General features: G+C 42.3%; 4 protein-coding genes across 8 annotated transcripts; 1 reads left to right on the top strand and 3 right to left on the bottom strand.

Annotated features, from left to right (window-relative positions):
* Positions 1-7,917: 7,917 nt before the first annotated feature.
* Positions 7,918-14,110, top strand: LOC133911340 (oxysterol-binding protein-related protein 2A-like). Of its 5 annotated transcripts, none has more exons than XM_062353541.1 (10): positions 7,924-8,458; positions 9,987-10,340; positions 10,915-11,008; positions 11,292-11,728; positions 11,862-12,017; positions 12,356-12,523; positions 12,728-12,868; positions 12,964-13,200; positions 13,274-13,387; positions 13,853-14,110. In XM_062353541.1, the coding sequence occupies exons 1-10, from the start codon at positions 8,153-8,155 to the stop codon at positions 14,033-14,035; spliced, it is 2,190 nt and encodes a 729-aa protein (XP_062209525.1). In that variant the 5' UTR covers positions 7,924-8,152; the 3' UTR covers positions 14,036-14,110. The 5 variants fall into 5 exon arrangements, 3 of the variants coding, with proteins under 3 accessions (XP_062209525.1, XP_062209528.1, XP_062209526.1); XM_062353544.1 differs by lacking the exon at positions 7,924-8,458 and adding an exon at positions 8,479-8,939; XM_062353542.1 differs by lacking the exon at positions 7,924-8,458 and adding an exon at positions 9,033-9,336.
* A 399-nt stretch (positions 14,111-14,509) lies between these two features.
* LOC133911339 (protein NRT1/ PTR FAMILY 6.3-like) lies at positions 14,510-19,058 on the bottom strand. The gene is made up of 3 exons (XM_062353540.1): positions 18,680-19,058; positions 18,013-18,569; positions 14,510-15,743 (listed from the first exon to the last, which is right to left on the bottom strand). The coding sequence occupies exons 1-3, from the start codon at positions 19,022-19,024 to the stop codon at positions 14,921-14,923; spliced, it is 1,725 nt and encodes a 574-aa protein (XP_062209524.1). The 5' UTR covers positions 19,025-19,058; the 3' UTR covers positions 14,510-14,920.
* A 22,383-nt stretch (positions 19,059-41,441) lies between these two features.
* Positions 41,442-44,572, bottom strand: LOC133911338 (expansin-B7-like). Its single transcript, XM_062353539.1, has 4 exons — positions 44,031-44,572; positions 43,516-43,625; positions 43,109-43,293; positions 41,442-42,359 (listed from the first exon to the last, which is right to left on the bottom strand). Exons 1-4 carry the CDS (start codon positions 44,272-44,274, stop codon positions 42,017-42,019), a joined length of 882 nt encoding a protein of 293 aa, XP_062209523.1. The 5' UTR covers positions 44,275-44,572; the 3' UTR covers positions 41,442-42,016.
* Positions 44,573-48,377: 3,805 nt separating this feature from the next.
* LOC133911323 (uncharacterized) lies at positions 48,378-49,313 on the bottom strand. Its single transcript, XM_062353517.1, has 3 exons — positions 49,182-49,313; positions 48,825-49,037; positions 48,378-48,743 (listed from the first exon to the last, which is right to left on the bottom strand). Exons 1-3 carry the CDS (start codon positions 49,311-49,313, stop codon positions 48,378-48,380), a joined length of 711 nt encoding a protein of 236 aa, XP_062209501.1.
* Positions 49,314-58,618: the final 9,305 nt, after the last annotated feature.

The following is a 58,618-nucleotide window of genomic DNA, read 5'->3' as shown; positions in this document are numbered from 1 at the left end:
ACCTATACACAAAGTACCATAGCAAGTCTCTTATAAAGAAATTCAAAGGGTTATGTCTGCAAAACCAGCAGGCAAAGTTCAACAAGATGTGGAGAAAGTTAAATGAGATCACTCGCAAGATGATGGTAGATCAACAAGCACAGGAGGACCATTTACGAATGCAATGGTTAGAAGACAAACTATCATTAGCCATTCACATGCTACGTTTAGCTGATGGATAGCAGGGAAGTAGTGGAGCATTAGTCCCTAATCCATGATACTCACGGTACCAAGTTAGCACATAGAATTTAAATGATTATATTGTACCCTTTCTTGTACAAATAAGTCTTCTAAAATTATTATATCTCGTGTTAGATGCACCATCATGACAACGAACATAGCGGATGCGTTCAACAATATCCTAAAGGGAGTACGGGACCTTCTGTTGTGTGCCATCATTGAGCTCACATTATATAGAACGGCGGATTACTTTCAAGATCGTTGTAATGCTCCTATGAATTGCAACACGCGATTCGCACCTAAGGTAGAGAAAATCATCCAAAAGAAGGAACAAGGTACACTTTCATCGGACGAGGATCTATGACCTGGCCAACAATGAATTTGAGGTCATGTGCCGCCGTAGGTATGATTCAGGGTATAACACAAGGGACACCATGCGGCAATATCAACTTGGGCCTCACGAGTAAAAGTGCACATGCAATAAGCCAAAACTGCACCATATCCCGTGCTCACATGTCTTAGTCGCTTGCAGGGATATGAGCGGCAAAGACGGATCATAGTACGTAGCATGGTACTTCACGATCAATGTATTGAGGAGCATATGGCTTCCAAAGATGTGGTCATTCAACATTAGAAGCAGCTACAAAGCGATTGATGGGCCTAAGTGGGTACCTTATCCCCGAGCACGACGCACGGATCCTGAAAGAGCTAGAGCCACGAGGCTGCAAGGTGACATAGATGAAACAGATGTTGTTGAAAGCCTACGCAAGTGCAAACTTTGCAAACAACATGGCTATGACAGGAGGACATGCCTGACCTGGCAGTAAACTATCAAGTCACTATCAAATTGTAGTGTATTAGAGCTATTGCATTTTAGTTTGTTGTTTGAAGTTATTCACAGTCATGGATTGTATTCTAAATTGTTATTCACCTATTAGTTGTACTATTTATTTTGTAATATATCGTACGGTATTGACATCATATACGATATTTTTTTATTAAACCATGAAGCTTGTTATTCACCTATTTATTGAATCATGAAGTTTGTAACATATTATAATTTATTATTCACATACTTATTGAACCATAAAGCTTGTAATATATTCTAATTTATTATTCACCTACTATTGAACCATATAGCTTGAAATCATTATCATGGCTCATGGTGGTCTTCCCGAGCTTCTTTAGCAGCGGTACAACAAACCATAGGGGACGGATGATTTTTATTGGGTAGCACGTACCACAATTATATGTGATTTTTAATTGTCATGATAATTTGCTACTAACTCAATACATGTATTGGATACATTTTGCAGTTACTTCCATTGCAAGCCCGAAGTGTCCACATGATTAAGGAGCTAGACCCTCAATTCCATGAGCCACTCGCACGGGCAGGACTAATACCTTTCGCTCTCATGATGGCTGGAGCTCCTATAGTGGGTGGTGCCAGGACACATCTCTCGCCAATTGAGGAGCCAATGCTAAAAGGTATCGTCGATCGGTGGCGTCCTGAGACACACACATTTCACTTTCCTTTTAGCGAGATGGTCGTAACATTGAGGGATGTGACCATGCTGATCAGGCTGCCAATCAGGGGCGCCCTGTTAGTAGTTTTGCGACCAGCAAAGGAGCGATGGAATGGTTACATTGAGGGTAGGTAATTATTTGTATGTAATGCACTTCAGATATTGTAGTGCTATTCAAGCTTCATTGACCCTCTGCATCTTGTAGGTTTGGTGTGCAATATGATAAGAATCATGTTGGCCTCTCCATGTCTTGGATTTATAGGCTTCCACAGTTCAGTCCATACCCACCAGATGCGTATAATGCTACAGTTATACAACACTATGATGTATACTTGTATATCCTATTAGAAGGCATCATGTTCTATAACATAGCATGCGATTATGTCATCCCCCATATTGTATGGTTAGCGAGTCAGCTCACATCACATCCTTATGAGCTGATATCTTACAGTTGAGGATCTGCTATGTTGGTTGTCACCTACAGAGAATTGTATGATGCAACTTAGCGATCAAAGAAGAAGAGATCTGTTACAGACTGTCTACACCTCTTATAGCTATGGAGCTGAAAGTACCTCCCGGTTTGTCAGCCTTGGATGCTCAAGAGCTGCTATCTAGTTCTCATCTCCGATATCATTGTAGATGACATGAGGCCTATGATGAGGTATTAGTGGATGCATGCCAGGCTAAGATAGAGTCAACAGTAAGACCATGGTAGCTACTCTTGGGTGATCAGTGATTTAGACATCCTTAGCACTGATCTCGTACAGTGGGATCCATGACATATGGCATGAGTAGCCAAAATTGCGACTGGAGGGGTCATCGCATTATATTGTTGGTATGACTCAGACTTATGGATGATCAGATGCTTCTTGTTGTACATGAACAATGTGAAAGTATATTTTCTTGGGCATGTATAGAGGCAATTTGGGTACCGACAGGTGGTGCCAGTATCTCCCTCATGAGACGTCGATTGGGCGCATGAGTAAGTGCGTTTATTGTAGATAGCATTAGTATCTTAGGTGGTTAATGTTAATAAATTATAATTTTTTATGTCACGTACAGGAGGAGCGCACAAGGGGGCCAGAGGCATGTGGGACTGAGCATCCGTGAATATTGCCGAGCATCAGAGTCGGCCGCTATGGATGTCATTGTTTCTGCTAGACAATAGGATGACGCCACATACTGAGAGTATCTTTTATGGTACCGTCTGCGCATGCATGCCATCTTACTCAGCGGACTTATAGAGCTGGCTCCCGGACCCATCCCTAAGGATCATGCCTGCCTACTTCATGTAATGGTAAGTGATATGGTACTTATAACAATTTTTATTAGTTAAACCTCTGTATTACTGGCATGGACATCATCTTATATAGACCGAAGAGGCGTATGAGATACATACGCAGGCGGAGCAAACTTGTGGGGAAGCAAGCGGGTCATCAACACGGAGGGACCGAAACCCTCTCTAGGACATGAGGACGAGAGGGTCCCGCTTCCTGTCCACTATACGTGGTCTAGGTGGTTGTGCCCCGTGTTGGAGCGGGTATGACCTACTAGTCAAGGACCCATCCCGTGTCTCCCATAGCAGGCGCTCGTCCAGTGCCTGTGATGGACCCGTTCACGCACAGTCGCGCGAGGCACCTTCGTCTTCGAGCATCACGAGGAGTGCACGCAGGCTCTTGTGTCCAAGCAATGTACACTGGGTTCACAGGCCCCGCAGTAGACACAGCCTCCTTAGACTACGCTGACACCTCCGCCTGCAATATCGACTCGTCATGAGGGCGTTGTTGACTGCACGCAACAGACACATAACTAGTGCAGCACGCATGATTTTGACTAGCTGCTACAATCCAGGCCACCAGCTTCACTTAGCTCCTCAGTGCATAGTACCCCAATATCATAATGTATCTAGAGGTTCATAGTGGTACCAGCAGGGTGAGCTTTGGCACACCAGACTCCATCAGAGCACGTTCTAGGGCCGTCCACACTGCCGCATGAGGATCCTTCTTTATGGTACATACAGGGCAGAGTTAGCAGGGTGGGATACATGTTCGATGGGGGTCCCATAGGACAGGACGATGATGATGATGAGCAAGAGAACATATGGTAGGGGTTAGCGTAGGCCGCTCGGATGTGGGCCACACACCCACCAAACGCGTAGACTCCTGAGGATTGCGTGCGACATCATCGTTGTTGAGTCATCAGTGCAGTTGTTTGGTACACTTATACGTGTTAATGACACATGTATTATTGACTTTATTATCGTAGTCATTCCTATTATATAATATTTGTTGTATTAATTTAATTATTTTTAATTTATCGAATGTTTGCCAAATAATTCTGACACATAACTTTATTTGTTAGTTATTTAGTAAGTTTTGTTACATATTAATTATGATATTTAATACTTGTTTAATGTTTCTTAAACAATTAGGGATTTGTGCTTTGGTGCAACGACAAAATGTTGCAGTGAAGGATTAATAAATCTATGACGGGATCTTCGAGTATATGCTTTCTATGGACACCTACAATGATCCATATAGTACTTAATGTCTCCTTGCAGGTTGTGCGTGAAGGAAAGGATAATCTCTTCAATGAGAACAACCTGATCCAAGTCGTGGTCAAATTGCATGCAAGACCTTTCTGTTCTGCGTTAACCGCTCCGCTCTAGCATGTAACCATCGAGGACCTTAGGGCCCTCATGCACGAGCAGCGTCAAACATATCTTAGAATGTGTGAATTGATCGATCATCCTTCTGTTCTACGTTTTTTCTAGAGGCAAAGAATGATAGTGATGTTGTCCGACCAGTATGCATCCCACATTCAGGTTTGTAATTTTTATATGTGTCCGACCAGTATGCATCCCACATTCAGGTTCGTAATTTTTTCATTGATTCAAATGCTCCTCTTGTGTGTTAGGCATTCCCGGAAGATGCGCAGTTGATCAACAAAGACATCACAAACTTCTTGGTGATATATATGCTCTTTGACAGGGGTATCATGCCTGGTTCGCGTAGAAAACGACAACGGTCAGCAAACCTAAAGAGTACAGCGGCACCCTCTACTACTCATCTAGAAAATGTCGAGGATGATGATTTCATGTCCCAAATGCCTCGAAGTTCCAGTAACAATGTAGGAGAAGGTTCAATGATCACTACAAGAGGACGTTCACGCACCACATCGAGATGGCGTATAACCGACAAGGAAATAGGATATGCTACTACCGTAATAGCTTAAGATGACAACGGCGACGATGATTTCATGCCACAACAACCCCTTCCTCCGAGGCCTCTATTTCTGAGGACATTGATGATCTTGAAAATGATGGTGGATTTGCTGGTACTCATCCTTACAACTTCCTGTTACCACCTTATAGACAACAATCATCTTACCCTGATAGCATTGACTGACATAGCTGGCATTCATCCGCTAATTTGCGTCGCCACTTTCCTCTGCCATCATATTCAACATCTATGCACTATAAACTATTAATGCCAGACTGGACTATTTATTTTGTTTACCTTTCTATTTTATTAGTTCAATTCGATTGGTATATGGTTAGTGTCTTATATGAACGTACTATGTTATGCACTATTTATGAATTTTATGTCTAATCAATATGATGGTAAATTTATTATATTAACGTACTATTCAAACACAATTCTTTTCAACATATGAAAAATATTTGTGAACTTAGGCTTTAAACATGCTAATGCTTATGTTAATGTCCTCTTATGACTAATGTTGTAGCATGAGCACCTTAGGGACTGGCATAGACTGGGGTTGTATCATCAGCACCTCGAGGGCTAACATTAATTGTAGCTCTAGCATCAACCATGTGATTGTATGAACCGTTCAACCTCGGGTTATGCTTGCTTTACGATGAATGCTTAAAGCAGGCTTTAACTTTGGATTAAGATCAAAGAGATAGATATTACTTCTACACCTACTCAAAATTAACATCTTTCATAGGAAATATTTTCATAGGATTCTATGTCTCCATGCAGAGGCAACAATAACTCATTGCTGAACTTTTACAGAATGAAATGATCACACCAAGCAAAAACTTTCACAGGGAATCTCCGACAAGCATCGATGCCATAACTTTTTTAGCTTTCACAGGAAATCCTATGTTTCAGCCTCCAGCCAAGCCCATACACCATCCCCCAGCTACCATAAATAACCCCACTCCTATCCATGGATATACCACTCCTTCCTCAGCTCTCTCAACTGCAATGTCTTCCTCAGCTCCACCAAGCCCACCCAATAAACATTGGGGGATTTTCATCCCTTAAGAGGTTGAACCGCTGATGTGCTTCTATGGTGACCTTTGTAGGCTTTGAAAGTCCTAGGACATCTTCTACACCTATAGTCTATGCTTCTTCATGTGCGCCAACTAACAGTACAACAAGCCTCAACATGGACTGTAAGAGTATCAACCGGTATAGCGACATATATCACTAATATGGTATTTTCCGTACGATTTCATGCATTGTCTTACTAATCTCCCCTCTTGTTTTATTTGTCCAGTCTCCTCCATCTATTTGTGACTTCATAAAATAACTGGACAAGGAGCAAAATGCGCACCTAGGCCATGTTTGGTTTAGCAGCGACACGCTATTAAATTAGTCTTTAGACGTACTGCATACCAACGTTTGTTGTCATCATCTCTTTATGGTTGGTCCATTCACACATCGACGAAAAAACACATATCCCATGTAATATTTATCAGCGTATATAGCTTTTATACCGAGTTATATGATAATCGTACTTCACAAATATTATTGTTCGATAAATTAGAATTTGTATCATCCCAATGTTACTTCACTAAAAAGTTACATACACAAATACATTAAACAAATAATAAAATATCGATAAAATTATGTTGAAACAAATTCACATACGACAAGACGCGACATGAGCGATGGAACGCATCAGCCTATATTCAGCACATGAGATGTCGAATTCGGTATTGTGCATCGTATTTAGCACATAAGATGTTGAATATGATGAACATTGCCGTATTCGATATCTCTATTACCGAATATAGGCTAGGTCTATCGTTTTTTATATCTTAGGTATTAGCATCGATTTTTTATGTTTCAAGTATCGAATACATATGCTAGATTTTATAAATACGCTGATATACTATCTATTTTAGTAAATACAATACTCCTTCCGTTCCACAATATTGGTCCATGGCCTCGAAAGTATGTGCCTCAAAATGTTTATTCATTGCGGTAACCAATGATACTTTATTGTCCATTTTACTGCTATACTCTTAAATACATACATATTTTTACTCCAACGCTGGTGAGTTAATTGCTCTCATCCTTGATTGATTAGGAGTAGTATGGCCATCTTATTATATTTTTTTTACTTAATTTTAATATTTTTTAATTTATACGTAATAGTAGGCTTGACAAACATTAGGAAAGAGATGAGTAATATTTATTGTCAATTTTTATTTTTTCCCAATACATCCGATTCCTCCGATGGGTGAAGTTAGGGATGGAAACGGATCGGATACGCATGGAATCGAATTCGGATAGTACGATTTACCACATTTTAATTCGAATACGAATACGGATCCGGATATCTTCGAATACGAATACGAATCGGATAGTTCGAATACGAATCCGCATTCGGATATCTACTCGATCTTCGAAATTCAGGTTGGAAATTTAAATTTTTGAAAAAAATTGACTGAAATTTGTTCTACTTTGATTGGGCCGGAATTTTACAAATTTTGTTCAAAATTCATGTTGAAAATTTAAATTTTTGATCAAATTTAACTGAAATTTGATGAAATTTGACTGAAATTGTTCCAATTTGATTGGGTTGGAATTTCGTTCATATCTGAAATTTCTAAAACTTTAGCAAAATTTAGTTCCCTGGTTGGCGGATACGGATACGAATCGGATATATCTCGAATTCGGATATCCACATTTGAATTCGAATCTCGAAAACGAATTCGGATATATCCATTTTAGTATCCATTTCAGAAACGAATACAAATACGGATATCCATATTCGCATTTTAACGGATACGGAATCGAATAATTCGGATTTCCTGCCATCCATTTTTACCCCCAGGTGAAGTGGAGGTGGCTGGTAGCTACCGAGGTTTACACCTAAGATAGGAGTCGATAAGATGTGACGTGACCTTCGACAGCTGACCTGACTCAACTCAACCGAGAATAGCATGGCAGCGGAAGCCAGCAAGGCAGAGCAGGGTTGCTGCACTGCAAGCACGGCTCCTTCTTTCGTCGGCGAGGCGAAGGCGATGCTGAGTATATAAACAGGATGAGGAGGAGGACGACGAAATCAAATGGGAGTGATATTAGTGTGAGTGCGAGAGGCACGACGACTCACCACCGAGGGAGGAGCCACACCTGACACAGATAGGGATGCGTGCCAGGGATTTGCACCCGCTCTGCTGCCTCCCAACCGACTGCCCCGGCGGAGGATGGTGCGCCGCCGGGGACCAATCCCCTCCCCCACCGCCCGAGGAGGCGCCGGCCGTGGCCGGGGTGCTCTACAAGTGGACCAATATCGGCAAGGGATGGCGCCCGCGCTGGTTCGCCATCCGTGGCGCCGTCCTCGCCTACTCCAAGATCCGCCGCCGCTCCACGCCCGCCGAGCCCGCCGCCGCCAGGTTGATTGGGCCCGCCGAATGCGGCGAGGACCGCCCGATTGGCTTCGTGCATCTTAAGGTCAGCCCTGCCTGCCCTCTCAATCGCTTCCCTGCCCTGTCTCCTCCTCTCCTTCGTCTTCAAACTTGATCTGTTCCCCTCAAGGGCTGACCGTAATCCATCAAAAAATTGTTGATTCCTCATGCTAGTTTTAGTTTAACTGGTGGTTTCCTTTTGAGCTTCCTTCTACTGCCAATTCGATGGGCCGGCATTACTTGCTTTCTATGGGTAATGCTATGATAATTTACTAGTGTTTATAATTAGTGTGCATTTCATCTATACATACATGGCCCAGAGAGACACAGCCAAAAAGTTTTATTTTTTTTAAGCAAAGACAGCCAAAAGATTAATTTTTCTATCCAATTCGATCGCTCCTCTTCCGAGTGCCATCGAATCGGGGCAGGCAGATGCAGCGTGCGGAACGTGGAAGGAACTCGCATACGAGCACTAGAATAAATCGAACTAGAAAGTGGGGATTAGCAGTCACATCACACGCCCCACTGTGAGTTTCGAGCGTGTCCGCATCCTGCCATTCATTCTGCTATTCTCTTTCATAGATTTCTGCCTGATAAGGATTACCTACCTGTGTCTCTCGTGTGGCCTGGAAACGTGATGTTTGCTGTGGGGAAACACGGGCGCCTTATGGATGCTGATGAGCGCTTCTCTCGAGTCTGGAGATGACACACGGGCCAAATCAGTTGTTCGATGTTACATTTTACAGCCCCACCAGCCGCCTATTCACTGGACTTGCTCAGTTCTGAGCATGTTAACCAACCAACCAGCTAATTCCAACAGGCTTTGTTTTCTCGGGGTTTAAACTTACTCCGAGTACTAGCGCTGGTGAATCGGTGATGAGGCCTCCGTGTTGTATGTTCTTCAGTTTTTGGGAATGTGAGATGGTACGAATCTCTTAGTAACCATTTACTGCTGGGAGGCCTCTCTTTTGATAAGAGCGTCACAAAAGGCTCTTGTCTGTAATTATTGCTTCACTTCCTATTATCTGGAGTATTATGCAATCACATTCGTACCTTGAACAGTGTACTAAAATGAAACGATGTGCAAAGGTGGGGTTGCGGATTCCAAACACTTGCAGTTTTCACAGTGAACTTTGGTTCTTTCCATCTCATGGTTTATCTAGATAATTACTACCTCTGTTCTTTTTTGTTTGACGTCCTAGATTCCGTAGTCCATACCATTAAAATAGCTTAAGTTTTGACCATCAATTTGTTTTGAAACTATCTATAATGGCTATATGAAAATTATATTATTAGATCTGTCACTGAAAAATGCTTTCCCAATACTATAACGTTACTAGGATATATTCAAATATAAAGTTACAGAAAATTATTGGTCACGCTTTCAACTTGGAGACTGTGAAAAGTTAATAATGTCAATAGAAAAGAATGGGTGGAGTGAAAAAATTAGAGGGCTACCTCCCTGCCTGCTTATTTTGATAAGGTTCACCATTGGCATAGTGTAAAGAAAATATGCGATTTTGTTGAAACCTTTGCTTTTTGTTGCTAATATTGTCTTGTTTAAATATCTTTAGGTCTCCTCATTCCGTGAAAGTAAGTCAGATGATAGGCGGTTCTACGTAATTACTCCAACCAAGACACTGCAGTTGAGAACAGACTCTGCAAAGGACCGAGTGGCTTGGATTGAAGCCCTTGTTTCTGCTCGAGCTGAATATTCTCCCAATGGGGGTTTATTATGTGACCAGAATGATGTATCATTTTCAACAGTGAGGCTCAGAAATCGCATGCATGCAGAAGGCCTTGGTGAGGAGATTATTAAAGACTGCGAACAGATTGTCCATTCAGAATTCTCACAGTATTATGCACAGATGAAACAACGCTGTGAAGAATATTTAAGCTTTCTCGGCAGTCTTCCACGAGAGCTTGAGGTAACATTTTCAAAGGATTTTCTGATTAGTATATTAATAAATCATGTTACCCGCTATTTTCTTGATTGATCAACTGATGTATTAATGCGGACTGCCAAGAGGGATTAGTTGTTTGTCTCCTCACCTATAGTACTTTTACATTCTGGTGCCTTTTCCCAGTTTCGCCAAAGAAAGCGGATCCATTTAGAATACTATAGATCTACACATTCCTTGCAAGTCATGAGATAACTACAGTCATTTCTTCCAACTTTGTTTTCATTGATACTGCTTGTTCAGAAGTTTAGTGTGCCAGCTATAAGCCAAAAGGGCTAGCTGCCTGACTAGCAGAAAAGGCTATTTAGTCTTTGCTTGGACTTCTAGAATTAAATAAGGACAAGGCATAAGGTTTCAAGTTTCCTTCTCTGCAAAATATCAACTGAATTATTACTATGCAGTGTAAAGATCCTTGGGTTTCTGCTGAGGATTTTCGGTAACATATCGATATTTGTTTTGCTTTCATCCATGCTCTCATCATAGAACATGCATTTATGCCCTACCACCAATTCTAAATATGCTGATATACTGTGTTTTGCAGGTACTTAATGCAGAAGATACTGCTAATGTCGTTGAGCTGCATTCTCGCTTGATGAAACCTGAGTGCTCCTGCTCTGGCCACGGAAAATGTAGTGGTATTTAATTTTTTTTAGTTCTCTGTTTTCTTTTATTGGTTATCCTTGCTTTATTGTTTTACTTTGCATTCATGATTCATGTTTTTACCCAAAGACTATCCTGCCATATTTTCCCATCAAGCATTAAAAATAAGATGTACACTTAAAAAAGAAAAAATAAGACTGTCTTCAATATGCATTAGCTGCTCTTGTGTTTTCTGTTTGGTTTTCTAGAGTTTTTTTTTTTCCTCTTACCTTAAGCTTTGATATGTGCAAGTTATTCTTACTGTTAATTTTTCATCAGAGAGCAGCAATACAGAGTCTTCTGATGATGCTGGGCGACAGGAGTTAGATGATCTGTCAGATGATGATGACTATCATTTCTATGATACAAGGCAGAGTTTCAGTGATTCAGCAGCAAGTCCCAACTTGAACATAAAAAGTTCAAATTCTGACAAGGATAACTGTCTCCATGGTAATAAATTTGTAGAACCAATGGCTGGTGAGAGAAACAATGAAGACTTGTCGTTGTCTTCACTACGCCGCACAAAATTGCCTGATCCAGTTGAGAAGGAAAAGGGTGTAAGTCTTTGGTCAATGATCAAGGACAATGTTGGAAAAGATCTGACACGAGTATGCCTGCCTGTTTACTTTAATGAACCATTATCATCTCTTCAAAAATGCTTTGAAGATTTGGAATATTCTTATTTGCTGGATCATGCATATCAATGTGGTCTAAAGGTATTATTTTTTCTACAAATTCCCACTTGAAAATTGAATAATTGAACTTGGAATCTTTATTGTCTGTGTTTATAGTAGTTTTGACTTGACTTGGCGTCTGGCAATAATTTCTCTACTATGTTTCTGAATTCAGGGGAACAGTTTGATGAGAATTTTATATGTTGCTGCATTTGCGGTCTCTGGATATGCTTCCTCGGATGGCCGCCCCTGCAAACCTTTCAATCCATTGTTAGGTGAAACCTATGAAGCTGATTACCCTGAAAATGGAATCCGTTTCTTCTCGGAAAAGGTTAATTCTTTGTGGCGACCACATCATAAGAGTTGCGTCTTCCTTTTATTGGGATCCTGTCAAAAAGTAATGAGCTAGCGATATTTAAATGAATAACTCAGGGGTCGTAAGTAGTAAGAGGTCACAAGAACTTTGCCCAAAACAAGTTACTTTAAACACGCAATCCTGTGACTTGTTTCTGAACCAGCATTTCAATTAAAAGACATATGAATCAAAGAAGTGGATTAATCCTATGAACTGAGTGTGTTCCTGTTTCATGTCAACTAACTGTTATGATTACATCAGTAGAGTTATCTAATGCTAGACTTGCAGTTACAAGCTATTGTTTCTGGCGCCAGGTTAGTCATCATCCAATGGTCATGGCTTGTCATTGTGAAGGGAAAGGTTGGAAATTTTGGGGAGACAGCAATGTAAAGAGCAAATTCTGGGGCCAGACAATCCAGCTGGATCCTGTTGGAGTTTTAACTCTAGAATTTGATGATGGAGAAACTTTCCAATGGAGTAAGGTAAAAATCCTTTACTCCATTGTTGATGGAATGACTGGCAGACTGCTTACCTGTGCTTAGCTTCAGTAGTTTTACCAACTTTATCCTGTGCTTGTGTAGCAGGTCTACAATAATTTGCATGCTATGACCTACGATATGAATATGATACCTCTAATTGGTACTGAACTTCTCTATGAATGGTTAACTTTTTTATCTCTATATCAGGTTACAACAACAATTAATAATCTTATCATCGGTAGAGTTTATTGTCATCATCATGGTACGATGAACATAAGCGGGAACAGAGAATATTCATGCAAGCTGACGTTCAAACAGCAGTCTTTCCTTGAACGGAGCCCTCGCCAGGTAAAATATCATATGACCAACAGTTTCCACAGTATTCCCATTTATCTCGTTCCCTATTGTTTATGTGGCCTTACTAAGATATAGTTCTATGCAAGGTTCAAGGATTTGTCACGGATGTTAATGGTGCCAAGGTTGCAACCCTACTGGGGAAGTGGGATGAGAGAATGTACTGCACCACTTCCAATGATGCCTCCAGAGTAAATTGCAGTGCATCAGGTCTGATTGCAGATGCCACTCTGCTGTGGAAGAAAAATGAACCTTCTGCTAACCCCACACGATATAACTTGTCATCATTTGCAATAACTCTAAACGAGCTGACTCCAGAACTCAAGGTAGACCTGGCATTGAGATTATTATCATTTTTCTTACCTCCACTCCTAAAGCATGAAACTGTCAATTGTTTAGGAGAAGCTTCCACCGACAGATTCTAGACTTAGACCAGATCAGCGACATCTAGAGAATGGCAAGTATGATAAGGCCAATGCTGAGAAATTGCGTCTGGAGACAAGGCAACGAATGGTATGTCTTTCTTCACATTTTCGTACACATGTTCCTGAAATATATATCTTCCGATTTCCTAGTTCTTTAGCATGTAAAGAGAGGTATTCAGTTTACATGTAAAATCTAGTACCTGAAACCCACCCACCACTCTGCAATCGTTGTGAACGTTGATTTGGATCAAGTGTCACTACTGGAAACCCAACCTAGGCCGACGGGGAAGCACAATGTCTTGTAACTGACAAGTCTATGTTACGCACTACGTAGTAGTTGTCATTTCACATTGTTGGGAGCGAAGTAGCTCATTGCTGGCATTGGTTGTGTGCATCCACATGCAGAGTCTGGGATGTTTTTCCATTATCCAAAAAATGTAGCTCATTGCAGGCCGGCTTAATTTCTTGAGCTTACAGTTTTACAGTAAAGTATTTGTATGCTCTTTTTTATGTTTGTCTGCTCTAACTGGAGTTGCTTCGTATACTTCTGTAGGCACGGAAGATGCAGGAGAATGGCTGGAAACCAAGATGGTTCCAAAGGGACACCGAGGACGGGACATTCCGCTACACTGGAGGCTACTGGGAGGCAAGAGAACAGGGGACATGGGCTGACTGTCATGATATATTTGGTGAACTTTCGGACAACCGAAAGTTGCAGACTTGTCAGTCTGGTTAGATCAAATATGTAGCTAATCTAGTAACTGATATCATGAAATGAATCACTGGAATGAAAGTATATCTTATTACCGTCGCCTCGTTTCCTCATTGTGCAAATAGGAGCACCCCCTTGTCTCTCTTTCATATAGAACCAGTCGACATATGGTTGTGACCATGCATTTTGTGTGCACATTCGCCAGAGGTGCTAGCATTCTTGGCAAAGCTGTCGATAATATGCATCCTTTTTTCCCCCTTCATGTGAATACTTCCCAGTGTGCTCTTTCTCAATCCTTCGATTCTTCTCTAGTACTAATTGGATTACAAACTGAAGTTAACCTAACTTGTAGTGATTCTGTACTGAGATATTAATAGATTCTATTCAGTACCGTTGGAACGGGCAAGATATTCAGATACATGCCGTAATCTTATCCAACGTATGATTCAAAATCATGAGGACTTGGACACTGGTTAAGTATAATAAGTAAATCGAGCCTTTTATTCATGCGAGGAAGTTACAAAGTACCAGTACAATTTGCAGGAAGCAGAGCCATCTAGCTAGCTAGATCCCCATTTTGGGTGTGCTTAAGCCTAGCTAGTAGTAATCTCAAATTATTCATCCCTACAATTTTCATCACCATCACGTGCCAAACACATGGATAATACAGACGAACCCCTCCAATTAATGGAAGAAGAATTGATATAAGAAGCCGATCGACCGGCCGGACAAAACGCAGGAAGCTGTGCTGCGCTGCCCTGCCCTGCCTCCTAAACTAAGGTAAGATATCGATATGATGGAGCTAGCTCTATGCATAGTTTGATTACTCATGCATGAACCACCATTGCCGGCTTGCATGCTCGCGCCTAAGTTCGTCGTCAGCCGATGCATGCATCTACATATGATCAATCAGGCGTGGACAACGAGGTCATCGTCGGCAAGCTGGATACCAGCGTCCGCCAGTCGCTTCTCCTTGTACACGTAGCCTTTGGCCACGACCACAAAGGCTAGCAGGTTCACGGCGCTGATCGCGGCTAGCAGCCAGTAGAAGTTGTAGAGCCTACCCTCGTCGAGGTTGTCTGCGAGCCAAGGCTGCCGGCCGCCGGAAGTGGTGACCGTGTGCACAACGCTGACGAGAGCGGTGCTGAAGAAGAAGCCCAGCGCGAGCGTGCTAAGGAAGAGCCCCGTGCTCATGGTCTTCATGCCCTTGGGGCACTCGCGCAGGAAGAAGTCCAGCTGCCCGATGTAGGTGAAGGCCTCGCCGGCGCCGACGAGGAAGAACTGTGGCGCGAGTAGGAAGACGGACGGGGTGGCGGCGCCCGCGGCGAGGCGGCTGCGCTCCGTGAGCGCGGCGGCGACCATGGCGAGGATGGAGAGGAGGAGGCCGACAAAGATGCGCTGGAGCGGGGAGAGGCCGTGCGCGTTGGCGGTGAAGCGGCGGGCGAGGGGCACGATGAGGCGGTCGTAGACGGGTACGGTGAGGAGGATGGAGCCGACGAGGAAGACGGTGAGGGAGCCGGCGGGGATGACGAAGGAGGCGCCGAGGCGGCGGTCCATGACCTGCGCCTGGGAGACGGAGAAGGTGGTCATCTGCGCGTAGACCGTCCAGAAGGGGATGGTGGTCGCCCACGTCGGAAGCATGCGCACCACCTGCTTCACCTCCTCCACGTCCGTCAGCGTGCACGCCGCCCACTTGCTCGACGGCTCCACGATCGCCGCCCGCTCAAGGAACCTGCATGCGCGTGCGTGCACTGATTAGTGGCCGGCCTGTCGTGTCGTGTCGAGTAGTGTTTCGCTAGCTATACATGCATGCATGCATGGAACGGTAGCAGATTCACGTGAAGCGGCAGCCTTTGACTTTGGTAGCACCATGCAGCAGTGTACACACGCTATGAAAGACATCAAGAACATGCATGCATGCATCCCCCACGAACCAACACACAAGCCATGGCATTGGCATATCTCGAACAATATAAACTCCAAACCAACTTTAGTCGCAGGCAGGCAGGCAGGATTCGAGATCCAGCAGCAGGTGAGGTGGCAAACTAAAGCTGCAATAGATCGACTTGGGCATGTGATTGTGCACCGGCCCAAAGGCAAATAATGCTGCGGATTGTTTGTTTCCACATTCGATGTGGCGGGCAAAGTATCTTTTGGGAGACGGGCTAGCTTGTTTAGTTTTACCGACCAACATGCACACAGCAGAATGATGCATGCATGGATGTACTATATCTAATCATGTATATATGCCCAAACTAGCTAGAGATTAAATTAAAGCACGGTATATCAGGTAGAATCATTAACCCAATAATGCAAGTCATCATTCCCCAACGACGATCTGGTGGTAGCTGAGTCCAGTGAGCCAGTCATGTCCGAAGGGACAGATATACCAGCGCATGTACGTGCTACTCGCAAGATTTGGAATCTGTAAATGCAAATGTCTTTGTAGCTACTACTCTAGCCTGCATGTCGATGAAATGATCAATCGGGTTACCCAGGTTAGGTCAGCTTCAACTAATGAACATATATTACACCGTACCGATCGAGCCGGACACAACAAGGGGGGACACAAGAGACATGCACTGCACTACTTACTCTTTTGGCTGGCATTTAATTTAACTTGGCCCTGACGCTTAGCTGCTCCGCTCTCTTCTTGGACAAGTACGTACGCGGCAACAAGTTCACCTGTAGCTAGTGCCTAGTGCCTAGTGCCGGCCATGAGCAGCAGCATATATTGGCCTCGATCACTCCATCAGACCTGCACATCCATCTCGATCCTCCCGTGCAGCATGTGCACGAGCACCTTAAACTAATACTCTTGATGCATCTCTAATATAATCTCCATGAGACTGTTCATATTTTTTTGGTTTTGTATAAGGACACATCTAAAAACTATCATATGTATGATTTGGATTTATAGCATATACACCTATTTTTAGTAAAAAAAAAATTGAACATGAGCATTTTTCTATTTTTGGACTTTTTTATACAAGGACTTGCAATACTTATCTGTGACCAACTTCAATATGTGAGAAATAAATAGAGAAAAATTTTGATTATATATATATTGGTCAGCCTCTTAAATGCAGTTATGTAAGTAATTTGTAAAACATTGTAAGCAAATTAGAATGAATTCTTGTGCAATTTAAGAAAAAAGTTAAGACAACTCAGATTAGGTGTTCAACAAATTTTATAAACAAATTAGAACATTCAAAAGTAATATTATATTTAGCTACTAGACATTTTCAATTAGACTAGCATGTGCCTAACATGCATGATCGATCGAGATCATGTCATGTGTTCATTTGTTACGGGCTCGTGTGCACAGGGAAGGAGAGAGACTAGCTGATGATATCATATTACGTATTACGCGTACATGTCTCGTATGTATAGTTGGTAGTAATATGATGGGTCGATGCGCGGAGACTACGACGATGACATATATACACACAATATATAATAAACTCCCATGCATCAATGCATGCATGGAATCCTCCTGTAAATTAACGATCCTAGCTAATCGATACATGCATCTACGTATGTAACGACTATATATGTCTGTGACTCACACGATATATTAATTCTACGAAGAGAACGATAGCAACAACTAGGAAACTACGTACGCCCGCGTCGTTGTTGATGATTTTTACCCTCCGACGTCGATCCGTCCTACTAGAACGTAACAACAACATTGGATATATGTGTGTGTCGATATCGATCGATCGATCGAATGTACATTTGCGCATGCAGATGTTAGGTACCATATATGCTACCCTCGATCGGTCAGTTCAATCGATGAAGCATATATAGAAGCTGAGAATGAACAATTATATATATTGAAGATGCATGATCTGAAATATGCCGAGGAAAATAAATTAATTAAAATGAATCTACTCGATCGATCATATCGCGCAACGACTCAACTAATGCTCCTATATACTGTACTTATGTAGCAGGGTGAACATGGATGGATATATACATGAGTTACTTTAATTACTTGCCTGCATTGCTTGGTGTGCGGCAGCCTCTGCTTGCCGTTGACGTCCACGTCGGACAGCTTGGCCGGGTCCGACGGCAGCGGCAGCGCGCGATTCCTCCACGCCGCCGCCGTCACGGCTGCGATCTGCGTCAGCGGGCTCCCCACCAGCTTTTTGAACCGGTACATGGTCGTGCCAGCCAGGAACACCACCAGTCCCACCAGGATGGCGGCCACGCAGATGCCGTAACCCCAGCGCCGCCCGAACTTGTCCTGCACGTACACCAGCACGGTGACGGCGAACAGCGAGCCGATGCTGATGAAGAAGAAGAACCAGCTGAAGAAACGCGCCATGCGGCTCCTCTCGCCGGCGTCGGACTCGTCGAACTGGTCGGACCCGAAGCCGGACACGCTGGACTTGAGGCCCCCCGTGCCCAGCGCCGTGAGGTACAGACCCAGGTACAGCACTCCCAGCTGCGTCCCGTTCGACGGCACGCAGCTGCTGCTGGCACCCGTGGGGTCCGCGCAGGCCGGCGGGCGCAGCCCCGGCGCCGCCGTCGAGATGGTCAGGATCGTCATGCCCTGCATGTAAATTATTACTACTTGAGTAAGCGGCCGGGGAGCAAATCGATCGAGGCACAGCACAGCATAGCATAGCTTGCAACAATAAAATTGATAATGATAATACATACGGCGGCTTGGACGGCCGTGAAGATGGAGATGGTGAGGTATCTGCCGAGGTAGGTGTCGGCGACGAAGCCCCCGAGGAGGCAGAGCAAGAAGGAGGTGCCGAGGAAGTTGGTGACGGCGTTGGCGGAGGCGGCGCTGCCGAGGTGCATGGTGGCGGTGAGGTAGGTGACGAGGTTAACGGCGATGCCGAGCGTGGTGAGGCGCTCGTTGAGTTCGACGCCCAGGATCATGGCGGCGGAGGACCAGCCGCCAGAAGAGGCGCGCACCGCGGGGCGGCCCTTGTAGTCCCACGCGTCCATCATGGTCTTGCCCGCGCCCTCCGCCGCGGTATCCGGAAGCGCCGCCATCTTGTGATCGAGACCGGAGGAGGAGGCCTTGGTGTTTGGGCTGGAGCAACATCCTTCTCCTCAGTTCATTTATAGCCGCCTCCCGCTCACAGTGTATGGTAATGGCACCATTTAACGTGATAAAGACATATAATTAGGCCCAAAAAACCTTTAATTTAGTTATGATCGACATGCTAAATCAGCATGAAAATTCAAAGAACGCCACTAAAGAATACATTCGCACACACTTTTTCTAGTAAAAAAATATCTCTTTTATTTTTTAGTAATATCTTATATTGTGCGAACGTGATGAAAACTCTCTGCTCAGCTCTTCTTGTTCACCAAAGTATAGAAATGCAATGTTGTTAACAATTACAAGCAGTCGCAAAGGATTCAAAAAGCAACTTAGAAATCGTCTGAAAGCAAAATCAAATCAATCTACTATATGCTTCCAGAGCAGTGGACTGCAGGGGCTGGTGGGATGAATCAGAGAGGGAGGGCTTAGGTGTCGTGGACGAGGTGAAGGGTTATCTCGGCGTCTGGGTGCTGGTTGTTAGGTCCGAGGATGAGCCTCTTACACCCAACGATCTCCAGCCACTGCGCGCACCCGTCGCCGCCGAGAGGAGCAGCTCCTCGGTTCCAATGGCGAGGATCTTGATCTCGCGTGGAGGTGCTTGGATACAACGATGGGGAGCTCGATTTCCACAGAAAAGAGACAGAGAGAGAGATTGATTTAGGATTTGATCTTCCACCAGATGAAGCAAATGGGTGACATTCTGGTCTTTCTTATTTGAAGAATATTTGAATTTTGAATCGACATCCATCGTCTTCCCGGACCCCCACTCCCAGTTTCCCAACCACCCACAAGTGTGGATTCGGGGGCTGATGCGCATGACAAATGCAGATAAAATGGCCCAATTTATCATGATCTGGGAACTAGCTAGTGGAATGTGTGCAGCTGACGGACGAAGCAGACACCATGGTTTGTAATTCCAAGGATCATTCAACACTTGGAACGCACAGGCGGTGTGGAAGGAAGGCAAGCACAAATTCTTCACTTGGTTGCTGGTTCAGAGCAACATCTTTACGGCGGACAAACTTGCTATCCCAAATTCATGGCCCTTTTGCAACCAAGAGAAAGAGACGGCGTCCTACTTGTGCCTTTTTTCACTGAAATTTTGCAAAGGAGGTCTGGGACCTCGTGTGCAATTGGACACATTTGACAAGCGCACCCAGAGCCAGAGGACAGCAGACCTTCAAGGATTGGTGGAATGAGACAATGGGTCCGATCACGACAAAGCAACGTGAGCCATCATGTGCACGGCGTGGAATTTATATTTGCAACGAGTCGAGTGCAAGCGAAGAATCTTGGCGAACCAGACACTCACATCGCCACAAGTTTTCAACAGAATAAAAGAGGACATTCGGCAGCCTCAGATAGGCCGTGATAGGATGTAGATTAGCTATGGACCTATTGAAGAGTTTATCTAGTTTCATACTGTATGTAATAACACCACCGGCTTATTCTCCTCCTCTTCTCTCCTCTCTTCTCTCTTCTCTCTTCTCTCTTCTTAAATGAATGAAAGAGCAGTGCTCTGCTCATCGTTAAAAAAAATTAATTCGACGTACTGCTAATACAGTGTGCCCTGTTTCTGTTGCTGTCCAGACCTTAATTTCCCTGCAAATGCAAGCGATACCAACTGTCCAACTGTAGCTAGGAGGAGGAGGAGGAGGAGGAGGAGTTCTAGTTTGAGTTGGTAAAGTCTTGATGTGTCTGTCTGTGTACCTGTTGAGGCGGCGATGAAGAATCCTTCTGGGGAGACCCTGACCCTGACCCGCTAGGAACAGGCCCGCCAATCGTGGGTGAGTCCATAAAATATAATTCTACGTCGCAAATTCAAGTGATCAGTTCTAGGCAACCTAAGGGCATGAGTGCTCTTGCGCTACCTAGTATCTACGATAAGGACGACGGTAGCCATTGCTAACTTCGTTCATCTGCTACATGTGTGCGCAACCTATTCTTACCTGTCAACTGTGATGACCACTTCCTTGGATTTGCTTGCTGCCAGCACTGCTGGGGATCGATCGCTGTATATTGGGCGGGCGGCTACCATATTTTTTTTAGAAAAAGAACCGTTAACATCAGAACAATTATTTATAGATATATTTTTAGTTCTATTATAGACTGCTATAGTTTTTGTTTTTATAAAAATATATGTGATATCAAGCATATTATAGATGGATTCAAAATCGTCTATAATATACTTACACATAGACGAATTTTCTAGATAACTATATGTGAGTAGCAAGAGTTATACACGGTGTTTGTTTAAATATATCTATGATTACTAAGAGTCACATACATGTTTTATTTGAACCTGTCTGTGTTTATTATCGTAGACGGATTTTTTCTAAAAATACGCCGGTGCCTCTCTTCCCCCCCCCCCCCTCCCCCCAAAATATAGCCAGGAAGTAAATTTATTTTTAGGAGGAAAAAGTCATATAGATGCACACTTTATGATTCTAAAATTAAATAAATTAGCATATTGTTTAGAATATCAATCATATATTATTCATAACATCGATCACACGTTATTCATAAACACAGATGGGGACCTTAACCATCTATTTCAGCGCTGAGAATTTCGCATCAAAAAGCTCTGGCAAACAAAAATTATGCATGTAGTTAGGCTTTGACAGACTAGAAATATATTTCATGTCAGCAGTTATATATCACAAATGTTAAGAACATCATATAGATACAAATCACATGCTCAAGTCGATCTAAGGATATTTTGTTTGTGAAATACCGTCTGTTTTCAATGATTTTATGGTAGTGTAGTACAATACAAGGTCACTAGCTACTTGGTTTATCTTTTTTTTTTTACCTCTTAAGTTATAATTTTGGTACGTCTCATGGATACGAATGGTATCTCTAATAATATAGATACATACAATCTATAAAAATTATTCATATCATCTACGGATAGTACAATAGGCAACTTATTTAATAGTATTATTATAGCACTATCTACAAAATTAATATAGACTCATATATGTGAGGAACCGTCCAAATAGTATTCTAATTAATCATCAGGATGATCATTAGTCATAATCACAACCTCGACGATTAACCAGAATACCATTCCGGTAGTCCCGGCACGTGTTTTGTGCCCAGGATCGGAACACATGCCTTCCAACTCAAATATCACAACACAGTTTAATAGAGAGCAAATAATTAAACTGGATTACCATTGTTAAACAAGCAACTGCTTCCACAATTTACAACAAAAGAGGAACAACAACAACTACTATGCAGCGGAAGAAAAACCTATACAACAAAAGAGTATGGAGCCGTATGCCCTTAGGCTCCATACCAAAAGCGCCAGAGTTCGGAGTAGAAGGTGCTACTCCTGCCCGCCACCCTGATCGGCAGGCACAAAGTAGCCGAACACTGCCTCTTCTTCGCCGACCTGCGAACCTGGAAGCAACTTAAGGGCAGCACCCTTAGTACGAAGGTACTAGCAAGTCTTACACAGTATGAGTATATATATTCTCGACTCCAAGGATCATGCATTTAAAGCTGTAGCAAGGATTAAGACATGTTTAAGTTTATTAAGCAGTAAGCAACCTAGACTCTAGGTGTAAGCAACTGACTTAAACAACCACCGACTCAAACCCTGCCAACCAACTGATCAAAACAGATATATAACAACAAGTGTATAAAAGCAAACCATTCCCACCAAACCACCAACCACATACCGACCAAACCACCCCAATCCAACCATGCCACAACCCACATCGAAACTCTACGACCAAAATATGGTCGCTCGGTGGAGATAAGCGATAGCGATGCTCATGACCGAGAGCGCGGCAGCTCGAACTGATTATACACCCTGCAGGGGGATACTCCTGGACCCACACGACACAGGGACCATACGGCTTGTGCCACCCGCTAAGGTGCGCACAAGGGGGTACCCGTGACAACCTTTCCCAACCAGGCCCAACCATGTGGATCAACCATAGCTCGGCGAGGCGGTATTAGAACTACTCCCCGAGCAAACTAATACCGCTAAAAGCCCGGACTCAAACCGGACTCACACCGTCTATGACGAGGCCCACATGACCACGTCTGCGAAGGTAATCAGCTCGCCTACCATTATATCAGCATGTGGTGAGTAAGGTATGTGCTAAAGCCGACTACACCGATGATCGGTGCTTAACCGGTGCAAGCGGTCTACGGTGTCCGGGTTCCCTCCCCGAACTGCCTGAGGACTCCTCGTGAGCAGATGACACCCCTAACACCGCCCACACCTCGTCTCAACTCACCACTCACCAAACCGACTCATCATCAACACAACCATAAGTGTGAACAAGTAATAAATCCTAGGCTCGCAACAACGGTGGACGCCGTCGTCGACTTCTACCGAAAAGCTTAAGTACCACTAAGCATAGCGAACTAAAATTAGACCTCGATGACACCACTAGGCTCCTAGGAACAACACATGACATGTGACCGAAATGGGATAATGCATCGGCATAGGTTCTACCCAACTCAGTACCCGACACATGCAATGTATACATAAGCGTAGATAACATATTAAATTTTCAAGTAGACACGGTACAATATGAACGATGCTTGCCTTGCTGCCCTGGATCAGAAAGGTGGGACGCCTCACGATCGCCAACGGCCTCCGGGATCGACGGATCGGCGTTCACTACAGAGAGCAACGCGTGCAATGTAATGAGCATGTATGAAATGCGACCATGTAAGAAAAATATGCTCCACAATACATGACAACATTATTCCAAGATCGTACTGTCCAAACCAGAATTTTCCAAGTGGTCTCAAAAAGTTTGGAGTTCCTACGAATTAACTACGAATTTTACAAGCTATCAGCTATCAGGAAAGCCTGATAAACCGTGCTCGGGGTGCCCGGGATGAACAGTACTCACGGGTACCCGGGACAAACAGTACCCGGGGGCGCTCGAGGTGAATAGTACCCGGGGGTCCTCGGGGTGAACAGTACCCGGGGGTGCTCGGGAGTGCTCGGGGTGAACAGTACAGGGGTGCTCGGGTGAATAGTACCCGGGGGTGCTCGGGGAGTGCTCGGGGGTGAACAGTACCCGGGGTGCTCGGGAGTGCTAGGGGTGAACAGTACAGGGGTGCTCGGGTGGACAGTACCCGGGGGTCCTCGGGGTGAACAGTACCCGGGGGTGCTCGGGAGTGCTCGGGGGTGAACAGTACAGGGGTGCTCGGGTGAACAGTACCCGGGGGTGCTCGGGAGTGCTGGGGGGTGAACAGTACAGGGGTGCTCGGGTGAACAGTACCCGAGGTTCGTCGGGTGAACAGTACCCGGGGTGCTCGGGAGTGCTCGGGTGAACAGTACCCGAGGGTCGTCGGGTGAACAGTACCCGGGGTGCTCCGGAGTGCTCGGGGTGACTGCGCTCGTGCTCGGGTGAACAGTACCCGGGGTCGTCGGGTGAACAGTACCCGGGGTCGTCGGGTGAACAGTACCCGGTGTGCTCGGGAGTGCTCGGGGTGACTGCGCTCGTGCTCGGGGTGAACAGTATCAGAGGGTGCTCGGGTGCACAGTACTCGGCGCTACAGTAAAATCAGCCTCGCGCAGCTCCAGAACAGCAGCCATTACGAAGGGAAAAACTGGGCTAAACTAACCTGGGAGTCTCTCTAAATCAAAAGTAAAAATACCTAGAAGGGTGTACAGGGTCTAGACTTTGCTCAACCGCCTAGCAACATGATTCCTAACTCAAATCCACATAAATCCTCATTTGTTCCCAGACTGCAGAACTTTAAGAACTTTGCAACCCTAGTTCCAGATTCAAGATCTATCCAACCAAAAATGAGCATACTTGCTATGGGAGCCTAGCAGACTCACCCAAGGTACTTTGCTGAGGTTGGTGACCGCCAGTTGAAGGAGGAAACGACGAAAAATGGCTTGGAGAAGAGTGGGAAAAACTGCTGCTTCCTTGCTTCACCCAAAGAACACCAAACAAGTTCAGAACCAGCTCGAATTCCTTCGGGGAAACTGAAAATGAATTGGATGGACGGGTAGTCCTTGAGCTGGTGGTCACGTGAGTACCACATACGTACCTTGATCTTGCTCCCAGAGGTAGGGATCCAAAAGGGGAAAAAGGGAGCCTAAGAGAGAGAGAGTGAGAGACAGCCAACTCCAACTTGCTTCTTCAAAAAGCCTTATCTGGTGGAGTGGGTGAGTAGTACGTATGGGCAAGTTTGAGGGGAGAGAGAGCTGTTGCCCACTTATAGAGAGATATTTTTCACCCAAGTGGGCCCCATTTACCTAGAGGAAAGTCCAGACTTGCTTCCAGCTCCTTTATTTCTCTTAGTTTTTCCTTCTCCCACCTCATTGACTCAAAGTGAAGTGCTCCAGTGACCCAAACTGGAACATGAAGCTGAAATTGCATGTTTTAGGATTAAAACACACAATTATGGATTTCGGAACGTGACAATATATAATAGAGTATAATATCATTGTATTTAATGAGTAGACTATCTACTGATTAATAGCTAGTTATTCTCTCTCTTTATTCATTCTCTCCTCCACCTACACAAAAATCTAATGTGGCTTTCCTCAAGGGTCTCTCTAACAATCCATACATATCAAGTAGCAATAAGGATGTCTATGTCAAATTTTTATTTATATGTAGAAGAGTTAATACAAGGAGAGAGAGAAAAGCTATATAACTACTAATATATAGTCAGTCTATAATGTATTTCAAGATAGATATAAACTTTTAATACCATATTACATATAGATCCATATTAAATTAAGAAGAAATGATATAGCTAGTTCAATGGAAGAGTTATAATTTTTATAGCTAAGTAGTTACTATATCGCTGGAGATACTCTTTATGTTACGATGAGAGGGATAAATTGATTACCATTCAAGCTGATATTAGCATACAGATAAGCATAGCCCCTGCCTGTGCAGTAGATCTTCTAGAATTTAGGAGGCGGCTCCTTCACTTTGGTTGGAGCATGAGACGTCGATCACTTTGTTTCCATATTATTAGGACGGACTGTCGGACTAAATTTGTGTGGAGGATGTGACATTTGCTACTTGCAAGTTTTCTTTAGTTGTGATATATTGACAGAGGAAGATACCTCCTAGCATCATCCATCATTGTTGCTCTGAGAGGCGATTGGAGCAGAGCAGGAACAACCTCACCTCATGGGGGGACAGGGTCTCGTGGATGGATGGATCATCCTCGCTGTGCTTTGCTCTTGGACCCCTGGACCAGGGAGGAGGGGAGCCTGCTACAAAGTGAACAACAGCTAATACTAAATACCCCCAGAATTTCTGATCGCCGTCCAGACAGCTCCACACACTTTTCATTTTTGAATTTTTTTAAAACTTTTCTAAGCAAAATTTTCTCGTTAGCTTTTCCTCAAAACTTTTCTCATTAATTTTTTTAAAGAAATTATCCGAATAATTTATTCGAAAAACTTTAAAAAAAACAGAAAGACGTGAGAGAAATTTTTTCAAAAACGAAGAGCAAAAGAGACTATCTAAAAAGTTACTAGTTACCTCTCTGGCACGCGCGTGGAAGTGGAATAGCAGCACTCAGATAGCCCCCCTTCAAATGCATGCATTCTTTAGAAATTAGAAATGAAAAACCAGAAAGTAAGCGTATATAGTTGCCAATCATTGCAACTTTATTTTAGTTGTACCGCAACATGTTACATGTCTGTTCACTCAAAAAATAAAAAGAAAACATGTTACATGTGTGCGCGCGCGCGCCCAACCCACCTAAACAGTTACAGTAGTAAGTTGGTGTGGAGCATTCATTCCAATTTCCAGAGAGAGCACTGAGCCCTGAGCCTGAGAGAGCAGAGGTCATTTTATTTTTCCTCCGTTTTTCTGCGACGCTGTGGAATGGAAGTTTCGTTCTCGTGTGTGTCCAGTGCGCTTTTCGATAGTATCCAAGCCTAGTCAATGGGCCACAGAATATATAGCCAATGCCAACGGGTCGCCCAGTCTTCCTCTTCCTGGGTTGGGTAGGGACTAGGGAGGGTTCACAGTACACAAGAAGAAGCAGCAGCAGGGTAGGAGCCGGACCGCGACATGGCAAAATCTGGCATGGGTTGCCGTCGTCGTCACCGGCGGCTACCGCTTGGCACATGATTGATCCCATATGAGAGGACGTGGCCCGAGTCATCAGGCCTTCACTTGTTTTGGGCCATCCGGACGACTACGACGAGCTTTTTATTTATATATTTCCATTTTTCAGTATTTATAAAAATATGTGTCTTTTTTAAATATTGTATATCTAATCTATGCTCGTTTAGTAGAAAAATGATAGTAAGATGTTATCTATCTAGTAGACCTATTTTATAGGGTTTACAACGCAACAATCAACAATTAAATATTAGCATCGACGACACATTTACACCTGTATAGCCCACTAAATTTTCACACAACACAATGATGTTTTTAGCTTTTGTTACGCATACTTTTCAAGAGCTGGAAACTCTAGCATCTACCCTGCTTCTTAATTAGATCTGCCACAACCAGATGGTGCACACGCTGTTCGATCCCCTTAAAAAACGTAAGGCATATGTGTTAGAGGCTTCAAGAACATTGTCACGCCTGTTTGATGTGCCGTCATGCTCAAACAACTACGAAGGTAGCAACACTTATCGGGGCGGAGCTCTCCAAAAATGGCTACAGTAGAGAGGCATTTGAAGGGTGATTTCTACTTGTCCAGCGTCGGTTCGTGTAGCTGGTATAAGATTGCAGATCTGATTTTGGGTGTGTTGTTGATGGCGGTGACTCACTGGATTTTGTTTGTCATCGTTGTCTTCGGTGGGGTCTTTAGTGGAGCTGTTGGTCTAGGTTAGACTGCCGATGACTTCTGTGTTCGTTGGGTTTATACGTTTGGTGATGCTTTCGATCCCCTTTGTTGTTTGTTGGTGAATTTGGGTCATTGGAGCCTGCTCCAGTGGAGGCTGTTGTACCACTCAATTTTAACGAATAAAATTAAGTATGGCTTATATGTGTCTAAAAACTTTAACATACGTAAACACATCACATGTAAAATAACAAAAATAATATTTTAATTTACAATCGTTTAACTCTTAAAAAAAAATCACATAAACAACTCTATTGACCCAACGACTGAACTAAACGACGTAGCGGAATGAAAACATTGACGACCAAGCAACTCTACATGCATCGACCAAAAATACGCTCCTAGTACACCAGGTCGTCATCTTAAAAAGTCTTCAAAATCCTCCGCTGAGCAGCATATATATTACGGGAGATAGCAAAAGTGAGTACATAGAGTGCTCAGCATATGTGAGAAAATAATAATATGCAGGTTTTAAAAAATAAACTAACATATGCTATATTTGCGTAAATAAAGTGGCTAATTAATTATGATATTTGAGTTAATCCACGTATTAATTTAGTATTTATGAATATTTGCAGTTTACATTATGAAAGTGAAAAGTAAAACTTTACCATGGCCCACATGTCATTGTGCCAACTATTAGAGATGATTGCAGAAATTCACTTCTAGGCCCACTAGTAAGTCAAATGCATTAGTACTATGGGCCATTGGATTGCAGTGGCAGCACACAGTACGTCTGACTCGAGTCTGTCATGTAAAAAAAATACTATAGATGCCCAATGTTTTGTTTGGATAAAGTTCCAAGTCACTGATAAAGCATAACTTTTTACCTTGCTTATCCTCCACGTCATGTGACTCTAGCAAAACCATTGTTTTCCTTTTTTTTTCAGAACACCAAATCCATAGGCACTCATAGGCTTGTATGAGTTTAATTGTTTTGACTTAAGTCCACTGATACTTCAGGACACTAACTATCGGGCCATCAAAGTAAATCTTGATACCTATACTAGTAGCGCACGCAGCTCAGTTTGGATTATCTTGGAGCAGGGAACACGTTACCTTGCATGTTTATCATTGCAGAATGCAAAACTTCCGTAGTGGCCAAGTTATCGACGCTTATAAATAGAGTAGTAAACCACCTGCTACTGACCATCCACAACGAGTCTTCTTCCAACACTCACACACCTTCACTCAAGTCTTCCTCATACAATATACACGTACACACACTCTTGCACTTCCATATTATTATTAGTCAAGATCATTAGTGTACCATTAGGGTGCTATAGCCTATAGTTAAACTATAGTTTGGGTATTCTGTCAAGTTATAGTTCGGGTTTCCCGCCGAGATATATAAACATCGGTTTTCAAACGTCGGTTCTGCCAAAATTTCATATCAGGACAAAGACGCTATATCTTGGTTTTCTTAGTAAGAGGCAAGCTGCGTTGACACCCGTCTTATTTATATCATACTTTTATTTGCAAGCTGCGTTGACACCCGTTTTATTTATATCATGTTTTTATCTGCAAGCTGCGTTGACACCCGTCTTATTTATATCATACTTTTATTTGCAAGCTGCGTTGACACCCGTTTTATTTATATCATGTTTTTATCTGCAAGCTGCGTTGGCACCCTATTTTATTATTATTATGCTTTTATCTGTAAGCTGCATTCATACCCTATTAGAGTAACATATTTATATGAGAATTATTGTCTGTTTATATTTTAATATTGTATTTCCCGTTATTATAAATTATTATCCATTAATATTACAGTTTGATGTTACATTTTAATTAATGTTTGTATTTCTAGAATAGAAATACATATGTTCAACCAATTATTCATATTGTTGTCAATCATTAATGGTAGAGTGGATACTGACGTGGACAGTCGATACATTTTGAGTTACCGGGAGTGCCTAGTGAAAGATCTAGTCATGTAGCCGGGACTATATTATTCACCTGTATGGTGTAGCACGTGCATTGAAAGTATCATTTGGGACTGTCCATAGGAAAAGCTCAGGCCTCGTCGTGGTACAAAACACGACGTAATATTAGTGATTGGACAATCTCTGCAGAGTTAAATAAACAATAAAAATTTGATATTATAATAATTCAGATTTATTTATACATGCAATGTCTTTATCTTGCTGAGTATTTTATACTCATAATTGTTTTGGGTGTTAAACGTAGAATCTCAAGGTTATGATCAAGACAACGACGACTAGATGCTATACATGGGAAATTTTGGGATATATCAATAGTGTAGTGTTTAATAATTTGTTTACATCAAAATAAGTTGTATAAGTAGACACATAATCATGTAAATTATGACATCTCATATAAATAAAGCTTCCGCTAGTTGCTCTGTAAACCACTAATTTTATTTGAGTATTTTTGCCCTAACATGGTTATGGGTTTTTAATCCATAATTATGTGGCGGCTGTCATGTGAGCCTGTGTTCGGGGCGTGACAGTTAAAATGGTATCAGAGCCTTAGGTTGCGTGGTTGGGGAACGCTTAGTTAGTCTCATGATTTCCTTTTGCAAATTGGTTGTGCTTTATTTTCCAATTAATATGCATTAACATTTTTTTTTACCTTTATATAAGATATTCTCACTCATGTTCAATTGTTATTCCTTGCCGCAGATGGCAGGCGGAAAGGTATATACAGTTGATTTTAAAGAGTTTCTTAATAATATCACAACTGACTTTGGCTTTCCAGCTCCATATTTTGGCTATACTCGAGATGGAGATGTGTTTAAGGCTTTTGTTTATGTCCAATATAAGCTAAAAAATGGACCACTAGATCATCCTTTCCATACTTTCTTTGGAGAGCATATATTTGAAGGCGAAGCTTACAGGAGGGCTGCTTTAGCAGCTATCCATGAGATGCGCCATCACTTACCTATCCACTTAGATGATTTGCATCAAAGAGAGGTTCTTGAACTACGTGATACCGTGGCCCAGTATCGCTCTTACAATCACGATCTTCAGGATGATCTATCTTTTCTAGAAAATAAGATTAATAATGTTCGAGGTTGGCGTACTCGTGTTTGTGAACAAGGTGCTCGAGTTGCACAAGAATTATATGAACTTTACCAGATTCTTAATCAACAAAACATCTTGCCTTCTGAACCTGGTGATTCACTCCCAATGCTACCATCAGATGATTCTCATACAAGGGAGTCGTATATCCAACTCTCGGATATTATCAATATAAATAATGATGAGGATCCTGAAGAGATTATGTCCAACATAAATAGCAACTAGTAGGATTTCCTTGCAGCATTAATCTACTAGCCTTTTAGATAGAGAGAGAGTTTCTCACAAAGAGGGATTTTGGGGTTGAAAGTACCTTTTTGTGCTAGGCATGCTCACCACATAACATAGATAGAGAGAATTTTTGTTGTACATTATCTCTCTAATGGGTTGTTTCTATTGTTATATACTACTTATGTACATTGTTTAAAATAATATTATACAGTTTTTGTAGCTTTTGTTCCATTGATTAATATTTACAGTTTTGAAATAATGAATCAGATGGCACAAAACCATTCTGATGAGAACAACAAGGATAAAGGAACTGATGCATCAGGTCAAACAACAGAACATGACATCCCGAGTTTTCCTAATAACTGGCATGAGATGGCACAACTACCCCAAATATTGATAGCAATGTTAGGAAAGCAGCATGAGACACAACAACAACAATGTACATTGATTCAACAACTTAGTCAGCAAGTCTCTAGAATAGATGGAACATCTGAGGGAGACCATCGCAATCACAACGCAGATTTTCACCGTCTTAAACCCCCTATTTTTGGTGGGACAACTGATCCACTTATGGCAGAAAATTGGATAATTGACATGGAAAAATGTTTTGGTATAGTGAAGTGTTCAAATATAGAAAAGGTTGCATATGCTACGTTTATGCTTAGAGAAGGAGCTTTTGATTGGTGGAATGCACATAGAAAGTCATATCCTGAAGGTACCATTCTCACTTGGGAAATATTCAAGCAAGCTTTCTATCAGAAGTATTTTCCACCTAGTATACAAAGACAAAAAGAGCGAGAATTTCTTGATCTCAAACAAGGTGGCAAATCAGTGGCTGAATATGAAATTGAGTTTTCAAAGTTGGTGAGATACGCTTCTGAATATGCCCAAAATGAAATTAAAAAGGCACAGAGATTTGAAGATGGACTCAATCCTATAATCCGTGGTAGAGTAAAAGTTTTTGAGCTCAATGTCCTTCGTGAAGTAGTGAATAAAGCATACATCGCAGAACAATCATATCAAGAAGAACGAGCTATGATTGAGACCAAACGAAAGCATTATCGAGATTTTCAAGGTTCATTATCTGGAAACAGATTCAAAAAGTCAAAGACCTTTGGACAATTTGGCAATAACAAATCAAACCAGAAGTTCTTGAACCCAAAGTGTAATATTTGTCAAGGAAATCATTTCACACGACAGTGTAATCACAGACAAGGTCGTTGCTTTGAATGTGGCCAAGAAGGGCATATGTTTTATCAATGTCCTCATTCGAAGCAAAGTACAAATAATAATCAGTATTCTCTGTCAAAACCTACACCAATAGGTTTACCAGCTCCTCAAAAGCCCATGTACTTACTAGCACCTCCAGCAAGTAATGCACCAGCAAAACAACAAGATGAAAAAGGAAAAGCTAAGGGAGGAAACCGAGCTCGAGTTTACAATTTAACTATGAAAGATACAAAGGAAGCAAACAACGTGGTGACATGTATTCTTTCCATTGCCTCTCACTACGGAATAGTACTCTTTGATTCTGGTGCATCGCATTCTTTTATATCAAAAAAAATTATTGATAAGCATGCCATACGCCGTAAATTACTTCCCGTTGAAATCAAAGTTGAAACCCCAGTAAGAAAGGTAACTTCAAGATACATATGTGATTTATGCCCGATAGAAATATCAGGAAAGAAATTTTTGGCCAATCTAGTGGTAATAGAAATGGTGGAGTTTGACGTTATCTTGGGTATGGATTGGTTATCTATAAATTGGGCATTCATCGATTGCCATAGAAAAAGAGTAATATTCAAGTTACCAAACCATCTTGAAGTAGTGTATCAAGGAAATATGAAGGTAGCAAGCCTCAAAGCTCTTAATCTTGAAGTTACAAGGGAAAGTATAAAGAATATTCCTGTAGTAAATGAATATATAGATGTTTTTCCAGAAGAATTACCAGGAATGCCACCAGATCGAGAAATAGAATTTGGCATTGATCTAATTCCTGGTACTAGTCCAATTGTTAAACCACCTTATCGGATGGCTCCAGTTGAAATGCAAGAGCTAAAGAAACAGCTGGAAGAACTGGAAAACAAAGGTTTCATACAATCTAGTGTGTCTCCATGGGGTGCTCCTGTACTTTTTGTAAAGAAGAAAGATGGTAACCTAAGACTTTGTGTGGACTATCGGGAATTAAACAAAGTGACCATTAAGAATAAATACCCATTGCCAAGAATCGATGACTTATTTGATCAACTTCAAGGAGCAAAGATATTTTCCAAGATAGATTTGCAGTCTGGTTATCATCAGCTGAAGATTAAAATGGAAGATGTTCCCAAAACTGCATTTCGAACAAGATATGGACATTATGAGTATTTGGTTATGCCTTTTGGGTTAACAAATGCTCCACCAGCTTTCATGGATCTAATGAATTGAGTTTTCAAACCTTACTTGGATCAGTTTGTTATTGTATTTATTGATGACATCTTAATATACTCAAAGAATGAAGCAGAACATGCAAATCACCTACGGATAGTTCTTGAAATATTGAAAGAAAATAAGTTATATGGAAAATTAAAGAAATGTGAGTTTTGGCTTAACAAAGTATCATTTTTGGGACATGTAATATCCGGGGATGGAATTTCAGTGGATCCTACAAAAGTACAAGCTGTAGTAGACTGGAAGAAACCAACAACAGTAACAGAGATAAGAAGTTTTCTTGGATTAGCAGGATATTATAGAAGATTTATTGAAGGTTTTGCTCATTTATCATCACCATTAACAAAGCTTACACGAAAAGGAGCAAAGTTTGAATGGAATGAGCAATGTGACAAATGTTTCAAAGAACTAAAGAAGAAACTTGTATCTGCTCCAATACTCACTTTACCAAGAAGTGGAATTGGATATGTGATCTATTGTGATGCATCAAAAGTGGGATTAGGTTGTGTGCTAATGCAAGAAGATAAAGTGATTGCATATGCATCCCGTCAATTGAAACCCAATGAAATGAACTACCCTACCCATGACTTGGAATTAGCAGCTGTAATATTTGCACTAAAGATTTGGCGTCATTATCTCTTTGGAGAACATTGTGAAATCTACACTGACCATAAGAGCCTCAAGTACATATTTACTCAGAAGGAGCTAAATATGAGACAAAGACGTTGGTTGGAATTAATTAAAGATTATGATATTGAAATAAATTATCATCCTGGAAAAGCCAACGTTGTTGCTGATGCTCTAAGTAGAAAAGCATCATGTAACATGGCTACTATTATCTCCAATCAAGTAGAAATATTGAAAGATTTGGAAAATTTGGAAATCATGGTTGTAAGAAATAATCCAGAGATTCAACTCTATGCTCTACAGCTTCAGCCAATTTTACAAGAAAAGATAAAGGTGAAGCAAAAATATGATGAGTTCCTAAATAAAATTAAGGAAGGATTAGAAGCTGGGAAACCACTTGAGTTTAAAATCCATGAAGATGGATCATTTTGGTTTCGTAATCGCTTATGTGTTCCAGATGACCAAGAAATAAAAAAGGAAATACTAGAGGAAGCACACTCTACCCCTTATACTATTCACCCTGGAAGTACAAAAATGTACAAAGATTTAAAGGGGATATTTTGGTGGAATAACATGAAAAGAGATATAGCCAAATTCATTTCTGAATGTGATGTATGTCAACGAGTAAAAGCTGAGCACCAGAAACCAGGTGGTTATTTACAACCTTTAGAAATACCAGTTTGGAAATGGGAACAAATTGGTATGGATTTTATCGTTGGACTTCCTCGTACATCAACTGGACATGACTCCATTTGGGTAATTATCGATAGATTAACAAAAACAGCACACTTTATACCTGTGAAGAAAACTTACTCTCTTAAGAGACTAGCTGAAATATATATCAAGGAAATAGTGTCACTGCATGGTGTGCCATTAGCTATTGTTTTTGACAGAGATCCTCGTTTTGTATCTAAGTTTTGGAAAAGTCTACATAAAGCTATGGGAACAAAACTAAACTTCAGTACAGCATATCACCCGCAGACAGATGGACAAACAGAAAGAGTCAATCAAATTTTAGAAGATATGCTAAGAGCATGTGTAATAGATTTTGGAGGATCATGGGATAAACATCTACCTTTAGTAGAATTTACCTACAATAATAGCTACCAGTCAACTATCCAGATGGCACCATATGAGGCATTGTATGAAAGGAAATGCCGAACACCAATTTGTTGGAATGAAGTTGGAGAGAAGAAATTTGTTGGGCCAGATTTAGTACAAGAAACAGATGAGAAAATTAAGGTTATAAGAAATCGAATGCATACGGCTCAAAATAGACAGAAAAGTTATGCCGATAACCGTAGAAGAGATCTAGAGTTTCAACAAGGTGATTGGGTATATTTAAAAATCTCGCCAATGAAAGGAATCAAAAGATTCGGCATCCATGGAAAATTAAGCCCAAGATATATTGGACCATATCAAGTAACACATAAAGTTGGGAAAGTCGCATATCAGTTAGAGTTACCACAACACCTACAAGGAGTACATAATACCTTCCATGTCTCAATGCTGCGAAAGTGTTTGCGACGGCCAACAGATAAAGTTGAGATGCCATTATTACAACTACAAGATGACCTAACATATCAAGAATATCCTATTCGTATCTTAGGATCAATTGATCGTAAGTTACGTCAACGAACAATTCCATTTGTTAAAATACAATGGAGTAACCACAGTGAGGAAGAAGCTACCTGGGAAAAAGAAGAGGATATCCGCAGAGATTTTCCCTATCTTTTTTTGGATAGTAGTGAGTGAAATTTCGGGACGAAATTTCTTTTAAGGGGGGAAGGATGTGAGGAACAACATAATTATATACAATATAATGAGATGTTTGGCTAATTAATTATGATATTTGAGTTAATCCACGTATTAATTTAGTATTTATGAATATTTGCAGTTTACATTATGAAAGTGAAAAGTAAAACTTTACCATGGCCCACATGTCATTGTGCCAACTATTAGAGATGATTGCAGAAATTCACTTCTAGGCCCACTAGTAAGTCAAATGCATTAGTACTATGGGCCATTGGATTGCAGTGGCAGCACACAGTACGTCTGACTCGAGTCTGTCATGTAAAAAAAATACTATAGATGCCCAATGTTTTGTTTGGATAAAGTTCCAAGTCACTGATAAAGCATAACTTTTTACCTTGCTTATCCTCCACGTCATGTGACTCTAGCAAAACCATTGTTTTCCTTTTTTTTTCAGAACACCAAATCCATAGGCACTCATAGGCTTGTATGAGTTTAATTGTTTTGACTTAAGTCCACTGATACTTCAGGACACTGACTATCGGGCCATCAAAGTAAATCTTGATACCTATACTAGTAGCGCACGCAGCTCAGTTTGGATTATCTTGGAGCAGGGAACACGTTACCTTGCATGTTTATCATTGCAGAATGCAAAACTTCCGTAGTGGCCAAGTTATCGACGCTTATAAATAGAGTAGTAAACCACCTGCTACTGACCATCCACAACGAGTCTTCTTCCAACACTCACACACCTTCACTCAAGTCTTCCTCATACAATATACACGTACACACACTCTTGCACTTCCATATTATTATTAGTCAAGATCATTAGTGTACCATTAGGGTGCTATAGCCTATAGTTAAACTATAGTTTGGGTATTCTGTCAAGTTATAGTTCGGGTTTCCCGCCGAGATATATAAACATCGGTTTTCAAACGTCGGTTCTGCCAAAATTTCATATCAGGACAAAGACGCTATATCTTGGTTTTCTTAGTAAGAGGCAAGCTGCGTTGACACCCGTCTTATTTATATCATACTTTTATTTGCAAGCTGCGTTGACACCCGTTTTATTTATATCATGTTTTTATCTGCAAGCTGCGTTGACACCCGTCTTATTTATATCATACTTTTATTTGCAAGCTGCGTTGACACCCGTTTTATTTATATCATGTTTTTATCTGCAAGCTGCGTTGGCACCCTATTTTATTATTATTATGCTTTTATCTGTAAGCTGCATTCATACCCTATTAGAGTAACATATTTATATGAGAATTATTGTCTGTTTATATTTTAATATTGTATTTCCCGTTATTATAAATTATTATCCATTAATATTACAGTTTGATGTTACATTTTAATTAATGTTTGTATTTCTAGAATAGAAATACATATGTTCAACCAATTATTCATATTGTTGTCAATCATTAATGGTAGAGTGGATACTGACGTGGACAGTCGATACATTTTGAGTTACCGGGAGTGCCTAGTGAAAGATCTAGTCATGTAGCCGGGACTATATTATTCACCTGTATGGTGTAGCACGTGCATTGAAAGTATCATTTGGGACTGTCCATAGGAAAAGCTCAGGCCTCGTCGTGGTACAAAACACGACGTAATATTAGTGATTGGACAATCTCTGCAGAGTTAAATAAACAATAAAAATTTGATATTATAATAATTCAGATTTATTTATACATGCAATGTCTTTATCTTGCTGAGTATTTTATACTCATAATTGTTTTGGGTGTTAAACGTAGAATCTCAAGGTTATGATCAAGACAACGACGACTAGATGCTATACATGGGAAATTTTGGGATATATCAATAATGTAGTGTTTAATAATTTGTTTACATCAAAATAAGTTGTATAAGTAGACACATAATCATGTAAATTATGACATCTCATATAAATAAAGCTTCCGCTAGTTGCTCTGTAAACCACTAATTTTATTTGAGTATTTTTGCCCTAATATGATTATGGGTTTTTAATCCATAATTATGTGGCGGCTGTCATGTGAGCCTGTGTTCGGGGCGTGACACTAACGGGAAACAATAAAAAATTAAATATGGTCATATATTTTGAGATGTGAAAGATAGTATATATTGGAGGGTTAATTTCTACACTAACTTCTATGTGAAGTAGAAGTAGATAAGCATCGCTCTAATATAGTATTTGCCTGGGCTGATGGCCGAACGCTGGGTTAGTTGATGGGCTGGACCGGAGAACGGAGGCCAAGAGCGCATAAGAGAGGCACGACCAGCAGAGCAGGACGAGGAACATCGAACAAGAGAATATAGAACAGACTCCTCCTACTTCCGGTCTTCTTCCTCCTTGAGCTCATCTTCTCCAATCCCTTCCCTTGCTGCTGCTCTACCTCTTCCCCCAGTCTTCTCTTCCTCTCTACCCAATATATTATATTGCTGATTTCAAGTCTAGGCCCCAACTGTATCCGCTCGTTTTATTGACTCGGTTGCCACTATATATTTCTCTGAGATTGAGGTGTATCTGGACTCTGGTGTTCCTGTGTGTTAACTTGAGTCCTTGTCCTATTGGGAACGTGACAGCATGAAGCAATTTTGAATTGATTGGTGCCGCGGATCGGTCACATGCATGCACTCTTCCACACGTATGTAGTACTTCAAACCTCCATGGCCTGCCATACTGTCATGGAAAAAAAAATACTTTATAATCTGTTTAAAATAGTGCTAACCTCTGTGCTTAATAAAGTTGATATTCTCACATGAGCTTGTTTTCATCTCCTTCTAATCTCTTTCTTTTGGTTTCCTTACTTCTCTTGCAAGTTTTTCTTTTTCGGTTGTGATTTTCGTTTTTCTTTTTGAGCTGTAGTTTTTTCATCCTTGTGAATTTGATCTATTTGTTGTTAGAGGCATAAAATACACGTATAATAGTACAAATTTAGGTCTTCCATTCTCTTCTCTCTAAGTCATCAACTTAGAGAGTTTCTTCATCTGATGATCATCTTCTTGAGTTCCTTTCAAAGTTGCGAGCTTTTTTGTGGCTAGAGTCATGGAATGGTCTTAAATAAAACTTTATGTTCATCCATGGAGTCACATGTTATTGATTCATTTCTTTGTTTCTATATATCTGCTTCCACTTGAATTTTTAAGGTATGTTGGGTGAAACAAAGGAGAAGGACATTCGATTCAAAATAATTTGATAAGGCATCTATTCACCCCGTCTAGTCGTCATTATTGGTCCTACAGGCTAGAAATATTTTAGGGAATACATGGATAATATAATTTTGTGAAATATTTATGATTTGGGATTTAGATTCGGTTGACGTGTGTATATTGACATGTTTCCTTATTTTATTCCTCTATTGAATCAGAGTCTTGTATAAAGTTATTTTTTTCTCCCTCATGATCATGATATTCTCTAACATATGTGTGGCTATATATGGTATAATATTTTCTTTTCTTTTTAGTTTGTCTCCGGACTACATGACATAATCGAGAGTGATACCTAAATTAATAGTATTTAGGTGAAAAGAATATACAAGTTGCAAGGCAACAACACTTTAGGTTAATTTTGTTATATGGTATATGTGGGTAATTTAGAAGCAAATTATTAGGCTCTTTTGGTTATTTTTTATACAATGGCACAGGTGGAAAATTTAGAAGCATACATTTAGAGTATTTTGGGTTAATTTTTTCATAATGGCAAAGGTGGGTGATTTAAAAACTCATTAGATCCAATTGTTATTATTTTCAATTATGATTAGAGTCTATCAAATTGATGGTGGGATGTTTTGCTTTTTTTTTTGCGAATTTTTAAGATTTTTCTCTTTTTCTAACACATCTTATGTAAGGGTTAACTTGAAGGCTCTCCAATCTTATGTAACTAATAACCAATGCTTACTCCCATACACAACCGTCGACTATAATAATCAGAGCAGAGAATTTTAATGTATATAATTAGCATTATCCGGAAGTGCGTGCTGGCAGTACAATGGAAAGGCGTCCGGCCGGAAGTGAAGTGCATACAGTAGTATGTTGGTGTGCAATAATGAATGAAGGCCCATCGATGGATCACCCCCACGCACAAGAATATCATGGGAAAAAGTGTTGCCAATTGCCATGATGAGAGTGAGACCCTTCCGTAGCTCGCTCGCTTTAGCATCGATCTGGCAGCTTTCCACCCTTCTACACCTAGTTTAAGCGCATTGCAGGGTGCTCTTAATTATCAGGATAACAAAAGATATACTCTAACCGAAAGAATTAATCTAGTCGTACTTGTATTATTCTACTGCATGCGTGCACGGTTCACAAAACATAATGATTCTACATCCATCGCGTTACGCATATGCATTAGTATTGCATCCATCCGATGTGTCGCCTCCAGCTGCATGCATATATATGCTCGTCGTCAGTTTTATTTTCCTTTCATTGTCTTAGCTAGCTTGCCTGTGGTAAAGTACCATTAAGAATTGTTTAGCTTGGCACACATAGTACGTACATGAGTTGATAGTCCACTCCCTTGTAGCAATCTTATATTTACTAATTGGAGGCTTCTTTTGGTGCCTTCACATTAATCTTAGAAAAATCCTAGAAATTCTCATAAAAAAGCAAAACATCCGACCGTCGAATTGATTGATTGACTAACTGTAACCATAGATCAACAACCAGAAGAAACAAAAGATTAAAAAACAAATCAGAGTCCAACTCTAAGACTACTTCCTTCCTGATCTTTCCTTCTTTTTTTTTTATAGATATCCTTTGTCCAACAAGGTTACGTTAGCAAACTCCAACTTAGTTACGTTAGCAATAAACACACTTTTCCAAATCAATTAAAATATACCAATTAAATATACGTGTAATCAGATATTACAAAATTAAAACAACAAAACGCAAACATATTACGGATTATCACATAAAAGTAATATCAAAGAATTTATAATGTATCTCAAAAAAATAATATGAGATACGGTGACAATATTAAAAATAATAATAATTTCAAAAAATCAAGAAACAAATAAAAATCAATTTGCATAACACATAAAATAAAAATTATAAATTAGATCTATTCACAAATAATAAATATGATTTCAATATTATGAATAAAAATTACATTTATATTTTATATTCTAATATTTAAATATAAATAGCTGATGTATCTTAGCATACAATTATTATTAACACAAATATCTAAAATTCAGTTGTATGCTAAATTTCTAGCCTGTGCAATCGCACAGGTTGATGCGCTAGTTACTACTAATTAGTTACAATTCATGGAGCATGCAGGGACGACTTGAGATTCGGAAATTAATTAAGATTGAGTCGAGCTGTTGATGGTAAAAAGGCACGGAAGCCCCACTGCATGGAGGGTAGAGCTAGCTGCCAAAAGCCCGTGAGTGCAAGCATCCAATCCAATGAAGCAGGCCAACGCAAAAGACCAAATAAAGGGCCACAGCAGGGCGCACGGGCTGAAGATGACAACGAAAAAGAAAGAAAGAGGCAGCAGGCATGCATACCCTCCAAAGTTGAGCAATGTGCGGCCTTGAAACCATCGACGACCAGCTGATTTAATTTCGTTACAAATCAAATAGAAATAGGAGTAGTACATTACATACAGTTCACGCTAGCTACTAGTGGTACAGATAGTAGCTGGGAGATCTGCATATATACCCGTAATGAAGTAAGTATATACTGCTATTATACATACATACCAGCTAGCTGACTCCTCCATATACGAGTATTAATTAAGTCTTGCACTTACGAGGACGAGAGAACCGTACGTGCAGTTTCTGGAGTGTATATATATATATATATATGTAGCACACGACGACATGATCGTATATCATCGACACGTACGTACGCACCCGGACGTCACAAGCGACGTCTCGATCACCTAGCTAGCTAAATACTGGTAGAACGCATGGATGCCTCCCAACAATAATTAACGCCTAGTTAACAAGGCATTCATATATAATCGACCGAGCGACGACGGATCGATATATAGAAGAATCAGCTAGCTAGCTGCATGCATATGCATGGTAGATCTGAGTGCAGGTGGTTGAGCTACTCGAACTGGACGATGGAGCTGTAGACGCTGTCCGGCTGCCAGTCTGCGGGGATGACCTGGTCGGCGACGAGCGTCTTGCCGGACTCGTTGGTGATGCGCAGCGAGAAGGGCCCCTGCAGCGGGCGCCGGGTGTCCATCCTCCAGATGGAGCCCCACGACTCGTGCATCGGCTCCCACACGCCCGTCGGCTCGCCGTCCTCCGCCCGCGACTCCATGAGGTCCACCTGCACCACGTCGCCGTCGCCGTTCTCGTACTCCACCAGCACCGCAAGGTAGTTGGGGTTCGACCCATGCTCCACGTGGAACGTCACCGTCAGCCCCTGGTACTGGCACGGCACCCTGTAGTTCATATGTGTATTCGTACGTGCTGCATTGTCAGTGTCACTACGTACGTACGACTGCATTTAATTTGTGATACATACATACTTATGAATGTTAATTTGTGTCATTGTGTGTGTGTCACATCGATCCGAAGCGATCTGGACTAACAAACAACCAAGAAGAAGAAAATCTTGTTGCATAAATGCTGATGCTGATGCCGATTTGGACATTTGGTGTTTTCTGCTTTTCCCGAGAAAAAATGAAATCCTTTTGGGGCCCAGTGAAAGCAGCATAGATAGCTATGCCGTTAAAAGTTGGTTATTATACTTACATTGTAGAGGAGGACATTTGTGTGTGCCCGCCCAACATATATATATAACCGTCGCCGTAAAGGAGCTAGCGAACGGTGGAGAGGAATGAAAACGACCCTTTGCCTCCACTACTAATTCCAAACTTAATTTGAAAGCTACATTTTGATCCGGACGTTTTTTGATGCTTCTAATAACCAACGAATGGCAATTTCTCAACCTTGTTTAGACCCTATTTCAATCGTAGCTTTCCGCGTCGGTCCTTTTTTATTATGCAAAATTGTTTTTACTTATATATTGGGAGTTACTCTAGGTAAAACCAATAGTGAATTAATTTGTTTGTCTTCTGTTGAATCTGAAAATCTCGATAGAGAATTTGATAAGCATACCAGATTTTCATTGGTGTGTGCAAAATTAAGGTATACAGTATTAGAGAGAGAGAAAATTAAGAATAATGACCTCTTGAACTGGATGTCGATGATGCCAGCGTGTCGGAGCTCGTCGTTGCGTTCGTCCTTGGCCATGGCGCCGAAGGCGGTGCCGCTGAGGTCGAAGTGGTAGGGGGCCACGGGGTAGTAGTTCATGTCCGTGATGATCACCGTCTCCGGGACGGCGGAGCACGCCGGGTGGGCGACGCACCTTATCTGCAGCAACAATCCAGATCGAATAATAATCATGATTGGATGAGAGATGGATCGAATCGCAAACAGCACGCACGTACGTACTAGTGGTATACGCAATTACTATATTACAGGCTGGACAAAAAGACACTTGCATTGTCACGTGTTGGCAATGGCAAGTAAGTGCTGCAACAGTAATGCATGTCCTCAACTCAAAATGAAGCTGTTACTTAGTAGCTAGCAGACCTGGTAGCATGAGCCGCATCCTTTGCCGTCCTTGAAAAGTGGCTCGTTGCCGCAGGATGTCATGCCGGAGAAAGGAGGCAGGTTCACGTTCTTGAATCCGCAAGCGCCACCTACATTATTGATTTGATTGAGCTAGCTACTTCTTAGATCCTGTTTGTTTCAGATTATAAAAGCTGGATTGTGATCAGAATCCAAAAATTAAAATAAACAGCTGGATTATGATCACAATCCAAAAGCTGAAACAAACCGCTAGTTGGAAAAGCTAGATTGTTATAATCCAACATACAGATTGTAACAATTCAGCAATTTATCTTCCATCAGATTGTAACAATCTACAATCCAGCTTCTTACAATCCACAATATATAAACTATTTTTCACAATCTCCAACTCAAACAAATAGGCCCTTAGACAGATATATTTGATATGATATGATGCCAATATATAGCTATTTATGTACCAATGCAAACTGATGGATGAGTCCGATAATAATGCATGCATACGGCGGCGCGCATACCGTTGTCGTCTGGTCCGGCGCCGTTGGGGGCGCCGTACCAGGTTGCCCTGGCATTGAGCCAGCCGCTGGAGTCGGCACTGGAATTTGCGGCAGGGGTCGGGGTGGGGACTGCAGGAGCCGGAGGAGTGGTGCGGGCCTTATGCTTGTGCTTGGCGCAGCAGCCATGGCTACTAGCAAGCAGCAGGAGGCACAGCAGAGCAGCCGCGACGGCGCGGGAGGAGGAGGAGGAGGAGGAGGATGCCATTATTCTCTCTCCAATTTGGATGAATGAATCTGAATTGTAGTGTCGCGTGTGTTGATGCCAATGCCAATGCCATGCATGGTCTCTGCTACTTATAGGCGGCAAGCTAGCTAGTTGAAGTGCAGGCAGGGGCAGCCGGTGGATGCATTGCTTTGGACGGGTGGGGCGAGAGGGGTCACATGTGGCTGGAGCGACTAGAGCAGCTTGCTTGCCCCCCTTGCCTCGCCTTGGGGTCACGAGCGTACTACTATACTAGCTGCTTCTTCACATTCTCGACCTCCTGTGACCACCCTCCCTGTCTTTTTAGATGTGCTTGCCGGCCGGTTACATGTGTGCAGTGCAGTGCAGCAGCTGTTTTATTCATCGAATGCACCTAGAATCCTAGATAATACAAGTTGATTGTGCTTGACAATAGGCTACTCAATAATTGAGTGACTACGTACCCAACAGTAATCGCGACAAGACTGAAAAACGAGATGCAATCATACAAAACGATGCAGTGCGCCTTGGAACGAGCCAAATTAAAGCAGGTTTTTGTACGCTCAGGCTCAGCAGCTGGTGCTGACGTGCTGTCAAAGGAAAGGTGCCCTGCTCTGTCTACGTGTGTTGTACGTGCACCAATGCAACCAGGCATTATTAAGAAAGAAAAAAGCGATGGTGGTTAGAGGTTACTGCTGCCGGATCCGCCCGTGAAACGGAATTAATAAACGCCTCCTGCATTTTAATTTAGCGCATCTGAGAGTGAGAGGCGCACCATGAGTTTGTTCGTGTTGTGGCACCATGCACCTCACCCGACCATCCTTGAAAAGATCTGCTACCTTCCACAGTTCCACCGCAGAATGCAAGGATCGGACTTTGTTTCAACGGTGACCCGATCAGATTAGAGCTAGAGACGTTCGGCCAAGGCACTGTGAATGCATGCATGCCACATCGAATTGAAGCTTCTTGTAGATGATCTTATATCAAAGAGCAGATTAATGATGGGTATCAACCCTGAGTCCAGATAAATTTCTAGCACCCGCCTGCCTGCAGCGGAAGGAAGATTTGTCATTAATTAATTCTCTCCCTCCGTGATGGGCTATGATCCAACCGAATGGATACTCAATCAAAGGAAAGCTAGCGGACCATCTAACTTCTCACTGGATCAGAATTCTGATCTATGGCGCGCGTGCTAGCTAGGGCAGGCCCGGTACAGGTTAGAGATATTATGGATGGGCCTCCCAATATTTGGAACGGTTGGTGTTGGAACAGCTCAAAATTAAACTCAAAAGGAGGCGCGACCGAGTTGGGGATGCATCCTCATTCCACATGCGGCGGATGGAGCAGGCAGCACGCGGCAACTGGTGTCTCTCTCAGGGCGTCTCCAAGGACACTGAGTTAATTAGCTACTAGCTATAAGAGATTTATGTCACTATTTATCATAGGTGGAGGAGAGAACGGAAGAAGAGACGTTCCTCATGTGAATCCATATTAGACTAATTCTAATGGTTTTCTTTCCTTCTCACTCTAAAATCCCTTCACAGTGGGATTCTTTTCCCAGATTCGTTCCCTTCAGATTCCTGCATTCCAACAGCATTCTCTTCTTCGTTCCCTTCCCCAACAGACTTTCAATATTCTATCATTCTTTTTAACTACCACCCTTTTTTTACGATACATTACGTATATGTGGTACTTGTACGCCATATAAGATATTTTTAAGGGGACCGGAACGATCGATACACATGGGATCTTATTTATTTCGGCGATGAAATTGTTAAAAACGCGCAATACCAGTCTGTTTCGGCTCATCGTCGTGGACAAGAATGTTGTCATGCTAGACAAGAAGCACATGGGAGCTGGCTTCTTGGGCACGAGTCTTCCCGTGGAAGGAATTGTGTACGGACGCTTCTCCTTGCAGGGGAAGCTAGGCACTGGTGGCTTCCATGTGAAGATTGGAGTCCCTATTAAAAGGGCCGGCCGTCATATGTGAGAGGCACACTTCTTCCCTATCTTGCATTTACACAATGAGCTCTTCAGACTCTGAAGAAATGCTAATGTTCTCGTCGGACTCGAGCGACGAAGAGGACGAATTGCTTTTGCTTGTCGCCATCGAGGAGGAACAGGTTGCATCGCAGGGTCGGAGCCGTCAGCATGGCTCCATCCCGAGCCATGCGGTCATAGACCGTGGGCACCGGGAAGGTGCTGCTAGGCTGTTCAGGGACTACTTCGCCAATAACCCAGTGTATGGTGAAACATTATTCCGTCGTAGATAAGACCATCTTCTATATGCACCACATATGAAGGTAGCGACCCGTAATAACGATTGTTCACCCTATCAGGTTTCAGATGAGCCGTCCATTGTTCTTGAGAATTGCGGCTGTTGTGGAGCAGCATGACCCATGGTTTCGGCAGAAGAGGGATGCAACCGGGAAGCTCGGTCTAAGCCCCCTACAAAAAATGATTGCGGCCATCCGCCAACTAGCGTACGGAGTTAGTTCAGATGCAGTGGATGAGTATGTGCGGATCGGGGGTAGCACAGCGATGCTGGCCTTGAGGAAGTTTGTCCACACTATTGTCTTGCTTTTCCTTGATGAATAACTCCGTGCACCCACTGCAGAAGATACCGATCGACTCTTGGTTGAAGGCGAGCAAAGAGGGTTTCTTAGGATGCTTAGGAGCATCGACTGCATGCATTGGATATGGAAGAACTGTTTGAAAGCATGGCATGACGCTTATACCGGCCATACTAGCAAGCCGTCCATAGTTTTGGAGGAGGTTGCGTCGTACGATCTATGGATATGGCATGCTTTCTTTGGAATGCCTGGTAGTCTGAACGATATAAATGTTTTGCACCGGTCTAACATTTTCAGTAGGCGCACCGACGGTACTGCGCTAAACGTGTCATACACCGTTAACGGTAACAGGTATGACATGGGGTACTACCTAGGGGACATAATTTACCCCGAATGGGCGACCATAGTGAAGCCAATTTCAGCACCAAGAGGCAACAAGAGCGTGCATTTCTCCGCCATGCAAGCAGTAGTCCGGAAGGATGTGGAACGTGCATTTGGTGTATTGCAGTCGAGGTTTGCCATAATTCACGGACCAGCTAGAGTTTTGGATCAAAGCACACTGCAGAACATAATGACCGCATGTGTCATAATGCACAACATGATAGTTGAGGATGAAAAGGGAGGCGCCGCTTCAGAGGAGGTATTCGACTATATGGGCGAGAAGGTGACAGTGCATCGCGATCCAGACCAAGCACTCCTGCATTATGTCGAAGCCACTGAAGCCATCAAGAACCGTGCATTGCACCACCAATTGTGTGAAGACCTGGTGGAGCACATTTGGAGTCTTCATGGAGCACAATAGAACTCTGTTGAATACCTCTGGAGTCATTTGATCATATATCGTGTAGTAGTGTGGCATGTATGTTATTTTATGTTCCCCTAAGGTACCGTTTGTATCATGGTACGAAGCATATTTTGTATCGTGGTATCGTTATTGTGCACCTAGTGATGTGAGTGCTTGTGAGCCGTGTTCGTAACCACGTGTTGTGATGTTCATGGATGAAATAAAGTCCGTTGCATTCGATAACCAGCAAACCGTGATGATTGCAAACCGATATTAGAATAGTATGCAGCGCCACATGTTGTTCATATTGCACAGAGAGTAACCAAGTTTGGCAGGACAACAAAGTCCCAGGACAACCAAATAAGCTGGACCTCAAGTATTGTTCACAATGCTCATAGATTAACCAAGTTTGGCAGGACAACAAAGTCCCAAGACAACCAAATAAGCAGGACATGAAATATTGTTCACCAAGCTCACAAAGTAATGAAGTTTGCCATTGCACCAAAGTTCAAGTCGGCCTGGACATCAGAGGGAAGCAGGACATAAAGCTGGGACGACATGAAACAGCCAATACAAGAAGATCAGCACATAGCAAAGAACAGAAACACGGCCTCCTACGGGGTCTCCTCTACGAGCTTCCACTTTGCCAGAATATCTTCTTGCCTCTTCCTGTAATACTCTCGTAGGGGACCACTAACAGTGTCCAAGTTTATTATACGTTCGTCTTGATCATTAACTCGGACAGATGCTTGCAGGCGTATTACTTGGATCTACTCCTTCTTCAACTCGACCATAACCTTCTTTGTTTCAGTAAGGTCAACTAGGTGCCTTTCATACATACCACCAGAGACGGTTGCCAATGAAGTAGTGGAAGGAGATTTGCACGCACGGGCCGTTTTAGCTGCGTCCCGTCCAATAGGCCAAGGAAGCTCCATCGAAGCGTTCGAGGCCGCGTCATTCGCCACTTTGTTGCATGCAGCTTGGCTCGATTGTGTATCCATCACATCCTGCAGCATTTGTGCCTTCGTGGACTCGTGGGCGTGCCATTTCGGGTGGTCGGCAAGCATGACCCAGCAGTGCGTGTATGCAAAAGGCTTTCCCTCAATGCCCTTATATGTCGTGCAAGCTCGAGCCATCTACAAAAAGAATGAATGAGTTGTTGTTCCTGCATGTTCAAGGTAGATTTACAACAACAGATCAGCACCTTAAATGGTTACCTTATCATGCTCATTGGTCCCGCTAGGATTCAGTTGCTCAACCTTCCTAACATGAACCATGAACTTGCTAACTGCGTCCGTAATGAGCTTCATGTGGTTGATTAGAGCCTTGTCGGACCTAGTCATCATGGTTGGCTTCCTATATGTGTTGAAGTACTTGGCAATTCTTCCCCAATAAGTCTCCTTGGACTGATCTGTACCAACCACAGGATCCTGGCTGACGTTTAACCATACCGACACGAGTAGCTCATCTTCTTCGTCTGTCCACTTTGTTCGGTCAGTCTTTGGCTCCACCTTCTTCTTCTTCTTCTTCTTCTTCTTCTTCTTCTTCTTCTTCTTCTTCTTCTTCGATGTTACCTTCTTCCTACCCTTCTCGTCGCTGCTCAAGCTGAATTGCCCCATCTCCTCTTGTGCAATAGGAGTGTCCAAAACATCGAACTGTGATAGGTCCGCTTGCAGTATAGCAGATGAGGTACCCTGGGCCCCCATGTCTTGGCCCGGCCAAGTCATACGATCGAAACTATCCTGGAGCATACTCTCATAAAATGGATTCATAGCGCCCCTTTAAATCATTGACAACAGCCATCAATAGTTTTGGATATTACAACCAAAAGCGTAGAACAAAACATCTACAACATCATGTAAGCAAAGATATACTGGACGGCACACATCATGGTTTCAATTTCCTGCATTGTAATAACTACAAACCAATGCACCAAAGCAGCGAAAAAGAAACCATTTCAGTGTCAACTCCCAACCAATTACTACATCTTATTTACCAATGCCCAATTGATGTATTGAGCACATGACAACATCATAAACAATGCCCAGCTACCAATTTTCAGGACACAACACAATCTGAACCACTGCACAGTTCATAGTTCCAACACATGAGACAATAATAACCAAAGGCCAGTTTTGGTTTTCAGCCCATGACAAAATCAAAACTCATGCCCAATTGATGTTTTCAGCCCAAGAGAACAAAAATATCAAAGTTCCGTTTAGGTTCTCAAGGCCATGACACAATAGAACCAATGCTCGATATATGATTTCATCACATGATAGCTTCACAATATTTGCCCAGTTTAGGTTCTCAGGACTCTTGACAAAAACAAAACCAATGTCCATATGATGTTTGTAGCACATGACAACATATTAACCAATGCCCAGTTCATAGTTCAAACGGTGCAGGAAGCTTCTTCATTCATATATTGAAAACTATAGCACCTCATACAGCGCAAACCAACTACATGAACAAATGCAATCATACAGGCTTGACCTAAAACGTTAAGATAGCGTCTGCTCTCAACTAATCAACAACCTTTCACACCATAGGTGCACTCCCAGCAAAGCACACATGAACTACTCCACTAAAACCAAGTCACACTTCTGAAACCAAACACTAAACCCGATTACAGCCTCCAGGAACGATCCGATTCAACTGAGACAGCCTCCTCCGTACTGGAACACAGAACCTCATCTGTGCTCCATTCAGAAAGGAGGACGTCGTCTCCGTCATTGTTCATGGATCCCCATGCTTTGTCTTCAACCACTAGGCTACTGCTGTCTGGCAAATCATCAGGGATCGACACGACTGAACCGCCTAGAGTGCATCCTCCACTTGGAAAACAAGCTGACCCAAATCGACCGGGGTGCTCTCGGGACTCAAGTTGTCATTCGCAAGCTTCTTCAACGCGGCAGCAGCCTCCTGCACATGGTCTTGCATCATCGACACAAGCGCAGCAAGAGCTGCAACGTCTATCTACAACATGGAGCAGGGGATTCCGTGAGTCGGATGCCAAATCCAGGACGATGGCAACACCAGTGCAGCCCTTGGCTCGCGCCCCCCACCCCCACCCCTCCCACCACCGCCGCCAGCCCTCAGCCTCCCCTAAACCCGCACGAAAGGCCACCCCTCCCCCCACCTTTCACCAGATCTATGTTTCCACCTCCACACGCTCATATCCGCATCAAGAAGATGGGGACAAAGTCGTACCTTCCGTCGCTTGTAGTCGTCGCCGGCGCGCCGCCTCCAGGGAAGTCACCAATTCCCTCCGCACGTGCTAGATCTTTCCTCCGGGACCCAGAACCCCTCGTCACCTCCCTTCCGCCGCCCCCATCCTGGGTCGCGCCGGTGCCACCCCTTGTCTCCGCGTCTTCCACCTGAGCGCGCAAGGCCAACGTCCGGACTCTTCCCCGCTCGACTTCTTCGCGAAGGAAGGGAACCTCTCTCCTTTCCCGTCCCACGCCGCGCTGCGACGGGAAAGCATTGGGCGGCGAATTTCGTTCCCGTAGAGATCGTTTTCCCATTGTGAAGGGAATGCCACCCGGGACGGGAACCCATTGGGGTTGGTCTTACATGTGATCGAGGAAGTGCCTCGGACGTATGTAATTTTTATAACCCTATTATATATGAATCTATATTAGTTTTAAAGTGTGATATAAGTATATAGTTTATTATAGAGGTTATCTATTATGTTATCTACTATGATATTAATAATATTATAGCTAGCATGATGACTATATACTATTAGAGATCATGCATGCATGGATACCATGGTTCTCGACCGGCCGCCGCAATTAACAAGACGAATATAAATTGCTGCAACCACCACGTTGCCTCAACTCAACACATGCATATATATATATAATACTCCTGTTCGATCGATCGATCCATCTATCTATCTAACCCGGGACGTAGTACTAGTAACTAATACTCAAATGATATGATACGATGGCAAAGCGTGGAAATGCTGATTGCAGCTGATAGAAGAGATCGACGACCTTGGGCGGTTGCGTCGTTTTGACTTAGCCAGTTGCATGATCCAGACCGACCAGAGGCTCCCTCGATTAGGTAGGCTAGGTACACTGAAATCAACTTCTTGTAGGCACTCGATTGATCCGATCCATTTGAGTAACAGATCAACAGTATATATGTCCGACCCGCCGTGCGTCGGGCTTGCATCATCTCGTGCGTACGTATTCTGTGTGCATGCATGTGATCGTCTATTGGTGACCGCCGAAGCGATCGATAATGGAGCTACCATGTTACTATACACACGCACTTCACTTGCGTCCATCGTGGACGAATCGAATCGATCGAGTACGTGTGTATATATATATTGCAGGAACGAGATTGATGTATAGAAAGGGTGAATAGGTGGTTCAATAAATTTTTTACGAAATCGATGATTTTTTCCGATTTGATCACCTAACCTACTCAAAACTCAACCAAAAGTAAAAACAGAGAGAAATTTTAATAAAAGAAAATCGAGATAACACGACTCAAAAGATCACAATTTGCAAAGAAACAAGAAAAGATGAACACCGAGCAACAAAACTCTCCAAATTTATTATCTAGAGGCCAGAAAATTCAATACCCATCACATAAGCGTATGTATGTGAATTTTATACTTCTAGTAACAAAAAAATTGATCTCACAAGGTGCTAAAAATTCAGCCAAAAAACCAAAACGAAAATCCAAACCAGAAATCGAAAAACTTACAAACTTACAAGAAAACTAATAAAGGAAAACTAGAAAGAGGGGAATTCAATATGCAAAACATAAACTTTATTTCTCAAATGTGTCAATCCTATTTTAGACGGATTACAAAGATTTGTCTCTCATAACTCTCACATATTACATAGGCTAATCACTCGTCCTTCTCTCCTTAAAACTCTAGCTCTAAACTCTCAAATAAATGACACAAAGGGTTCAAGTGGCTATTTCAAACTCTCTCATAGCCCTACCTCTTTATTTATAGGCTTAGCAAAGTTAATCTCTAAATTTTCTAGCTTTTTCTCAAAATATCTCTCTCTTATAGTACACTCCTACCTACCACTGAGAGTATTTTGGTCTATTTTCTTCTCCATTCATCGGACGGTCATGATGCCTTCATGACTTAGCTTCGCCTTGACGCAAGCTTCGTGATGGTACCACGTACTACTCCAGTCCTTTCACATTTTTAGGCCAAATCGTGAAACCGCTTGCATGCTTTCAAAGCGTGACTCATCGTCTTGCTTACACCTTAAGCAAGCGTTTCGATGTCCATGCGTGTACTCCGTCATGCGATCCTAACCGCCGGTAAGTTTCTCTCGCTCCCGATCTCTCAGAACGTCTTGTCACTTGCACCGGTATCTCGTTCGCTTGACTTTGTCAATACGCAGTCTCCATCCACCTTCCATGCTCTGCTTGATCTGCACATGTTCAGCTAGAATCACCCTTGACTCCGCCCGGCCTCCTTGATCGTCCGGCACCAAGTACTCCATTTAGTCCCGATTATCCTGTTATTGACCGCCAAGTTACATCCATCACCTGTACACTATGAGACAAGTAACGCATATCTCCACTCTAATTCTAGTTAGTCCATAATCAATATGTTTAAATGAAATCTTAAATCAATTTAAATCATATCAACACTCATGCAAAATCAAAAATCATCAAACCAAATAAAAATCAATATCAATCACTCATCATAATTAAACCAAGATACATTTTAACTTTGTTTCATATGTACATATATAGATTCGATCAATTCCTGCCCAAAATATGATGCGCCCGGCCCGGCCCGGCCGGTGCTCTTGTCTTTAATCATTTTCTATCTCGGCCCTGCACTGTACATGCATGTCTCCATGTGTCGGACCTTCGGCCGCTTCCTCGCTACCTAGCATTTTTCTTCTTCTGAATCATCGATCCTCGCTAGCACACCATAGCTTGGTGTGTAACTATCACGTAGAAATTCTCGGCACAAACAGGCCACTGGATGTACTGCAGATTCGGCATTATATATATTGAACCATCACATAATATAAGTACGTACGTACGAGTGTGCATGCATGCAACTGATACACAAGCAAGCAAGGGCATCCTACTTGAGGGTTACTGGATCTTAAAGGCATATTTGTTTTTGCAGTGGATTGTCACACTATGGACTCTACAGAAGCTAAGGTATGTTGGTAGAGCTCTCTTATCTAATATTTTGGAAAAAAACGATTTTTTATGAAAAGTGATTTTATGACTGGAAGTAATTTTTAGTATACTTTAATTAAGTAGTGATTCTGTGAGGAAAGTGAATTAGAGGAAGTCGATTTTTTCAGCTCACAGCATCTAATTCATTTCAGATAATCATTCTGGGAGCTGAAAACTATAAATTATTGTTTGGCAGAGCTCCTATTGATTCCACTATATGAGCTCTACCAAATATACCCTTATTCCCACCAAATTATGGATTATGAGATTGTGATAATTAGCTTTTAGATTATAACGGTTTGTTTTTGCTTTTGCTTTTGGGGCTAAAATCTATAATCAGAATAAAAAGAAAGCAGGGCCAAAGGGAAGGTTCAAATACACATTTGGAGTTCCTTAGCCACAAAGTTGATAATATTGAATATTAAGGCAATTAGCACAAGATTAATTAAGGACTTATTAGTGATAGTTTAGGTCTAGTGTGCATCTAGCTAGGTGGTCAATCTATAATTAGATCAAGTGAGTGATCCACACTTGTTATTTTTGTTGATTGTCGACACCTAGACGTACGGCTTGTCGGCGTTTGTATCTTGTGAAACCCTTCTAGGAGGTTGTGGAGGTACCACTAGCTTTGTGAGCGGTTGGAGTGCACCATGCCAGAGTGGCAAAGTACTGCCATAGTGGAGACAGTGGTGAACATCCAGGAGAGACCTAGTAGGGGACCCATCAGCGTTTGGAGAACTCTAACGGCTATCTGTTGAGTTAGCTGACCGGGGAGGTTAACCCCTACGAGGGGCTCCAATGTGGACTAAGGGTGAGCAGCAACTTACCGATATCACGGGGGGAAATCATCGTGTCAAGTTTGCATTCTCTCTACCCTTTACATCTTGTACTTATTGTTGGTGAAAGAAAATATATCTTTCATGAACAAAGTGCGACAATAGCCAACCCACAGGGATGGCTCAAGCTTGGAGGAGAAGTTGAGAGAAACGGAACACCACAAATGATTTTTTGGCCAAGGTCCTATTTCATTGTGTACCCATGGTCTGTATTTATAATACCTTACAAAGGATAAGTGTACATACATACTCCTATGATAGGGACTGAGATACAAGTTGTCGTTATACAACCGGGACCTAGGGTCAGCCTAGTAAAATATTGCTCAAGCTTAGGTAATTTTGTACTTACTATGATAACATCATCTAAATATGGCACTATAGTGGCGTCAAGTGGCTACCGTGCGCGGCCAATGGTCGATTACGGCGCCCGTCCTGCACAGGGTGTCAGACCGATCATCGATTAGACCGGCATTAAACACCGGTCACTTCATGGCAGGCGAATGATGGCTGATGGGCCCCCTTTCTGTTGATCTTTAGGGGGGGGGGGCTCAACCGCCTCACCAATGCCTTTAGGAGTTAGTGCCCTCCGAGGGTCTCCAACCCTCTGAAGGCTTAGGGCTCTGTAGAGAGTCGGGAGCCCGTAGGCTTCGAAAGGGCTCCGAAGCCAATCAACCTTCGGACCTAGCAGGCGGAGCCTAGGCGCGTCAGGGGGTCTTGATGGTGACCCCCAACACTTACGATTCCACATTTAACATTCCTAGAATTGATGTGTATTTTGTAGAATTGGTTCCTATGTGCAAAACTTTGTTATGGTAGAGTATAAATATTAGATAAACATAGGGCATATTTAGATAAAAATTGATTAGGTTTATCTTATTGAATTTGAACATTAGTTTTAAGATATTCTAATTCAACCCAACCCTTAGAGCATCACCGATCTCTACACAAGTTGTCCCTGAAGAACCACCTTGGTCAAATTTTGTTTCTTTTCTTTTCTTTTCTTTTTTTTTTTGCGGGGAAAGGGAATATATTACTCATTGCCCAAGGTTATACAATCATCATGAACCATTTGAGTTACAAAATTCTCAGTCTGCCCTACCCAGATCATGGACGTACCATGAATTCTGGCATGATTCGCCAGCTCATGGCTCACCTTGTTCTAGCAGCAATCAATTTTCCTTAATACTACATCCCTTCCATTGGTGTGCAACAGCCTCACCTCCTTCACTAAGTGGGTGATCTGTCCTCCTCTCAAGCTTCAGCTAGGTTCATCACCATGGAGCTATCAGACTCCACAATTATAGGAGTTGTTGTATGTTGCCACGCCAATTCAAATCCAGCCTTGCAAGCCACTAACTCTGCCTCCAAGGTATCAGCGCAGTGGACTAAAGGCTTACAACCTGTTACTATTGCCTTGCCACTACTATCTCATAAAATCATCACAATCCCCCCTCCCCCATTCTGGGTCACGAAGGATCTATCCACATTTAGCTTATACCAACCAAGAGGGGGGCATGACCACCACGTCACCTCTAGAGGCCTCGATGTTGTGGTTCGCTGCTAACATCGAATCTCTTCCAAAGAGTAGCTGAGTGTTTGCTTTCCCTTGGCGATGTCCCGATGCGAATCCTGCCTGATCATCAATAAGGATTGCACATAACTTTCCAAGAAACGTCGAGACGCCTCCACCGGTGGAGACGGTTTATAGTGCACCACCTTATTTCGTGCATGCCAAATTCACCACGATAAGCAAAAACATACAATCAGTACCTGAAATATCATTTAACAGATGTAACAACCAATTTACACCTTCAATTTGAAGTTTTTGTACCTGTGGCAAGGGCCAAACTTCTCGCATAGCGTTCCACAAAGCTTTGGCATTTGGGAAGCGACATAACACATGATATACATCCTCTTTTTTTAGTTCCACAGATACAACATACATCATCCGACTCTAGACACCGACATCGTTTGTTGTCTCGAGTCGCTAAACCATTTGTTGCCACTCTCCAAGCGAAGATATGTACCTTTTGTGACACGGGGCACTTCCAAATGCCTTCTTGCTTCACGAAGCTGAAGGTTCACAGCCAAACTGTATGCACTCTTAATAGTGAATAAGCCGTTCTTTTCCATATGCTAGGCCAAAAAATCATCAACGTTCCATGATGCAGTTTTGATTTTTACAATGTCCTCTATGTCAACTTGCAAGAACACTTGGTTGAGTTTTTGAGTATCCCAATCACCATTGACATCTATAGGATTAGCCACACATTTCAACCTGCAATTTCCTTGCATAGTTATGACTCTACGTGAACGATCCCTTGGAATCCAGGGGTCCCTCAATATTCTGATTTGCTTACTATTTCCTACCCGCCATATAAGGCCCTGTTTCAGTAGCTCCAAGCCATACTCAATGGCTCGCCAGGACGATGATGCATTCCCTGTAAAAACAGTGTCACCCAGGCAACCATTAGGGTAATACCGTGCCTTCAGCACCTTTGCACATAGGCTATTCGGCTTGTATATAAGCTTCCATGCTTGCCGAGCTAATAGTGCTTGATCGAACAATTTCATATCCCAAAAGCCCACGCCTCCTTTGTACTTTTCTTTAGTTAGCGTGTCCCAAACACTCCAATGTGTCTTTCTTTTGCCATTCTCCACACCCCACCAGAAATTCTAGGTCATCTTTGTGAGATCTTCTATCACTGATTCAGGGAGTTTGAACACCCCCATAACATATACCGAAATTGCTTGTGCCACCGCTTTGATCATAATTTCCTTCCCTCCACTGGATAAATTATCGACATCCCACTAAAGAATCTTTTTACTAAGTTGTTCCGAGAGACTCTGAAATTTTCCTTTTTTTCATGCGTCCCTCTGGCATCGGTAGACCCAAGTATGTTGCCTCAAAAGTACCTTGCTCAATCGCTAAGACCGACTTTACAGCCTACTGGTCTGCTTTAGGACAAGCCTCTCCAAATAAGATGGTACTTTTAGCCGGATTGATTAACTTTCTAGTCCCATTTGCATAGGTCTCCAGTATTTTCTTAACTTTTACCGTCTGAAAGTTATTTGCCTTAAAAAACAACAGTATGTCATCCGCAAATAAAAGGTGGGACACCCCCTGGGCACGGCGGCAAACACGGACAGGAGATAAATTACCATTCTCCACTGCATCCTTAGTCAAAGCCGACAAACCATCAGCCACAATGAGGAAAAGAAACAAGGATAGTGGGTCACCTACTCAGAGGCCCCGCGTCGGAGCAAATGCATCCAATAGAGCTCCATTAAATTTTACAGAGTAACTCACTGAGGTCACACATGATATAATCCACTTGACCCACCGATGAGCGAAGCCTATTTTCAGCATTGCTTGCTCCAAAAAGAGCCTGTTCACTCGATCGTATGCCTTCGACAAGTGCAACTTATATGCACAATAAGATCTCTCTAGTTTTTTTGTATGTTGGATATGATGAATGCACTCAAAGGCGACTAGTGCGTTATCAGTAATCAAACGCTCCTGCACAAACACGCTTTGGTTTGGCGAGATGATCTCATCCAGTATCAGCCACAATCTGTTAACCAAACACTTAGAAACAATTTTGTAAAAAACATTACAGACACTTATAGGGCGAAAATCTTTCAAGTCAACGGGGTTATCAACTTTTGAAATTAAAACAATGAAAGTATTATTAATGCCCTCCGGCAACACCCCATCCCGAAGAAGCAACAAACAACTCCAATTATATCATACTTCACTGTCTCTCAATTCCTCTGATAGAACCTTGCCAAGAATCCATCCGGTCCCAAGGCCTTGGTTGGTCCATTTTGAAACACCGCATTCACGATTTCCTCTTCAGACATCTCCTTGTATAATGACACATTCATATCATCCGTTACCTGCGCATCAATTAATTGGACAATAGCATTAGGGTTAAGCGAATAATCTTTCGAATAGAGTAGATGCATCTACTCAATAATGTATGCTA

Source organism: Phragmites australis, chromosome 3 (assembly GCF_958298935.1).
Source record: "Phragmites australis chromosome 3, lpPhrAust1.1, whole genome shotgun sequence".
Taxonomy (NCBI): Eukaryota; Viridiplantae; Streptophyta; class Magnoliopsida; order Poales; family Poaceae; genus Phragmites; species Phragmites australis.
Note: the sequence above shows the minus strand (reverse complement) of the source record. Positions and strands in the feature narration are given on the sequence as shown.

Bases quoted from the DNA above. Each gene is read 5' to 3' on its own strand.
- LOC133911340 (XM_062353541.1), top strand. From the start codon at position 8,153: ATGCGTGCCAGGGATTTGCACCCGCTCTGCTGCCTCCCAACCGACTGC. The intron at 10,341-10,914 runs GTAACATTTTCA...TGTGTTTTGCAG, and splicing joins GTCTTCCACGAGAGCTTGAG to GTACTTAATGCAGAAGATAC. The intron at 11,729-11,861 runs GTATTATTTTTT...TTCTGAATTCAG, and splicing joins CATATCAATGTGGTCTAAAG to GGGAACAGTTTGATGAGAAT.
- LOC133911338 (XM_062353539.1), bottom strand. From the start codon at position 44,274: ATGGCATCCTCCTCCTCCTCCTCCTCCTCCCGCGCCGTCGCGGCTGCT. The intron at 43,626-44,030 runs GTATGCGCGCCG...TCAATAATGTAG, and splicing joins CGCCGGACCAGACGACAACG to GTGGCGCTTGCGGATTCAAG. The intron at 43,294-43,515 runs GTCTGCTAGCTA...TTGTTGCTGCAG, and splicing joins GATGCGGCTCATGCTACCAG to ATAAGGTGCGTCGCCCACCC.
- LOC133911339 (XM_062353540.1), bottom strand. From the start codon at position 19,024: ATGGCGGCGCTTCCGGATACCGCGGCGGAGGGCGCGGGCAAGACCATG. The intron at 18,570-18,679 runs GTATGTATTATC...ATTTACATGCAG, and splicing joins TCACGGCCGTCCAAGCCGCC to GGCATGACGATCCTGACCAT. The intron at 15,744-18,012 runs GCAAGTAATTAA...ACGCGCATGCAG, and splicing joins CCGCACACCAAGCAATGCAG to GTTCCTTGAGCGGGCGGCGA.
- LOC133911323 (XM_062353517.1), bottom strand. From the start codon at position 49,313: ATGGGGGCCCAGGGTACCTCATCTGCTATACTGCAAGCGGACCTATCA. The intron at 49,038-49,181 runs GTAACATCGAAG...AACGTCAGCCAG, and splicing joins ACGAGAAGGGTAGGAAGAAG to GATCCTGTGGTTGGTACAGA. The intron at 48,744-48,824 runs GTAACCATTTAA...TTCTTTTTGTAG, and splicing joins GGACCAATGAGCATGATAAG to ATGGCTCGAGCTTGCACGAC.